Genomic DNA, 72089 nt, shown 5'->3' on the forward strand with positions numbered 1-72089 from the left:
CTGGAGCAAGGATAACTGTGGCCTGGTTATGCTGAGCTCCCCCTCCTCTTCTGTATTGTATTATGCAATTTCATGTAGGCTGGTTCAGATGAACACTGGCCGCTACACACCAAGAAGATGGGGCATGTGCACCCCACAATATCCACAAATCCTTTAATTACATGAAGGGGTGTTCATCCAAATCACCTTTTTATACATGCTGCATGTGGAGGGGCAATTTGGATTATCATCTCTCTCATGGGATTAACAGAGGCCCCAACAGCACATCAGGACTCCTCTGGGAGCAGCCCTAGCCCTGCTCACACACTAGGGCTTGGGTTCAGCTGTCCTAGCCCAAAATCTCTTGATAACATTATGTGTTCCTGACCCCTCAGCTATGGCTAACAGGGGCAAGAAAATGCATAGCGTAATAATCCCAGGACTCAGGATAAATTGCGTGCCATGCTATAGTGAAGTGAGGCAAGGGAACACATTGACACAGGCTTGCCATTTGCTCTGGCAGCAGTTCTTTAACTTTCATAGCATCTTTGGTTTGCCATGCTTGCCCTGAAAGAAATATTGTCCTGGGACTGATTTTGTGACAAGTAAAACCTGACAGGATAGAGATTAGATCAGAACAGATGCCTACAAGCCAGTAGCGCATGCGCAGAGGCCCTGCGTGATGCCAGGTGGAGCACCACTGCATGAGGCAGATTGCAGGTGCTGCCCTAACACTGGTAAGCACCTACTGGTTTATTATTCAAGGTGCCTCTTGCCGCCGCCCACCCCCCATGCTACTACTGCTACAAGCCCATCTCAGATGATGAGAGCTGGTCTTGCGATAGCAAGAATGACTTGTCCCCTTAGCTGAGCAGGGTCCACCCTGGTTGCATATGAATGGGAGACTTGATGTGTGAGCACTGTAAGATATTCCCCACAGGGGGTGGAGCTGCTCTGGGAAGAGCAGAAGGTTCCAAGTTCCCTCCCTGGCTTCAACAAGATAGGACTGAGAGAGATTCCTACCTGCAGCCTTGGAGAAGCCCCTGCCAGTCTGTGAAGACAATACTCAGCTAGATGGACCTATGGTCTGACTCAGTATATGGCAGCTTCCTATGTTCCTATGTTCCTTATCATCAAGTTCCTGCCAACCTACCTGTTGTCTTTTCAGTCCTGGGGGGAATATCCTAGCCCACAAGTTATCTGCCTGTATTCACTGAACATGGGGAGAATGAGAACACACTGATTAGCAGTGCATCCCACTTCAATGCTCTCCCCAACTATGCCTCAAGAACCCTCATGGTCTGTGCCTGTCTGCAGAAGCAAGCACTCAATGTGGGGAGAGTTCTTACCCCTGATCAGGAAGCCAGGCTTCTCAACAGTGAAGAGAAACGCTCCCTGTGATCAGCACTGGCCTCTGCAGACAAGCACCAAATGCAGGGATGTTCAGCAGTGTGGCCAGGGAGTGTGTCAGTGCAGGGGATGTGGCTTGGCATTCTCTAAGTCTCACTCTCCCTGCTGAATGCAGGGAGAGAACTTGTGAAGAAGGCTCCTGTACTGAGATGGTCCACTTTTCAGGGTCTGTGAATGACCCTTTGAGGATGCTCATATGACTGTGGAGTGTGCAGTCAGGGGGCAGGGAGGCAGAATTGGACCTACTTTCCCCTCATACAAGCAAGGAGCTGCTTTGAAGCATGACATTGTGCACCCACCCAATCTGCGCTGCTCCCAGCAGTGCAGATCTCTGGAGGCCAGGGAAATGAGCCCCAGCCTCCAGGAATCCCATAATGCACCATGCAATGAGCACAGTGCATTGGGGGATTCCCCCATGAGTCAGGTGCTCTAGGCACCAAACTCTGTGTTCACTCAGGCAGCAGCATGCAGCCTGAGCACACACACAGCCTTGGCCCTGGGGTTGAGGGTGCACTTGCTCCCTCTAACCCCCATTAAGGGCTGGGGTTAAAAGTCAGGCTAGCGGGGTTGTAAGCGGAGGTGTATAGTCGAGATCAGGAGTGATCTCGGCACTCCAACAAAGCAGCCCAATCCAGGCTGGGCTGCCCTAGCCAGGGTTGGGCGGCTCATATGAATAGCTGTTTCCCCCTCTAGTCTAGTCAAGCATGGCACTGCTGTTGAGCCTTCTCAGCCAGCCACAGATCAAATTGTAAGCTTTCGTCGATCCTTGAATCACATCACATGCTTTTGCTTCGATACATTTGTAAGAGATAAACAGCTGCAGAATCAGGTGGCCACTCAGCATCTGACTGCAACTAGTACCTGTTCTCTTTCCTAGGCACATTTCTGTTTCTATTTTCCTTCCCAAGGAGGCGGCACAATCCTTATATTTTCTCTGAAGGGAGAGAAAGGTAAATACTTACCTGATGAATTAGTGCTGTAATGCTTTTTGGGACATTAACGATACCACTGAGCGGAAATGAAACCAGTCATAAGAGAACAGATTGATTGCTATCATTAGCTGCAATTGCATCTTATGAGAGCAACATGAACAGTTTGGTGATAAGGAAAAAATTCAGTGTATATGGAGCAAAAGACTGCCTGGTATCTTGTGGAGGTGGAAAGAGAATTTTCAGCCTGTCCTCTCACGGAGAGCAAAAAGAAGAGCAACACACACACACACACACACACACAGCTATTTCATATACATAGTGATGCTGTGTGATCTCTTACATGTTGGTTTGGGAAGTGAGAACAATATATACCAGTGAGAATTTCTATGGTCGGATGTGCAGCACTGAGGTGGCAGATGAAGGAGAAGTTACAAATAGAAAGGAGAAGAATGGTCGACAGGAGGGTCATGCTCCAGAGTGAGAGTTCTTTCTACTATTTATTTATTCATTTTACTATTCATTTTAAATTAGGAGCAATTTGGTTTCTAGACTGGTTGTTCATTCATAGATCCTGCTTTAATTTTGCCTCATCTGGTTGCAAAGTACACTTCTAACCCAGGTGGTGCCTTATATGCAGCTTTTGTGGACTTTAGGGCAGCCTTTGATATGATTCCTAGGGAAAAACAATGGATTAGGCTTTCGAATTCAACAATTGACCGTCACCTGTTGTGGCTGATAATAAGTTTACATAATAATTCACAAATATTAGTTTGCTGCAGCACAATATATTTATTAATCCCTTAGTTATCCAAAATGAAACACCACCCCCCGAAACTAGCAGGTAAATGCCTTGCAGTTCTTCTGTATGCGGATGATGCAGTGATTATCTCGCAAACCCAGGTAGGCTTAAGACGAGCATTGTGCTCACTAGATGATTTCTGCAAATCAAACTCTCTTGAAATCAGTTGTGATAAGACCAAGCTCATGGTATTTGCGAAGCGCCTGAAAACCTGCAAGTGGTCATTAAATGGTTGTAGGTTGGAGCAGGCTAATCACTTTAAGTATCTGGAATTATTTTCCAGGCTTCAGGTGCCCATACAGCCCATAGAGATTATATTATACAGACTGCCAAAAAGAGCACCTTTTCGATACAATCCTATTATCTATCTAGAGGTGCCCAATTCATCTCGGCAGCTCTCAAATTGTTTGAAGCTAAGGTACGTTCACAGCTTCTATATGGTATTCAGCTGGGCATATATCCTTGCTTTAACAAATTGGAATCTGTTCAAATTTTCTAAAGCATATATTTCAGGTTCCTGGCTCTGTACCCAGAGCGGTTGAAGCTGGGATAGTTAAATTGGAGGCCAGGGCTTGGATTAGCATGGTTTACTACTGGCTAAAACTTATATTCTGCTCTAAGGATCTAGTAGCTTTAGTGCTAAAAGACGCATACCACTCTGGCTGGATTAAGAATGTGGAGGAAAGATTAGCTTGTTATGGTTTTCCCCCAGCTGCTATACTATCTCTAAAGTATGACATTGCAAGGACTAGGTAGCGAGAGAGAATTTTTGATATGGAACGCCAGATTGATTGAGGAGCCATTCCAGCTAATGTGTAATCTGGGTAGCCAGATTTCGAACTATTCACCTGCAGAACACCTATTTCATTTAACTGTCTCTAAATTTTGTAGGGCCCTGACTTTAGCTCGTTGCAATAGTTTGTGTACAGAGGTGCTAGAAGTTTTATGGTATCCCCTAGGAAAACCATGTGTGCCCTGTGGCTCAGGAGAGATTGAAAATACGGCCCATGTTATTTTACACTGCCAGTTTTACAATGATGTTAGATCTGAGCTTATCCACCCAGAACCTGTCTCATACCCATTCTCGGATGATAACTCGTATTTATCTTTTCTAACTGGACAGAATGAAGGCAGATTGTGGAAGGTTGCCAAATTTTGTTACATTGTTGGTAGGATTCAATTAGAGGATATGAATACTTCTTAGCTAGTTATTCCTGCATTCTACTAATGTTAATTGTATTTCATTCCCTTCAATTACTTGTCAATTGGATTTTATGTCTTATTGATATTTACTTATTTTATTTGCTTTCTTTTGGTCAATGACCATAATAAAATTGACTTGACTTGACTTTTTATTTTTATTTATTTATTTAGTATATTTATATATTGCCCCATACAAAAACATCCCTGGGTGGTTCACATTATTAAATATATTAAATATATTATATATTTTATTAAATATATTAAATTTACTACTACTACTACCACCACCACCACCACCTCCTCCTCCTCCTTTCCACAAAATGCCCAAAATGCTCTATAACTAAATGAGAACAACAATTCATCTATAATTAAAATACAAGAACGAAGTCACCCAGTAGCAGATTGACACAGGAGGATGAAGTAATAAAATCAGCAGCTAAAAAGTAACAACCATAAAACTTCAACCAGATATGTTTATTAAATGCTTCCTGTCTGAGTTGCTCTCTGGATTGTGGGGTTCTGAAATACCTGGTCTTGTTTGCAAAGAGTCACTGATGATTTAGCAATCTGCCATTCCACTTTAGTTTCTAGGCCAATCCATTGTGCATGTAGAGTTTGCCACAACTTCAGTTTATTTCCATTTGTTCTTGACTTTCCCTCCATCTACGCAGGAATTCCACAAGTGCTTGTGTTCATTAATAAAAGCAGTGCAAAAAGGATTTGTTCTGCACTCATGTGCTTGCCTGCTTGTGCACTCGTATTGTGATGTGTTTGGGTGTGCATAGGTGCTGTGTTTCCAGAATGATTGTTCATGTGCATTGGTGAAGTAGAGCATTGGGCAGGAAAACAAAGAAATAAAACTTTGAGGCAAACATCAACAGCCCAGATTCAAGACACATTTCTGAGATGCACCCTATATCATTATTATTATTATTATTATTATTATTATTATTATTACATTTATATCCCGCTCTTCCTCCAAGGAACCCAGAGCGGTGTACTACATACTTGAGTTTCTCTTTCACAACAACCCTGTGAAGTAGGTTTGGCTGAGAGAGAAGTGACTGGCCCAGAGTCACCCAGCTAGTTTCATGGCTGAATGGGGATTTGAACTCGGGTCTCCCCAGTCCTAGTCCAGCACTCTAACCACTACACCATGCTGGTTCAGGTTTCTTCACTGAATTTAAGTCTCCACCGCATTACCCTCCCATTTCCAAGAGACATCGCTTAGCCACAGAATAAATACTGCTGTGCTCTCTATTGTAAAATTAGCCATCTGGATTGAATGTCTGTGCTCTCCAATCCATAGGTGGGTGGGTAACAAACCCCTCAGTTAATAGAACATCTGAAAGACAGTGTGAAGAGGGTCAAACCCCCTCATCCCAATATCTCAGTCCAAAATGTTTTATTTTTTTAACCTGTCCCTTACTGGATCAGAAATCAGCTGCCACCCTCCTCAGATGTGGAGTACTCTCTCTGCATCACAGGATGAAAGGTCAGCTATGCCGTGAGGGGCTGGTAAAAACACTTACCCCCCTAGATGTGTATTGCAGTGGGGCCATCAGGATGTGAGGCAATCTACAGCTAGCCTCTGCATCCTGAGATCTCTTTGAACCAATAAAGTGTCAGTAAAATACTGTTCCCTATTTGTTGAAAGAGCTGTAGAAACTATTTTGGTTTCCACTATCCACTCCAATTTTTCAAAAGGGATGGGGCTGTAGCTCAGCGGAAGAACATTTGCTTGCATGCAGAAGGTCCCAGATTCAATCCCTAGCATCTCCAGATAGGGCTGAGAAAGACTGCTGCCTGAAACCTTGGAGAGATGCTGCCAGTTGTTGTGGACCATACTGATGGTCTGATTCAGTATAAGGCAGCTTTCTGTGTTTTCGTGAATACACCTTAGAGCAGAACCAAGCAGTTTCAACTATACCCAATTTACATAAATACTGAAGCTATTCAGACGAGCAGAAAATAGGGTTACATTCTGAAAGCAGATAGAACCCTATTTTTACCTCATAGCAAACAGACGGGTACATGCTGCAAACCCGGCAGGGAGTGTGAGCAACACACGATTAACATTTTAAGGTTCTCTCCAGCCATTGCTAGCATTGTTGGTCCTCCAGCCCCGTCCATGGCAACAGTAGTCCGTGAGTGGACAGAGCAAGCATGTGACCCAAGGAGACCACTCAGAGGGCTCCAAGCTGCAGTCCCTCTTTGCTGCTCCCTGATTGGTAGCCTCAGTTAACCCTTTCCTGGCAATTTCAGCACTGTCAAAGGAACTGAACTCTGTCCTGATGCCCAAAAGGAGAGAGAAGACTACAGCAGCTGCAGCTGCCAACCAGCCCCAAAGGAAGAGTCACACTCACCCCCAATGCACTCCTCAGATCCAGGAGGGACACAGCAGATGCACCCTGGAGCAATTGCCAGATGCCGATGAGAGCAATTGCAAGATGCCCCCATAAGAAGCCCAGGCACAAGGCACAATCCGTACACCGCACAGCAGCATGGTTTGGGAAGGCAGAAGGGGGAACCTTCCCCTCGCCCGCTCACCCTCCCCGCAGCTGTGGCTGTGGCCTCCGTGGCACCCCCCCCCCACTGTATAGTGTGTGTAGAAGGTAAAAGGGAGAACCCCAACCCGCCACTGCCGACGTAGCCAAGTGGTGACTCTGCCTCCACATCAATCCGCCACTGCCACCCCTTGCTAGCCTCTCTGGGCATGTGGGGGAGGGTGTCCCCATCACCCACCTGCCCTGATGCTGCCACTTTCCACTCTTGCAGTGCCGGCAAAGTGTCACCCACACCTGCACACCCTCATTGGCACTGCTACCCTCTGTATCTTGATGATGATGCAGAGGGTGGGCGGGTGGGTGCAGTGTCACACTGAGGCAAATTGGGCACCTGGACTGCCCCCCACCGTGAGGCCCTCCACCGCTGCTGTGAGCCCCCTGCTGCCATTGCGAGCCTCCCCCCACTGCCATTGCCACCATGAGGCCGAACCAGTGACCCTTGCACGGACAGTCATTCCAGCGGTCGCTCCCACTCCACCAGCAGATGGAAGGAGGAACCGGTGGAGCCCAGAGCGGTGTACTACATACTCAAGTTCCTCCTCACAACAACCCTGTGAAGTAGGCTAGGCTGCGAGAGAAGTGACTGGCCCAGAGTCACCCAGCAAGTCTCATGGCTGAATGGGGATTTGAACTCGGGTCTCCCCAGTCCTAGTCCAGCACTTTAACCACTACACCACACTGCAGGCAAGGGCAGCTGCAGGCAAGGGCAGGGACACTCCTGCTCTTGTCCAGTGACTTGCAGGGGACAGGAAGGAGCACAAAAATCCCCATTCAGCCATGAGACTTGCTGGGTGACTCTGGGCCAGTCACTTCACTCTCAGCCTAGCCTACTTCACAGGGTTGTTGTGAGGAGGAACTTGAGTACGTAGTACACTGCTCTGGGCTCCTTGGAGGAAGAGTGGGGTATTCTATATTATTAATTCTTCTAGATGGGCTGTGTGGCCTGCAGGGCAGCTAGAAAGCAGTTGGACAGTTGGATCAGGTGCGCTGTGAAGCAGCAGGGAGCTCGGATGATGGGGGCAGCTTCAGGAACTGGACAGTTGGCTCTGAGGGCTGCAGGAGGCAGACAGTTGGCTGAGCTGCACTGTGAAGTGGCAGCGAGCTCGGAGGCTGTCAGGCGAGCAGGCGACAGCCCCTGGAAGTGGCAGGGGGAAGCAAGGACTGAGAGACAGAGATAGAAAGATGGTGGACAGAGAGCACGAGCACAAGACTTTTGAGGGGGGAGACTTGCGGGGGCGAGCAGGGGTGGCGAGAGCGAGCGAGAGCATTGTGGGGGGTGGGATGCCACAGGCTCAGTGCAAGACCACACAGATGCTCTGTGCAGGGTCAGCTAGTAAAATGTAAAATTAATGAATAGTATGACATGAGTCTGTGCAACTATTCCCCTTAGGGGATAGGGCTGCTATAGGAAGAAGGATTTGAGCTCCCTGCCTGGCACCTCCAGGTCGGGCTGAGTGGGAATCCTGCCTGAGAGCCTCGGGAAGCCACTGCCAGTCTGTGTCGACAGTACTAAGACAGTACTAAGCTGGATGGACTAATGGTCTGACTCAGTGGATGGCAGCTTCCTATGTTCATATTTTCCCTTGGGCTCATTTGCAAGGTGCCTGCCACTTTAAGGAAGCTCAGTGCTGTTTGCTGGACAGGCTTTCCCCTGGGTGACCCTCTTTTGACAGAGCCCTGTTTGAGAGCTTGCTGAGGTTCCACACGTTAGTGCTATCCCCACCTTCATACCTCAAGCCCTGTTTTTGCTGTTCGTGAGAATAGCTTCACTGTCTCATGTGAATTCAGATAATTTTGACATTAACCAGTAATTCTTCAGGAGGCCAAGTAAGTATCAGAAAATGTGAATGTCTTCTAAAAAAAATTTATTCAGTTCTCACCAGAAAGTGATTATGTCACCTTTTGCGGGGGAGGGGGCTTACTCTGCTGCCCCTGCCAGCTTCTCATACAGACCTGAAACCAGGGCTTGAAATTCCTATTTGGAAATGCCCCTCCTCAAAACAAAACAATATAAAAACAAACCAACAAAACCAAAAACCAGCAGCCATGTTGGCTGTGCTATGACATTTACACCTGCTGCTTTTCTGTGAGGGCTGGTTGGTGAGCACAGAGAGTGAAGTTTCCTGTCATTAACCCCAAACAAGTATGGTTTTGAAAAATCCAGAAGGTACAATTGGAATTTAGTACCACTGTGCAAAAGTACAACAAAAAGTACACCAGAGAAAAATGGCTGCCTTTGGACATAATGCAGAACTGTTGGTCCGCTGGTTCTGCGGTTCCGCTCCCCGCTCTCCCGGCAAAATTCAGATGTTCAGGGGGACTCCCTTTCTCCAGTCTCCCTGACCACAGAGAGGAAGGGGAACTGGCTGCCTGGCCTTCCTTCCAGACTGAAGGCGTTAAAAGAAGCTGGAGCAAGGGAGGAACTTCCTGCCTCAACTCTGGTTGCAAAGCAACCAGGCTGCGATGACAGACGTAACGCTGGCACTGCAGAACCAGAAGTCCAGGCAGTGGACCTCACTACAAACTGAAGGTAGAAATCTCTGACCAGGGAGGTAAACTGTGGGTCTGTTTTATGGTGAAACTGCAGTTGCCCACATTCAGACATATAGTTTTTTAAACCGGAGGACCTCTGGTTTCATGTTATGTGAGAATGCAATCAATATTTGTGTGTCACCCTAAGGAAATGAAGTGACAGACAGCAGGGGCAGATGCTGTGAGGTTATTCAATGAGAAATTTGTGTTGTTTGTGTGTCAGGACCATGTCACTGTTAGTACAAATAATTTATAAATGCTCATTATCCACAATATTGTTATGTTATGCATATTTTTATTTGATCGTTTTATTTAATTTGCCTCAGAACTGCTAGGCTTCAGAACTTTTACCACCCTCCAACCTTCTATTTCATAAGAGGAGAAGCTGTTGAGTTCATTTTAAGGGCCAGAGGGCCCAGAACTTTTAACAGTTGTATAACAGGCAGACATTCAACAGGTGCAATTTTACCTAACAAATGAGGATGGAAGCAGCACCTGTTGATAGTCTGCCTGCAATTCATCTGCACAACAGCCAGAACTTCAACTGGTGAAGTTTCAATTTCCAAATGCTGGGGAAACCCCACCTACTGACTATTATTTATTTATGCCGTGTGTGTGTGTGTGTGTGTGTGCACGCACGCCACAATACAACATCATCCTAATTTTTTTTTTTAAGGTTTTGTAAATTGTGGACGATGCAAGTCATTTAATGGTACTAGAGAAAGACATGCTGTTCTGGTAGCTCCAGGTCTTAACACTCGCATCAATTTTGGAGGATGAATACAAGTGAAGGAAGCCTGGGCAGGTGCACGGCTGGGGGAGTCAGTCATGTGACTTGCCTCTGGGGGCCCCCCCAAGGCAGTGGGCCCCCAGACAACTGTCTCCCCTTGCCCTATTATAGTTATGCCCCTGATCCTAGTAAATTATGCAAGACAGGAGACTAGGCTGCAGATCCTTGTCTTCCTCAGTAGATGGGACAGCAGTGACTTGTCTGAGATAAGGTAAGAAACTTATCTGATCTGCCTAAGCCGAATCATGCCTTCTACCTGCCCCCCCCCCACATTGACCTGCATAATCTTGCCTAATTACTTGTCTAAACCTGCCTAAACGTGCCTTCTACCTGTCCTCATCCCAGTGACATAGCTAGTGCCAACGGGCTTGTGTTTGGCCTCCCCTGTGGTACATGGCCCTCCTCCCAGCAGTGGACAGCTGTGCAAGCATGCCCACCACTCCTGATCACCCTTGGGTGTGCTGCCAGCCTGCCTCCCATTGGTCCGCCTGCCTCCACACACTCGCCCGCCCACCGCACTGCTTGCCATCTAATGCCTCTCACTCGCACCGCCAGTCCCTCTCTTCCCCGTCCTCCCACCACTGCCACTGCTTGTCAACCCTTCCTCCTTCCATTTCTAACGCTGAAGCAGGAAGGGGGGGCAGGCAGCTGGGAGTGGACTGGCATCGCACACAAGCGCCAGGGAATGGGAAGTGACCGCACATCTATGGAGGCAGGCAGGAGACAGTTGGATGGGACGGAGGTGGGTGGGTAGTGCATGTGAGGTGGGCATGTGTCAATGGCAGCAACAGCATGGGAGGGGGCATGGGAGGGTGGCCCCCAGGGTCAGAGCTGGTCCATGCTCCAGGGATACCTTGGAACACTAGTAGCTTCATCCCTGCTGCTCCCCCCCTCAAAAAATCTGTGAGCCTCCAATGCTTACTGAGAAACCCCAAGGAACCCCAGGGTTCCCCAGAACACAGTTAGAAATTATATTGTCACAGATCATTCAACATCATCCTCAGTCCCCAGGATCCAGACTGATTGAACAGGCCCATTATTCACCCTGTCAGAGAGAACTAGCAGCAATAGCAGCATCGAGAGTAATTCGATGCCAGAAACTGTGAATAAAATTTTGGCTGTCTCGCCTGAACATATATCTGAAGTATGTATCTTCACTGCTCTGTAATGAAGCAGTACAGGGAAAATACACACACACACACACACACACACACACACACACACACACACACACTTACTTACTTCTTTTTAAAGCACACTTCATTACAATAGCAACTACATAATTAGAATCGGTATGCCATTCATCAGAATGGGCTTGTTTATTCTTCTAGCCAAGTTATTCATGCACATGGACAAAATGATGTTTGTTTTGAGCGATGAGCATGGAGCACTTAGATATGTAAATAGCATTTTTTTTCTCATTGTAATATATGAACATAGCAGTGATGCGTCTGCCAGGGACTCTTTGAAGGGCCGATCCTGTTGTGTTGAGCCAAGAAGCAACCTTGTGAGCTTCTGAACACACATTTCTCCCACTATAGGTGGAGGCAGATGGGATAGATGTTCTTTTGGTAGGGAGGATTGCCAGCTTTTATATAATCCACCCCTTTCCCCTTCCTCTCTAACTGTACATCTCCAATATTGGCTTGTGATGCTACAAAAATATGCTTTTTATATTTCCACCCATCTATGTTTATTTTCGGGGGGAAATACAGCTTTGAAAAACATGCATTTCATAAGAAAGGGTTGGTGTGTGAGATAATGGGAGTGGGTTGAAGGGGTGATACAGGAAACATTCATTCTATATTTGTTTTCAGGCCAATGCTTTTCTTTATTCTCTTAATAGCTTTGGAACATTTCGGTTGCTTATAGCTCTCTCAGCATTATGAAGCCTGCAGCACTTAGAGGTGGACAATTAGTGGACTCAGACTACACATCACATTTGGTTATATTCTGTGTCCTTGCTTCTGGAGTGAGCTGCATCTCCAGACTTGCTCACAAGATTTGTTGGGTCCATTTTATGTGGCTCTGGTAAGGGGGTAGGCCCACCACACCAAACATCTGCTCAAATCTTCACACACTTGTTACTAGAGAGCTTGGACACTATTGGTTTGGGTGGTGCATCCAGGGTGGCTTGGCACCATGGGAAGTGTAGTTCCTTAGGCCAGCAACCTGCTTGGCATGGAAGGAGCCTTTCTAAGCCACTTCAGTCACAAGTAACCGTGGTGCTAGACCTCAAGGTGGGTCAGGCATCCAAGGAATTACAAGATCCTAGTAAAGAATTTTAAATCGAAGCCAGAGGGTAATTTTGGGACTTGAAAATCCCTTCTGTAAACTCGGGGTGGTGACTTTGATAGGTATTGGTAACATTGCTGTGTCTGTTGTGAGGCAGTGGTGACTGGTGCAGATGCCACTGGGGGGCAGGCGGTGGGAAGCACCTTTAAGTGTAAATTAGTAGGTGCTTACCTCTTGTACTGCCCAGCACCCTCTGAAGTGGAGGATCGGCTCCGTCACTCAGCGTGTTCATGGAGGCCATTTGCTGGCCATGCAATGGCCTCCGCCAGCTGAGTAGAGGAGCTGATCCTCCACTTCAGTGGGTGCTGGTGTGCCGCTGCTGGGGGGGGGGAGCTTACAGGTGTGGTGATATGGGAGGTAAGCACCTACTAATTTACATTTAAAGGTGCCTCCCACCACCAGGGTTCCCTCTAACAGGGATTCCCGGATGTTGTTGACTACAGCTCCCATTATCCCCATGCAAAAGCCATTGCAGCTGGGGATTCTGGGAGTTGTAGTCAACAATATCTGGGAATCTCTGCTAGAGGGAATATTGCCAGCTGCCCACCCAGCAGCGCCCACACCAGGCATCACTGTTGTGAGGTATTTAAAAAAGCAATTACAACATAGGATTGCCCTGTTGAAGTGTAATTGTTGAAGTCTTGCTGAGAATCTTGGATCAGCCCAATACACTGAAATGTCTCTCCTTGCATCTTACCGCCTAAACTTGAAATTAACTTTTGGTATGCTGCATTGAATGAACTTTCAAAACAGTATAAAAAGTACAGGAAAAAATATCTCTAAATAGAAAACTGTTTTCAGGAAGAAGGTTTGGCTAGAATCCTTGTCCCTGTCATCTAATTTTCTGTAGATGGGATTTTTTTTAAATTTGGTAGCGCTTTGCCAAATTTGCATGAGCTCCTTACATGAGCTCCAGACTGTTTTAAGGGATGGCCAGGTCCAAACCCCAGATCTCTTGCTGCCTGAGACAAAACAGCAAAATAACATCCCCCCCTGCCCTGGACACCTGCCCAGCCACCACCAGGCCAGACACTGGCTCTATTTCTATTTAAATTACAGTAATATTTTTATTTATTTAACACATGTGTATACCACCCTCTACTGCAGTCTCTAGGCAGTTTACAGCAATAAAAACTAACCAAGAAATTTTATCAGTTAAAACATTTTAATAGATCAAATTAAAATACTCATAAAAACTAGCAGATAGCTAAAAAGCTTGGCTGAAGAGATGTGTCTTTAGTTGTTGCCTAAAAGGAGCAGCTCTAATCTCAGCAGGACATGAATTCCACAGCCCTGGGGCAACTACAGAGAAGGCTCTCCTTCGAGTCATCATCAGATGAGCTGGTGGCACCCTCAGACGAACCTCCCCTGAAGATATTAATAGGTGGCGGGGTTCATAATGAAGAAGGCATTCTCTTAAATGCCCTGGGCCTAAGCCATTAAGGGCTTTATAGGTAATAGCCATCACTTTGTATTTTGCCCAGAAACCTATTGGTAGCCAGTGTAGTTATTTTAAAACTGGAGTATTATGGTTTCTTTGGGACGTCCCGGAGACCAACCTGGCAGCAGCATTCTGCACCAATTGCAGTTCTGGACTATGTACAAAGGCAGCCTCACATAGAGTGCACTGCAGTAGTCAAGCCTGGCCTGGAGGTTACCATCATGTACACCAGTGTCTTAAGGTCACTCACTCCCAGGAAAGGGCGCAGCTGGTGAACCAGCCGAAGCTGACAGAAAGCATTCCTGGCCACTGCCTCTCCTTGAGTTATCAGAAATAGGGTTGGGTCCAGAAATACTCCCAAACTGCAAACCTGTTCCATCTGGGGGAGTGTAACCCCATCCAAAACAGTCAGATCCATCCCATTTCCCCAACTGCAGCTTCCAACAGTGAGCCCCTCTATCTTGTTTGGATTCAGTCTCAGTTTGTTATCATTCATCCATCCCATTACTGCCTCAAGACAGGCGTTTAGGGAAGTTATGCTATTGCCTGATGAAGCTGTCATGGAGAAATAGATTTGAGTGCCATCAGCATACTTGTAACGCCCTGCACCAAATCCCCTGATGATGCAAATATTCTGATGCCCAAATCCCCTGTATCACACAGTGCGGCACTGTGTTTCACTGTGTGAAACAGGATGCTGGACTAGATGGGCCTTGGGCTTGATGCAGCAGGGCTGTTCTTATGTTCTTATATCTCCCAGTTTTCATGTAGATGCTAAAAAGTCTTAGAGACAATATGGAGCCCTGAGGGACACCATAGAAAAGCCCCTGCTTTGTAGAGTAGCAGTTGAGGCTATGGCCAGGAACACATTCTACCAACTTTGGTTGATATGACAGCTGAATATGTTCCTTGAAGACCGTGCGCTCAGAACTGTGGTGCATTTTCTGGTGGTAACCTATAGGCTTGACTACTGCAATGGTTTCTATGTGGGGCTGCCTTTGTATGTAGTTCGGAAACTTCAGTTGGTTCAAAATGCAGTGGCTAGATTGGTCTCTGTGGTGTCTCGGTGAGACCATATAATTCCTTGTTTTAAAGCAATTCCATTGGCTACCAATAGGTTTCCGGGCAAAAGACAAAGTGCTGGTGATTACCTTTAAAACCCTAAACAGCTTAGGACTGGATTACCTGGGAGAGCGACTTCTTCTGCATGATCCCCACGGTACATTGAGATTATTGAGAAAGGTCCATCTGCACATACTGCTGGCTCGTCTGGTGGGAGAGGCCTTCTCTTTAGTCACTCCTAGGCTGTGGAATATACTCCCTATAGATATTTGTAGCTTTTTGCCAGCCTTCAAAAGAGCCCTTGGCACTTCCCCCGCCCCCAGCCAGGCTTTTAGTAATCTCTGAATGTTATGAATGTTTAAATTACTGTTTTTAACAGTTTGTTTTGTTTTTGTGTTTATTTTTGTGAACCACCTAGAGCCTTTGGGGTCAGGTGGCATACCAATCAATCAATACCACAACTTCTTGTGGTTTGTGGATTTTGACTTTTCTCAGCTATAGACTAACATGACTAGTTACCTCTTTCCTGAACAGTTTGAATAATGGAAAACCTGAGTAAAACTGTCAGATAACTCATGCAAGCAAGCCAAGCTGTGCACTGTAGAGGGAGGCAGAAACCTTCTAAATCAATTTATTTATATTTCATTTTTCCCCAAATCTGCATTGCAGATCACGCACTTATAAATCCTGTCTAAAGTCCTATCCCAGCAAAAAATCTTTACATGTTTATTAACAGTAAGCCGTAAATCATAGGTATCTCATTGCCATCTTGACAAACTCTCATTGCTGAAGGGTTTGGTGACAAAGTAGATTATAGCAGCTGCTAGACTGAGTGTTGTTGCTTTTTTTTCTCCCAGCCTTCGATGATTTATTTTTGAAGTTTTATTTCTGAAGGCTTCCAGTTAATTGCTGTGTGCTTTAATTGGACTCTGGTATGATGTTCTTTTGATCACAGTGCAAGCGTTGCTCAGATAAATCTTTAGGGTGTTTTCTATATAACTCAGTAGATTGCTTTGGGGCCCTCCTCTTGCTTCTGGACTGCATGGCTCAGAATCAGAGACAATAAGCACTTTATAAGATTCAGTAATGTCAGTCAGATCTCTTATTTCTTCTTTATAACATTTGATTGGTAGAATGCATGCCCTAATTATTTGAAATCTCAGAGCTTGTATAAATGCATGGCATTATTCAGGAACTTTGGGGATCATGCAGAGATTTCACTATGCCTTTCCCACATAAGTTGCAATCCTACAGAGTTAGGTGCATCAAAACCTAATGATCCCAACATGTTTAGGCATGCTTAACTCTGCATAGAATTGTGCTGTACTTGTTACCAACTTTAGACCTCAAAAATTCTGGTGCTTGTATATGACCAGGGGTGGAGCCATGTCAGGGGATGATCCCAATGGACTTCAATAGATCAGAGGGTGGAGCTGTCAACAGAATTCTGCTTGCTGGAAAACACTAAGAGATCCTTGACTTGATCCTAGATTTGATTCCCCTTAAATGGCTTGGGCCCTGGGTATTTAAGAGAATGTCTTCTTCGTTATTATAAATGTTTTATAATTTAAATTCTGTAATATTTTAACTTTTACTATATCATTTAATTTGTTTTGACTACTTTTTAAAGTGTTCTGTTGTCATTTGTTTTAACTAACGTTTTAACTTTTTGGTTTGTTTGTTTGGTTGGTTGGTTGCTTGTTGTAAACCGCCCAGAAACATGCCCAGAGATATGCGTTTTGGGTGGTATAAAATATGTTAAATACATAAATAACATAAATAAATATGGGGTGGAAAAAAATCACAAGGTAAGGATGTGAGAGCAATTACACTTCTGTCTCTGTCATGCTGCCACATTCTGCTTTTTCTTCTGTGTTTCAGCAAACATGACTCCCATAGCCTATGGGGGCTGAAGCCAAACATGTATGTGAAATAGTACAGTGACCTAGTTCCTTAGTCCAAGTGAGTGGACCAGCATCTGAACATGCACACAAAGTAAAAACATGGATTGTACAGAGAAGCCTCAATCCTGGACAAGCTGCCTTACTTACTGTTGGGCTCCGGTTATGGGCTGTGCCTGCAGCTGGACAAGTCCAACTGAGGCAACATGACATAGAGACTGACCCAGAGACCCTAAAGGAGCACAGGGAAGAGGAGGCAGTATCTGATACATCGGGGAGGCTGTTGGTTCAGGCAGGGACTGGATTTAGGGAGAAGAAAAAGATCGGAGCTCACGGGAGCTGAAGAGCAAACAAGAGGGGATCCTGTGCCCTCATGAGATCTGCCCAGGCTGACAGGGAACATTTAATACCTGATCCAATGATGATTTTGACATGGATGCTGCGACCAAGGTGGATGTCTGCTGAAACTTTGGGAGGAGAACAGAAAGAGGGCAGCTGGAATAACCCACAACTGGGACGATGGAGTTCAAGGTGACATAGCCGCTCCACTTCTGTAAAGTATTTGTTGGCTCTGAGGTACAGGAGAAATTGCTGCATGGGTCAGGATGCCCTGAGGGAGTGAGCAGAGTGCCACCCCCACAAGCGGACAGAGGAGGGAGCCCACACTTACGGACTTTTATTTGGTGGAGAGGAGCCAAGATGGTGAGGAGAGTGCTGTGGTAGATGTTAGCTCCTCCAATTCAGCTTCATTTTGCTTTGTTTTCTTCTTCTTCTTTGAACTGACCTGTAGATTTTATAAATATTTAGTAGTCTTAACAGTTTTTTGGAATTTTAAAGCTCTGTGCCATGGTGACTCATGAGTAGACCCCTGACCTGGAGGCTACTACAAGCCTCCTGGCCTCGGGGGTCTCCCCAGAATGCCCCGCATACTTACACAGGGTATCCTGGGACTTCCAGGGGCCAGGCAGCCCCCGATCCCCACCTCCTCTACTGGCTCCATGATGGAACCGGTAATCATGGGGGCAGCCCATCTGGCTGCCCAGGGTGGGCTCTGTGCTCATCTGCGGGGAGAGAAGCCTGCTCTCCCTGCAGAAGCCCTGCAGGCTCTCCACACTGTTCGTGTGGAGAGCCTCATTATGTGCTACATCTGTTAAGAAATCTTAGCCCAGTTCATATGGATCTAAAGACTGGTTTGATCTAGATTATTATAAAGTTAAGAAAACATTAATTAGAGCTTTTGTAGAATATATATATATATATATATATATATATATATATATATATATATATAAATCATTCATTCCATTCCATTCCATTCCATTCCATTCCATTCCATTTATATCCTGCTCTTCCTCCAAGGAGCCCAGAGCGGTGTACATGGTACCTACCCTGTGACCTACCTACCCTGTGGTACCTACCCTGTGAGGTAGGTTAGGATGATTGCTAATGTAGTTAGTTAAGGAGCAAATGTCTTAATTTTTTCTACTCTTTTTTGCTGGTTAGAGACCAAAATAAAGTTTGACATTTATTTGGGGGGGAAAGCTAGCGCTACTAAAAAATTATGTCAATCACTCAGAAAAAAGGAAATCCTTATACAGGGCGGGGGGACCTTTTGGGCTGAGTGTCTAATCCCATTTTGTTATAGAGGTTCCAGACTTAGAGAGGCTGGATTCAATTTGAAATAGGGTTAGGCTTTGGCATGGGGGCAGTTTGCAGTCTGAATTTCTCCTAGTTGAACTCTCACACAGTCCCTGCTTTCGGTGCACTTCTACATGCCTAATATGTGACACTAATCTCTGTCATGGCATTGCGAATGAGAGGCAACAACAAAACAGGATGAGCTTGCCAAGTGCTCAGCGCTGCTGTGCTGTTGGCACAAATTCCTCTGTTTGTCATTGCAGTGATACATACCTAAAGAACAGGGTGTTAGAACAAATTGAATGAACAACACCACAGTACAAAGGCCATTATACGAGACAAACATTATTCAGAATAATCGTGAAACATCAGCAAGACATGAAAAATTAAGCATCCAATATAACCTGCATGTTATTGCCTGATGAGAAGTGCAAGATTTCTTTTCTTTTCTCCCTCCTTAGCCTAAATTTGTGGCAGATTACTTGGCAGATCAGAAGAAATACTTCACCTGCTGTCTGCAATGTACATTTTTCACATGTAAGTATACACTAAGAAAGCACATTTGAGCACAGATTTGCTTGATGCTCATTATGGATGAGACAAGACAATATTTTTAGAGCAATGAGGTCAATAGCTGCATTAATACAAATGAACCTTTCATCTACTGTGGGGTAAGCTCTTAAAACAATTTATGGAAGTTCCAAATGTGTTCTGTTTGAATGGGAGAAAAGATGGCTATGAAGGGTGCTTGTTGGCTAGCACCCTTGCCGTCAAAAGAACACCTGCCCACTTTCGTGTTTTAATTTTTTAGAAGTCATTTATGGGGGTGTCGTTCTGGTAATGAAGGGTGGATGTAGAAAGTATAAAGATTCCTGTGCTGCTTAAAAGAAAACACAGACTGTCTGATGTACAAAAGAGAAAGAGAGGGGTGGGTGGGGGGCAAAGTTGATGACTGATCCAGCATTCAGCTTTCTGATGTGTACATCTGTAATGCAGATTGTGAAGCTGGTCTCATACTAGTACAGGCCTGCTCAACCTTGGCTCCTTAGCTGTTTTTGGACTACAGCTCCCATAATTCCTAGCTACAGTGGCCGATAGCCAGGTATTATGTGAACTGTAGCCAACATCTGCAGGAAGTTCAAAATTGAGCAGCTCTGGCTTAGATGCTAACTTTGGAGGCTCCAAAACTCTACTTCTACAAGGGCTAGAGCTTAGCTTTTTTTAAAAAAATGAAAGCTGGGGATCCATGTTAGGGTTAGGATATGGCAAGTTTGAAGCCGCATTCTTTACTATGGTTGAAGTGTTCAAAATAAGTAAAAACTTTAAAAAACCCATTAAAAATCAACCACTGCCTTGAAATTTGGCTGGTAGGTAGCACCCATGGGGAACTTTGGTGCCCCTAGGACTTTGTTAAGTGGTCCAAATCGGTCTGAATCTGAATCAAATCAAAGCAAATACAAATCGAATCTGGGGTGGTTTTGAGGGGGTAGATTTGGATACAAAACAAATCAGGGGTGATTTGTTTTGGGCACAAATTAAATCAAAGAAATCGATTTGTGCACACCCCTAATGCAAGCCTTGATCAGTAGATTAATCAACTAAAGCTTCAGATGATTAATTGATGGAAAATTTTAATTGGTGAGGTTGTGAGTTAAGGACCTCCTTGTTTATTTTTGTAGCTGTTTTTGTTTCAGAGCACAACTGTGATGGGGCATGGAAGAAATAATACAGATGGTAGATATGTGCACAAAACTGGTTTGCCTGGTTTGATTCTAATCTGAACCGGATTCGATTTGGACTGGGCATGTTCAGTTTTGGTCCCCTGAACAAAGGTCCAGCTCAGTTCAAATTTGAGTGGCCTCAGGGGGTGCTTCTGTGGCTGCAGTGGAGGGTGCTCTGGCAGCTGGCCCCCTCCCCACCAGCCTCCCCTGGCCTCCCATTTTCTGCCCATTTGGGGGCTGTTTCAGCCCATTTTCAGACCTTTTCAACCCTCTGTGTGCATGTGGTGGCAATTTTGGAGGCTGCTGCACGTGCGTTTGGGCCATTTGTGTGGACGGGTCATGATCTGACCACACAAATGGCCCGCGCACATGTGCGTGTTCACAATATGACAACTCATTAAATTAAAAAATGATAAAGAGAGGTCCATTTTTTCTCTCATACAGGTTGCAGAATAATTTCCTTGTACAAAAAAGCACAACACAACATTATTTCTGCTGGGAAAAGAGAACTCACAGAGGGCTGAAGGCCCCAAAATGGCCTGTAACAGCCCATGGGAGACTGGGGGGAACCTGGCAGGGGAAGGGGAGCTGTTGGAGATCCCCCCCCCGCCAGCCACAGCAGCACCTCCAAGCCTGCCAATGTCCTCAGTGGTGGTAAATGCGATATTAAAAAAATAACCATGTCTGGCATCCCTGAACTCAAGCTGAACTGGTCACGGTCTGGCTCAAAGTTGAGCCCTCGAACTGGGCTGGTTCGAAAGCAAAGCAGTTCAGCCTTGCTGGTTCGCACATCTCTAACAAGTGGCCTTTCCTTATATAAATGAGTGGACATAGTATACATGTTCTATACCCCTCTGATATATAGCTCTCCCCTCCCCCTTCTGACTTCCATTTACAACAGAATTATTAATGTGAAAACTACTGTTATTTCTCTTTCAGAGATCTTACATCAGGGATAAAGCTCGCCCTTGCCCCAGAAATGAACATTGCCCTTTCTGTGCCCCTCAGTATTTTTTGCTGATGCCTGAGTGATAATCTTTGTCCATAAAATTTTAAAGAATCCTACTCTTTTTTTTTCACAATCTCAAAAAATAGCTACATTGAGGTTTGGGTAATATGCAGATGTATTTAAATTTAATAAACTGATTAATTACTCACTGGCATTTTATCAATTACATGTTTTAATTGAAAGGCCTTTGTTCCCTTTTGGTGTCACAAATGACTGCATTCTATATGCTTTGTTCATTACCATAATGGTTTATAATCTGGGAAATGTTTATACTTAAGTGAGTAAGTATTTCAATAAGAATGCTCTTTATATGCTGCTTCAATGACTTGAATCCTGCACTTTGCTTTCATAAGGAAGGGAAGGCAGAAACTGTGGGAAAGTGCTACCCTGAAATGCAAGCAGAGCAGACATGACATGAGAAATAGACCTCCCTAGAAAGAGCTCTATTGATTTTATAGCAATTGTTCTGCAAGGGTTTTATCCAGCTCTGGCAGCCACTCAAAATCTACATTTAAACAGAATTTTTTAGAGCAATGATACTGATCCTTTTTCCTCATGTCAGGAAATAAGAGTGTATTCTTAATGAAAAAGGCACTCTAAGTATAAAATATTTAGAGATTACATGCTGGAATACTTACTGTTTTTCCAACAGGGGGACTCTCATGTTTGTTTCTCCCCCTGCCGCCCCCACCTCCATATAACACCAATGAGGAGATCGACCAGCCCAAGTTGGGGTGGGGGAATTGGCATGGCTCCTCCATCCATCAGGCACACATCTTTTATTGAGAAGGATGTTTGAAAAGTATTGATGAGTCAAGGTGGAGAAGCTGTTAGAAGTTTCTAGATTCCAGCTCATATGAAGAGTGTGTCAACATGATGTTGCCTTCCCAATGCTTATTTTTCATTTTTCTTGGAATGATTCAGGGTAGAGAGAAACGTCGTGGTGTTGCATCCTTTCTCTGGTGGGAAATGCTCCCTTGAAGCCTCTATTCCCCAATGGGAAAGTACGCTCTGGCAGGCACTCAGAGCACACACCCCCAAATGACATCTCCCCCTGCAAAAAGAGTAAGGCTTCGGCTTCGGCTTCTGCGGAGTGGGGAGGCACTGGTGGGCAGATTCAGGGTGAGCACAAGCCTGTTCACTCACCTGCTTGAAATAGATTTGTGAGGAGCCCCATGCCCAGTTTGAATCTCCTTGCAGTTCGATATTTCAAGTGCTCCATTTGAATGTTTGCAGTGGCACTAATCTAAGCCACTTTAATCTGACTTCTTAGGGAAGTGAAGACAAGTTGGGCACTGTTGCCATTTGCTATCAGCCTGGGGGTTTAAATGCTTACTCAAGATGCCATCCCACAGTCTCACACTCACATGGAAGGGGACGGTACAGACGAACTGTGCCTCACGTGGAATTTCAGATACTGCATTGCAACTGAAATGAAAATAGATTTAATATTTTAAATACATTAAAATAGCATTCACATCATCTGTGATGGACACTTTGGATTAGTACTCCCTCCACAAGATTATGAGACTGCATGATGGTGGACCAAGAATTGGAGGGATATACACACTCACATCCCTTATCACATGTGAGTGGGCTGGTTCAGATATATCGTCTGAACCAACCCAATATATTGGAGCAGTTTAATTTTTGTTTTATCCAGCAAAGGCAATGCTTAAGGTCAGTAATCTCTCCCTACCCAGCCTACACACATACCATTTCTATTCTTCTAAAAATACAGGAAACCACTGTCCTAAATAATTTTGTCGCATGCTTAACCAATCAATGGAGCTTATATACCATTGCAACGAGGACACCCACAGGTGTGCCACTGTAGGGAACCATCAGCAATCCTGCTTATTGGAAAAACATAATACAATGTGATTTCCAGCCAACTAATCTTTGAAATGGTTTAGAGTCTCAGTTTAGGTATTCCCGATTAGTCCAAAGGTTAATTCTTGACTCCTTGTTCTATAACCTAATCCTGTCCACATCACTACAGCAATTCAACACAAATCTCTAGCTATAAAAGAACAAATACCAGAAAATGTTATTCATTTTTTTAAAAAAATATATATTAAGTGCTCCCTGAGATAGTGCCTGAAGAAATGAATCTTTATGCTTTTTAATCTTTTGGTCTTAAAGAAGCATAATTGAAATCCTCCGTCTGGAATACAAACAGGGTATGTTTTACCTCACTAAGCAGACATGATTACTGTTGCTCTGCTGAAATTCAGTTGCTTAAACTATCTTGGGCTTTCAAATCACATTATATATCCTTTCTCTCTCCACTGCACAGAGTGTGCATGTGTGTTTGGGAGCAAGATACAATATAACAAACAAGGCAATAGGAAGGAAGTATTTTCCCCCCTATTGGTCAAGCAGAATGAGAGGATGAGGTTGACACCTTGAATAAATCCCCTCTAGTCCCTATCCTATTAGATAAAGCAGCCTAACAGAGAGAAGTGATAACTAGAATGAACTTCTCACAGGATATGTGATAAATTGACATCATTCCAGGCAATTTGAGGTAATACAATCTCGATGTCTGAAGTGTAATTACTAGATATGTTGCCAGCCCTTCTAAAACACTCCATATCAATCACCAGGAACCATTTCAAAAGATCAAACATTGGCTTGCTTTTTAAAGGGTGCATTGGAGAGGAGCAAGCATTGGGGTCATCCCTGTCTTAAATAATTGGGACAATTACATATTCTATCTATCTATCTATCTATCTATCTATCTATTTATTTATTTATTTAGTGTGTGTGTGTGTGTGTGTGTGTATACACACACACATCTACACACTATCTTTCATTATAAAAAATTCAGAAGCAGCACCAGCAACCCCCTCACCACAAAAGAAAAGAAAAGAAAAGAAAAGAAAGAAAGAAAGAAAGAAAGAAAGAAAGAAAGAAAGAAAGAAAGAAAGAAAGAAAGAAAGAAAAGGGGGGGAAGGGGGAAACAGCACTCCTTAAAATATAAATGCCTGAGTAAGTCAGGTCTTTATCTGATTCTTAAAGGCAGTGAGAGAGACTTCTTGTTTGATGAAGACACATCATGAGTATTAGAAAAGACTGGTTTTCAATTTGGCATACATTTTTGTAGTTCTTGCCAAGATACTCATTCCACCATCTTCTGCCTCTTCTTCCTCCTCAGAATTTGTAAGGCACTTTACAGTGTGCAGAAAACATAATCTATTTTATCCCAAAAATCCTTTCCAGTAATCGTTAAAATTTTAAAATTTGTTGAAAATTCTGACATTTCCTTATAAATTTCCTTATAAATGTCCTTATAAATTTCTGACATTTCAATATAAATTTCAAGGCCAGCTGTATTCCTTCAATAAATTGCCAAGATTTTATCCTAATTTCCCTTACTTACCAGAAAAAGATCACAATTCCCATGGACCAGTTATAAATTTCCAAAACTAGAGTCTCAAGATATAAACAGTATAATATATTCATAACATGTTGATCCAATATCACTGAAATTAATAAATGCTATGGCAAGACTTGCCATAGAAACTGAAATTCAAACTGCAAGTCCCTTTCAGCTATAGCTGAGATTCAGGAAACCAGGAAGATTAGCGTGAATTTCTAGAAGAAAATTTATTTCATTTATTTGATTTATATACTGCCCTTCCAAAATGGCTCAGGGCAGTTTAAAATGACCTTTAAACAGTGGTACATATGCTGGTAACCTCCAGACTTGACTGCTGTAATGCACTCTACATGGGGCTGCATTTGTACATAGTCTGGAAACTACAACTGGTACAGAATGTGGCAGCCAGATTAGTCTCTGGGACAACACAAAGGGACAATATAACACCATTTTTTGAAAGAACTGCACTGGCTGCCAATATGTTTCCAGGTGGAATATGAAGTGCTTGCAGGAGAGAGGAGAGACAACATCTGCTCCTAGGTAGCCCCCAGGGTGAGAGACTGGGTGGCTGCCTGCTTGCTTCTCCTGCTGCCCCCCTGTTTGTTATCTGCCCCCCAGGACTGGTTGCTGTGCTGAGGTGAGGCCTTGCAGGACTGGGGCCCGGGGAGGAGGGTGACTTGGCAGTTTCCGGGTTTCAATCAGCCTAGAGCTGCCTGCTCAAGGCTATATAGGGTGTTGCCAGTGGCAGCGGGCCCACCACTGGCAGGGTCGCCCCTTTGGGGGAGCCACTTCAGGGGACAGTGAGAGCGAGGGCCAGGTTTCCTGGCCCAGGTATTTGTATGGGGGGGGATTAAATAGTGGGGCTTCTGTTTTAATTAGTCCTGGGTCACATAGTTTTAGAATGTGTCTGGGATTACTTGGAGATGGGGAGATAGGGGGCGTGTCCACTGTCTGTGGGGCAGCTATTCCGGTGGTGGTGGGGAACAGAAGTAATGTTGGCAGATCAGCAGGCCATTATAGGGGAAGGGGTCTTGGAAATCTAATTGCTGTTTCCCCTTCCAGCTGTCCTGCCAGCTCTTTGACCTTGGGAAGCAGTGACGACCACCCTTGGAACCTAACCTTGCTCATCTGTAATGCCAGGTCGGTCCAGAACAAATCAGAAACCATCCATGATTCGATTCTGGATGAAGGTGCAGACCTGGTATGTATTACAGAGACCTGGCTGGGTGAGTCTGGGGCCCCATCATGGTCCCAGCTTCTTCCTCCAGGGTACTCTATTGAAGATTGGGTGTGGGACCGTGGGTGGGGAGGTGGAGTGGCTGTGATCTATAAGAATAACCTTTCCCTTACCAGGATCCCTGTTAGAGTGTCAGACCATATTGAATGTATTTACTTAAGTCGGAGGACCAGGGATAGACTGGGTCTTCTGTTGATGTACTAAGCACCCCACTGCTCAACAGAGTCCCTAATGGAGTTGATGGACTTGCTCTCAGACTTGGTGTTGGAGTCCCCCTGGCTTGTGGTGCTGGGAGTCTTCAATGAAGACCAATTTGTCTGGAGCGGCTCAGGAGTTCATAGCGGCCATGACAACTATGGGGCTATCTCAAGTGGTCTCGGGGCTGACACACATTGCTGGTCACATAATTTGGTCTTGATTTGGTCTTTTACTCTGATCAGGGTGGTGGTCCATGGGTGGGGGGGTCCTGTGATTTCCCCATTGTCATGGACGGACCACCATCTGGTTAAGGTTGGACTCACAATCACTTCCCACCTTCGCAGGGGCAAGGGACCTATTAGGATGGTCCACCTGAGAAGGTTATTGGATCCAATAGGATTTCAAGATGCCTCGGAGGGATTTAGTGTTGGCTCTGCTGGTGATCCTGTTGATGCCCTGGCGGAGAATTGGAACAGCAAACTCACTGGGGCAGTAGACATTATTGCTCCTAAGTGTCCTCTCCAACCCACTTCAAAACTGGCCCCTTGGTATACGGAAGAACTACGGGGGCTGAAGTGGTGAGGTAGATGACTGGAGTGCAAGTGGAGAAAGACTCGACCTGAATCCGACAGATTGCAACATAGAGCTCATGCTCAGATCCGACAGATTGCAACATAGACCTATGCTCAGGCGACACGTGTGGCAAAGAAGTGATTCTTTTCTGCCCGTATTGCATCCGCAAGTTCACATCCGGCGGAGTTGTTCAGGGTTGTGAGAGGGCTAGTATGTGCCCCTCCCCCCTTGAATCAGAATCTGGAACCATCGATTACCTGCTGTGATGTGTTTAATGAATTCTTTGTGGGGGAAATCTCTCATATTCGAGCCGACTTAGACTCCATCTCCACAATTACTTCAGTGTCTGATGTGGAGGTGTCCAGCAACTCCTCGTTTGTGACTCCTGGGGATGTAGACAAGCTGATTAGAATGGTGTGGCCTACCACCTATTCTCTTGACCCTTGCCAAACATGGCTTATATTATCTGGCAGGGGGGTTGTTGTAGAAAGCCTGGTAGAGATTACAAATGAGTCTCTGAGGGAAGGTAGGATGCCTCCTTGTCTTAAGGAAGCAATTATTAGACCGCTTCTGAAGAAGCCTATATTGGATCTCTCATAGTTGAGCAACTACAGGCCTGTCTCCAACCTTCCGTGGCTGGGCAAGGTAATTGAGAGGGTTATAGCCTCCCAGCTCCAGACAGTCTTGATTATCTTGACCGATTATCTTGACCCATTATCTTGATTATCTTGACTGATTATCTTGACCCATTTCAAACTGGCTTTCGGGCTGGCTATGGGGTGGAGACTGCCTTGGTCTGCCTGATGGATGATCTCCAATTGGGAATGGACAGAGGAAGTGTGACTCTGTTGGTCCTTTTGGACCTCTCGGCAGCTTTCGATACTATCGACCATAGTATCCTTCTGGAGCATCTGAGGGGGTTGGGAGTTGGAGGCACTGCTTTGTGGTGGTTCCGCTCCTACCTCTCAGGCAGGTTCCAGTTGGTGCCCCTTGGAGACTGCTGTTCTTCAAAATCTGAACTCTTGTATGGTGTGCCTCAGGGCTCCATATTGTCTCCGATGTTTAGCATCTACATGAAACCACTGGGAGAGATCATCAGGAGATTTGGTGCAGGGTGCTATCAGTATGCTGATGACACCCAAATCTATTTCTAAATGTCAGCATCATCGGTAGAGGGCATAACCTCCCTAAATGCCTGCCTGGAGTCGGTGATGGGCTGGATGAGAGATAACAAACTGAGACTGAATCCAGGTAAGACGGTGGTACTCATTGTGCGGGGTTGAAACTCGAGAGACGATTTTGATCTGCCTGTTCTGGATAGGGTCACACTTCCCCAGAAGGAACACGTACGCAGTCTAGGGGTGCTTCTGGAGCTGAGCCTCTCCCTGTTCTCCCAGGTTGAGGTGGTGGTCAGAAGTGCCTTCTATAAGCTTCAGCCAATACACCAGCTGTGTCCATTTCTTGAAGTGAACGACCTCAAAACAGTGGTACATCTGCTGGTAATCTCCAGACTGGATTACTGCAATGTGCTCTATGTTGGGCTGCCCTTGTATGTAGTCCGGAAACTGCAGTTGGTCTAGAATGCGGCAGCCAGGTTGGTCTCTGGGTCATCTCGGAGAGACCATATAACTCCTGTATTGAAGGAGCTACACTGGCAGCCGATATGTTTCTGGGCAAAATACAAGGTGCTGGTTATAACCTATAAAGCCCTAAACAGCTTGGGCCCTGGGTATTTAAGAGAATGCCTTCTTTGTCATGAACCCCACTGCCCACTGAGATCTGCAGGAGAGGTCCGTATGCAGTTGCTACCAGTACATCTGGTGGCCACTCAGGGGTGGGCCTTCTCCGCTGCTGCCCCAAGGCTTTGGAATGCGCTCCCTGGTGAAATAAGAGGCTCCGCATCTCTGACAGCTTTTAAAAAGTCTTTAAAGATGCATCTGTTCACCCAGGCTTTTAATTAATATTGTTTTAATGGTTTTAATGCTGTTTTAAAATATTCTTTTAAAAATTTTAAATTGTTGTAATGTTTTAAACTTTTCATTTTTGTTTTAACTAATGTTTTACTTTGTTTTTATTTTGTTGTAAACCGCCCAGAGACGTAAGTTTTGGGAGGTATAAAAATATGTTAATAAATAAATAAATAAATAAATAAGGATACATTGTCACACCCATACAACAATATAGCAACAATATAGTTTCACGAATATGCACTATACAATGACATAGTAAATTATTCCACTACATTAGTCATTAGGTGTTGTCGTATATTTATTCCTATTAAACAGAACTTAGCCATGCTATAAGTAACATTGCTTTGATGGTCTGACAAGTGGAATGAGATATATACTTCATCTTCTCTGCCTAGCATGCCTTTAATCAGAGGTAAAATTAATGAATCATGCAAGTCCCTATAAAAATGGCAATATAATAAAACATGACCCACACCCTCTCTGGCCTGTGCATCACATGGGGCAGTAGCATTCAGAATAAGGAACCTTCCATATCTGCCATATAAAACTGCTGAAGGCAACATATCAAAGAGGGCCAGTGCAAATTCTCAGTGGTTCTTTGAGATAATTAGAGGTTGGCAATAATCAGCTGGCTTAGTACTAAAGGCAAATCTCCGTATTTTGAGTCATCTTGGTGGCCCTACTCGTCTCCTGTTGACATTCCATATCTAATATTCTTTGCTTTACAGCCTTTTTTGCTTGTTCATAGCCCTTAGATCGCACTTCAGGAGAAAAGCCATAAAGAGCAAAGCTTTTCTTTAACAGCTGACTTCCACCATGATTGGCTACCACACCAGGGTGAAAGGCCCAAACAGGCTGAAGAATGGCTGAACGGGCCAGTTTTGAACAGAAGGGAGGCCAGCAGGGGGAGGGGGAACCTCCATGGACCCCCCCACCTCGGACAACACCCCCCAAGGGGGGAGAGATTTTTTAAAATTAAAAAATCCACCCGGGGGGGTGTTCGAGGGGGTGCCGTACCGAACTGGCCCAGTCCAGTTCAGGTCAGGTTTGGACTCAAACTGAACTGCACCAGCCGGTTCCATGCACATCCCTATTGGGGTCTTGCATACTTAAAAACTTAGATCATACCATCTCTACCAGGGCAAGGATAGAGTAAAGACCAAACCATGCACCATATTGTAACTGTGCTACCACTTTTGCCTCTTTCAGGCAGAACTTTCAGTTTGTTACTTCTGAGGATGTGGACAAACTGCTTCAGACTGTACACCATACCACCTGCTCTCTTGACCCTTGCCCAACTTGGCTTATTTCATCTAGCAGTCACATTATTAGAGGTGGTCTGGTAAATATCATAAATGCTTCTCTGAGGGAGGGCAGGATGCCTCCTTGTTTTAAGGAGGCCATTATTAGACCTTATTTGAAGAAACCTGCACTGGAACCTTCAGAGTTAGCTAATCACAGACCAGTCTCTAATTTTCCTTGGTTGGGCAAGGTAATTGAGCAAGTGGTTGCTCCTCAGCTCCAGGCAGTTTGGGATGACACAGATCATCCAGACCCATTCCATACTGGCTTTCAAGTAGGCTATGGGTTTAAGACTGCCTTGGTTGGCCTGATGGATAATCTCCAATTGGTGATCAACAAAGGGAGTGTGACTCTGCTGATCCTTTTGGTTCTCTCGGTGGCTTTCGATACCATTGATCATGGTATCCTGCTGGGTCACTTGAAGGAAGTGGAATTTGGTGGCACTATTCTACAGTGGTTCTGAATAGAGTGGTTCTGAAAAGAGTGGCTCTCTGGCAGATTCCAGATGGTGTTGCTTGAACACTGTTATTCTTCAAAGCGAGAGCAGAAGTGTTGAGTTCCACAAGGCTCCATACTGTCTCCAATGCTTTTTAACATCTACATGAAACCACTGGGAGAGATCATAACGAGTTTTGGTCTGGAATGCTATCAATATGCTGATAACACCCAGATCTATTTCTCCATACCAACTGCATCAGGAAATGGCTTAACCCCCTGCCTTGGGGTGATATTGATAGTGCCTGACTCGAGGTGATATTGGGCTGGATGAGGGATAACAAGGCTGAAGTTGAATCCAAAGAAGACAGAAGTACTGTCTATAGGGGGTCAGGATCTGAGAGATGGTTGAGATCTGCCTGTTCTGGATGTCAACAGGTAGAACGCCTCCAGTTCTACACACAACAGTCGACATGACAGTTGAAGTTCCAGGGATTCCTTTGGTGAATTACATTAACGTGATAAAGGACTCTCTCTAGTGTTTTTGTTCCTGGTAGAGTTTTCCATGGTCAGATAGATAGATAGATAGATAGATAGATAGATAGATAGATAGATAGATAGACTTACATTCCCCCTAAAATATCAGGTCTGTAGTCTGGGATTGCTCCTGGATCTCAAACTCAGGTTTCTCATGTTGAGGCAGTGGCCAGGTGTGCTTTTTATCAGCTTTTGCCTATACACCAGATACGTCCATTTCCTCCACCTTTGGCAGAAATGAAGACATTCTAAACCTTTCCTCACACTACTTTCAGCACTGCCCTTGGAAAAACTATCAAACGTCACAGCGGCACACAAGCACAATACTTGACAAAGGCCAATGAGCCCTTTTTTATTACCTCTGGGATCCTGGGGGAGGGACACCCCATGGGACCCACTAAGTTGGGGTGAAGGGGGTGATTGCTCGTTGGCTTGCTGGGTGCAAGAAAGAACAGTGTCCCTTGATAATTTATGCCATGGTGTTTCTGCGCAGCTGCTCAACAAGCCTGGGGCAGGTCTGATGCAAATTTGTGGGTGCTGGTGCATCTGGGAACTACTTTCTGCTGCCATTGAGAACCACAATCTCAACTTTGGATGTACCAACAGGGCACCCACCCCAGGAAGGAAGTGGGCCATTCACTTGCCTTGTTTTTTGCCTTTGGGTGGGGAACGGAGCTTGGGAAAGCATTCCAAAAGGATGAGCTAATGGATAAGCAGTCCTGGTGTGTTGGAGGGAATGCTTGGAACCCTCTAGCAGTAGAGCCATACAACAAGCTTCCAAAGATTTTGGCTGTGTGAGACTCCCCCCCCCCCCCGAACACACACACACACACACTGGATGCCAAGGCAGCAAGCAGTTCCTTGTAACACGGGGCAAGCATTTCAAATCCATGTGGGGTGAGAAAGCAGCACCTACACAGCCGGGCCAGGGAGGGCAGTCTCAGAGACCAGCCACTTGAACCCCCATGTGAGGCAATGTCCCCCCACCCAACAGTGGTGAATAGCCCAGCTGGGGCACTTTGGCAGTGCCCACCTCAGGCCAACTGTTTACAAATAATGGGATGCAACAGAAAAATAAAGCAATGCCCTGGGAATGGAATTGTGATTGAGCTTGGCTTGGACAAGGGGCACCACTGCTTCTGGATTGGCAGCAATCTAGAAACATCACCATCTACCACTCCCTTCAATCGTCACTCAAGGTGGAGGAAGACTCAGGAGGATGCTTGCCACCACCACTGCTATGATGCTTGCCACCACCAACTCTTCCCTTTCCCCATACCGCAACCCAGGCAGGAGTGCCGGTGTTCACCCTTGCCTTTCTGCAGAGTGTGTTCCTCCACATGCGTGCCCTTTTTGCTACAGTGCTCTGGGTTTGGGGTGGTGTGTGCTGGAATACGTCCAGAGTTTTTTGGGGGCCTGCTATGCTTGCTCATGGTGACTGGTGCAGAGGGCCCTTCTCCCACTGTGGACACATGAAGGGTGCCTGTGTGGGGGTGCTGGGCTGATGTTCTGACTGTGGGTCCATGCAAACTGGATGGATAGCTGCAGAGACCAGGGTGGCTTGGGATGGCCCTGGCTGGGGACCCATGAAGGATGCCCTCAGGTGTGTTGTGGGCGTAGAGGGTCCATGTCTGCCTTGTGGACCCTTGAAGGGTGCCTGAGGAGGTGTAGAGGCCAGGGTGGCTTGGGATGGCCCCTGATGTGCAGGCAGGTAGGGTGCTTCCACCAGCAACTGTGGCTGGTACAGTTGATGCTGTGGAGGAGGAGAAGCTGCTGCCTGGTTTGCCATTCTCTGCCAGGTAGGCCGTGTAGCACTCAAATCTCTTCTCGGTCACAGCATCTGAGCACTTCATTGCCCCAACCACTCCCTGCACCGTGTGCTCTGAGACAGCTTGAAAGACCCTCCTGCTCCTCATTGTGGTCCAGTTCTCGGAAGGGGATACAGGTGGCCTCTCAGCTCTCTGCATCCTGGTTGCTTGCAAGCTGCAAGTGATCCGTCCTCCGCCTGTTTCTCAGCTGTGCCACATGCTCTGTTTCAGAGAGTGGCCTTCTGGGTGCAGGTTCTTCTTCTGGTGGTACAGGACGAATGCTGCTCACATCCTCCAGTGGCATTAGCTCCTCTGGTTGGTCATGAGCTGGGAAGCCTGCAGGGGGAATAGCAAGAAATGAGTAGAAATTTGTTGTCAGCCATCCCCGCCATCATTGCTGTTGAAGTGGTTTGCTAGCAGAACACCATGCATGTGTGGAGCGATCCTGCTGTGTGGCATATGGTTTTCAAAAACTAGTGCCAGTGGATCCAAAGCGGGGGCTGTAGTTGCTCCAAGCTGCCCCCTCTGTTTGCCCAATGGTGCAAAGGTGTGATATTCTGTGGTGGCAAGTGTTATTCTGGTGGCAGGTGGATTTTTTTTAATGAGAATTGTCCCTTTGAGAGTCAAACCCCCAGTGTACAGGCTGTTCCCTGTATTGAAAGGAGAGGGAAAGCAGGGCGGGGGACCTACACACAAAGTTTCTCCAAATACAGATCCTGGTCAGGTGAGGTTCAGAAAAACCTTCAGCAAAGGCTGAAGTGATGTGAATTTGACCAGATTGTTGTGTGTCCTGTGTTTTCTCCAGGGGGCTGCTTGTGCTGAGTGTGGCATTCTGCACACACTCTCACTCTAGCAAGGAAACCTGGCTCTCTTCATCGAAGTAGTGGGAGGGCATAAGGTGCTGCAGGGACTCAATTTGCGTCTCGTCATCTTCCTACCCAGAGTCCATGGAGCAAAACCCAGACTGGAGGAGCTGTCCCATGGCATCCACAAACCACACGAGTACAGATGTGCCGCACTCTCTGCTTTCCCAGGAAGCTTCATCGGCAGTAGTGCCACCCACGTGCTGCACAGTGGGCTGAGGCACATGTGATGGGCCTGACACCACAGAGCAGCTGGGAACTTCTGTGGCCCAAGCCAGGAATGTGGGCATGGCTGTATGCAGTGCCATGGCCATGCCTGCCATTGAAACACCTGTGTGGGCAGAGGAGGCAGTGGTTGCTGAGGTGGTGGCCAGGATAACTTCCTGTGCAAAGGGCCTGCTGCTCCCTTGAATGCTTTTCATTGTTGCCATCTGGCTTTCCCTTTGCTTCTTCTCTGGGGTGGGCTGCCCACTCCCAGCAGTGTTTCTGGGCAGCATGTCCCTCCTATCCACGAAGACCAGTGCCAACTGATTGTAGTGTGACATGGTCCTTGGCTGCACTCCCGGAATCTTGTTGTGGGCAGCCACCTCCTTGAACTTCCTTTTCATGTGTTGGAGTCTCTCCTTGCACTGTGCCCCATTGCTTTGCTACCCCCTCTGTGCCATCCGCTGGGATATTCCATTGAACATGGACTCATTCCTGAACTGATTCTGCAGTTGTGACTGGACACTTTTTGGAGTTGCAGAGGCCCATGGATACCCCAGTTTCTGCCTCCATCCACAACTTGGTGCAGACCTCCTTGCCGCCATCCTGGCTGCTCTTGGGGGTGCTGGTGGCAGTACCAGTAGTGGATGGTGGTGCAGTAGTCAGACACTGGGACTGCAAGGCTGGTGCCAACTTCCAAAGTAGAAGGGGTTTGCAGAGCAGGGTGTCGCTAGCCTGTGCTCTTCCTGAGAGTGAGAAGGGGGAGGGATGGGGGTGTCTCACCTGTGTGGAAGGCCAACTTTGCTCAGGAGGGGTGTGGTCATCAACCTCGTGCACGCACAGCGAGTGTACTGCAGAGACCAGCCCTCAAGACCATTTTAAAAGCTACAAATTTGCTTTGTCTCTGGAAGACTGAACACAGAAATGGTTTGCATAAGCAGCTGCTATGCAGGAGATTGTACCAAGGACACTCAATACAGACAGTGCTGAAAGATTCCTGGATGGGCTTGTGGGGGACAAGTCTGGCCTTGCAAACTGTGCTCAAAAGTCAATGAGCCACTGACTGGTGGGCCATATCTGCCCCCGCCCTTTTTAGACTAATACCTGGTTCTGGGCTTGCCCCTTCACCCTCATCCCTGACACATTTCTCAGCTGCTCTGAGCTGGCCTCTCAATGGTAGTGGGAGGAGCAAGCACACAAAACTCAAGTTACAGCGGCAACAGAAATGACCCAATGCTAACTTCAAACCTGAAGTTTCAGCAACAGAACTCGCCACAAACTGAAGGCTCAAATTTCAGTGTTGGTGACAAAATGGTGGTTTCATGTATTCGGATGACCACAATTTCATGTATTCGGATACATGAGCCACTGGATTTTGCTGCACAGTGGTTGTCATGCTGCTGACAGTATCATTTCTTTATTTCTGTAATACTCACAATAGCATTTGAAGTGTGCAGAGTCCTTGGAATTGCTAAAGTTATATAGCATTATAACTTCTGGGTCGTCTAAGGTAGGTGGGATTGGGTTTACAGTGGTTCCATTCCTACCTCTCTGGCAGATTCCCGATGGTGTCACTTGGAGACTGGGGCTCTGCAAACTGAGAACTAAATGATGGAGTCCCATAAGGCTCTATACTGTCTCCAATGCTCTTTAACATCTACATGAAATCACTGGAAGAAAGCATCAGGAGGTATTATGCAGGGTGTTATCAATATGTTGATATTTCTAACCTCTGGCACATTGGCTTCCAGTTTGGCATTACATCTGAAGGCAGTCTTAGTGTCATGCTATCAATGGCTCCAGCAGAAATTAGTGAGTTGTTTCCTTGCCCTTTGTGCTAATATTTATGTTGAATGTCTGAAGGTTAAGGGAACAGGTGTCAGTATGAATGCTGCAAATTTAAAAACTACCTATATACAATTCAGGAGTCATACACTGAAAAGACGGGAGAGGGGAGAGGAATAAAAAGTAAGCCATCATTGCCAGCAGGTGTCTTTCAGAGGAATGTTGTTGGTGCTTGTAAAGGCACAATGCCCAAAGCTTCAGCTTTTTTATTTATGGAAAGGCCATTGTTTCTTTTGATGCCAATCCATCAGGGGAGATCTTTGCAGAAAAGCTCAGATGGATTAAATGGAACAAAAGGCTTAAGAAACACGGCTGTGCAAAAGGATTGGTGAACATTATAGGTCAATTGTGACACCTAAATATAGATGTTGAACAGTGTTTGGTAATTGCCTGGTCCTAGTGGCTGACATACTGTGCAAGGGTACGTCGGCCCAGTAACACTACATGCATTAAAGTTGTGCAAAATGCACACACCAAAAAATTGCACACATGATTACACAAGAGTGAGCCACTATTTCCAATGGGCTTACTTTTGAGCAATGTTTATGTAAATTTTGCTTTTGCGTAACTTGCGAAACTTTACTGGGCTGATGTACTCTTGCGCTTAGTGTGTGCTTAATTTTAGTACATATTTCTGCATTCGTTGATGTAGCCAGTCATTCAATAAAGAACTGAGCAATAATATTTGGTTCATAATTAAATCCACGACTATGACAATACTATATACAGCTTTTCAACAAAAGTTCTCAAAGCAATCCACATAAAAAAGCATTCCACACACACACACACACACACACACACACACACAAAACCATCTACAGTGGTCCCTCGACTTACGTAGTTAATCCGTTCCGAATGGACGTTCGTAAGTCGAAATTTTCGTAGGTTGAAAAGCGCACCCACGGAGGTCTGGAAACATTCGTAAGTCGAGGAAACCGCATTTAAAAATTCGTAAGTCGAGGAAGCCAAATCTAAACCGCCAACTACTTCCGGTCTTTTTTGTCGTTCGTAAGTCGAAAACGTTGGTTGTCGAGTAGTTCGTAGGTCGAGGGACTACTGTAATCTAAATTAGATGGTTCCTGCCACCAAAGGGCCCACAACTGAAAAAGAAGCAACAACCAGTGGAGGAATGCTCTACTGGGACTGGATAGGAATTGTTACTCTCCCCCTGCTAAACAGAAGAGAATCACCACTTTAAATAGTGCCACTGCTCAGTTAGCTAAAAGTCTGATTTTTACAAAAACAAATATAATGGGGGTAGGTGGAGGCTTGGCAGAATCCAACAGCCTATGTTCTGTGAGATACATTTAAATCAAGCAAAGTAAATATACTGCAGCAGCAGCAGTAATTATGTTTAATAATGTTTTAAGTGCTGAAATGCAATGAAGTTCCCTACAGTACTGTCTCCAGAAAGTAGAGTTTTATAGGTAAACAAGAATGGACCCAAAACAGAATGTTGCATTATGTTACCTCAGCCTGCGACTAAATGTGATGAAAAAGCAACAAAGACAGAGTACCTGCTCTAACTTGGGTCTGATGTCATATGCAACTCCCCCCCCCCCATTTCCTGGGTCTTTTTTTGTTGCGGGGCGGGGGGCTGATGCTCTGTCCCTGCTCCTTTTCAGAGCCACCCCCACCAAAAAAACCACTAAACTTTGAAATGGCTGGTGAGAAAACAAGAGCATTGAAAACCTCTCCCCCCTCCCCTATTTTCCTCGTGTTTTTGTGGAGAGGGGCGCTGGTGCTCAGTCACAACCCCCCCCACCCCTTCCCCATAATAAATGCAAAGTTGTGAAATGGCTGGTGAAAAAACATGGAAACATTACACACCTTTCCCCCTGAGAAGCAGAAGGGCTCGTGATTGTCTTGATGGGTTGGTCTTTAAACTGATACATTTCCCAGTCTCTTTCATTAAGCCTTCCACCTGCTCCGCACCACAATGTTCCATTGCCTTCAGCCACCTGCTTTTGTGTTAACTGTTTTATTTATTTGTTTATTTATTTATTTATTATCCCACTCTTCCTCCAAGGAGCCCAGAGCGGTGTACTGCATACTTGAGTTTCTCTTTCACAACAACCTTGTGAAGTAGGTTAGGCTGAGAGAGATGTGACTGGCCCAGAGTCAGCCAGCTAGTTTCATGGATGAATGGGGATTTGAACTCAGGTCTCCCCAGTCCTAGTCCAGCACTCTAACCACTACACCATGCTGGCTCTCTTTTTCTCTCTGTTAACTATCTGAACTCACAAACATTCTGTCCCATTGACAAACATGTTGGACAATTTGGTTTTTTTGGGTGCCCCCTTAGTGAACACCCACAGATAATGTTGGGTGTTTACATCAGGGTAATCTGTCAGTCACCCTGAGTCTACTGGTACTTTCTCCTTGCCCACAGGCACTCCGGTTCTCTGTCCATAAGAATCTGACATTTCAGCACTTTCAGGAATAGGCTGCCTTCACACATAATGGGAAACTGTGGGTCCAATAGGCACACAGTTTGTCCCCATCCCCCCCCCCCCCGCTGTACTTCAGACGATCTGATCTGGAGTCTGGGAGACTGAGAGGGGGGAACTAGCCCCTGTGCTAGCTGGCCAGATTCAGGTGCAAAACATATTGCCCAGATTTCGAATCTGTAAAACTTGTAGATTCAGACCTCCATTTTGTGACTCTCCACTGGTTCCAGATTGGCTCGTTTCCATTCAAATCTTGTGTTGCACAAGACTGACCCCCTCATTGGCTAGGGGAAGGGTCAAAGAAGGGACAAGAAGAGGTGGGGGGAGTTTGAAGAAGGGATTTCCAAATGTAATTAAGGAGGCAGGCAACCACCATTCTGCCTTTCTGCCCTGTGGGAGAAGCAAGAGAGAGAGAGAGCCAGAGGAGCTTTGCTTCGCCTTGCCTGCCGGCTGCTTGGAGTGGATTCTCTGCTTTTTGTTCCCTCTTTCCTGACTTAGGAAAAGAGAAGAGAATTTTTTTCACCCCCTTCCTGCTGCTGAGAGAATCACTGCCTGCACCTGTTGTCTGTGCGAATCGATTTGGTTACAAAATGATTTGTACCCGAATCTACCTGTTTCGGGAGATTTGTGGACACAACAAATCACCCATGAGCTAGCTGGCACAAAATCAATGGGGGTGTGTGATTCAATTTGGGTACAAATTGAATCAAAAAAATCAATTTGTGCACCTCCCTAATGTAGAGGGGTGATTCAGATGAATGCCCCCCTCATGCAATTAAAGGACCCCCTGAGCACACATTGAGATGTCTGCCGGTGATGACAGGTTGCACTCTCAGGGCGGGTGTGCTCCCAGGGCATCCTCAATATTATTGCATGTGTCAAAGGATTCTCACCCGAATTGGTCCAAACAGGGCCTGTAGTATAGCATATGCAAAAGTTTATATTAGGGATGTGGACAAATGAATTTTTTGATTCGATTTGTGCCTAAAACAAATCACCCCTAATTTTTTAAATCCAAATCTACCCCTCCAAATCACCCCAGATTCAATTTGTATTTGCTCTGATTTGATTCTGACTGATTCTGACCACTTAACAAGGTCCTAGGGGCACCAAATTGGGGTGCTGGGTAGGTCCACAAGGGTTCCACCTACCACCCAAATTTCAAGGCAGTGGGACACTTGGTTGATTTTCAATGATTTCTACTTTTTTAAAAACTGATTTTGAACATTTACGTCATAGGAAACAATGTGGATTTGAAGTTGTCATATTGTAACCCTAAAATGGATCCCCAGCTTTCATTAAAAACAACAACACCCTAAGCACTAGCCCTTGTAGAAGTGGAGTAATGGAGTAAATTGTGCAGTCATTATTTTTCAAGTGTTTGGATTCTTTGGTGTATAATAACCTTTCCTCATAATGAATCCCTATGAGGATTCATTGCACACCTTCATTTCTTCTGTTCATTTTGACTGTCACTGGACAATGCCAACTGTCAAATGCCATTTGTCAACTACACACACACACACACACACACACACACACACACACACACACACTGGGGTACTCAGTTTATTTTTAAGGTATTTTTGAAGTTTTTAGATTATTTGGTGTCTTCATTACACACCTTCATTTCTTCTGTTCATTTTGACCCCAATGCTTTGCAGGTGGGGGTGGGGAATTAGTGGCATCCTATGTGCCAACTACCCCCCAACCCCCAAGCCACTGGGTACTCAGTTTATATTTTAGGAATTTTTGAGGTGTTTAGACTCTTTGGTGTGTAATGAATCCTCATAGTGATTCATTATGAGAAAAGGTTATTAAACACCAAAGAGCCTAAACATTTGGGCGGGTGGGGGGATCCTAGAACATAAACTGAGTAGTACCCACTGCCTTGCAGGTGGCAGTGGGGTGTAGTTGGCACATGGCAGTTGACAGTTGGCACTGTCAAAAAGACAGTCAAAATGAGTAGAAGAAATGAAGGTGTGTAATGAATCCTCATAGGGATTCATTGAGGGAAAGTTATTGTACACCTAAGAATCCAAACACTTGAAAAATAGTGACCACACATTTTGCTGCCTAACTCCATTTCTACAAGGGCTAGAGCTTAGCTTTAAAAAAAAAAATGAAAGCTCGGCATCTGGGGGAATTAATAGGCAGGATCTGAATCTCGAATAAATTTGAATCGAATCAGGCGTGATTCGCTTTTTACCCGAATCTAGCCAGTGGACCACAGGGGTGATTTGTTTTGTCTCCAAATCACCCAAATCAGTTAGATTCGGGTACAAATTGATTTGTACCTGAATCAGTATCCTAGAACATTTATCCCTATATAGTCAGAGGTTAGAGTGTCAGACTGGAGGGCTGGGAACACCCGAATTCATATCTCCACTTATCCATGAAGCTCACTGAGTGACCCTAGCTCAGTCACTGAGGTCATTCACACAAGCAAAAACTGTGTTCTACATGGGTTTGGGAACTGTGTGTGCTCCCAATTTTCAGTTGTGGAAGCAAGGTAGGAAGAAAACCTGGGTAGCTTTTCCTCCTACCTTTCTTCCATACAATCACTTCTACTCAGGTTTCCCTCTTACCTTGTTTCACACAACCAAAACCTGGGAGCACACACTGCTCCCAAACCCGGGTAGAACACAGTTTTTGATTGTGTAAATGACCTCACTATCTCTCAGCCTAACCCACCTCACAGGGTGGTTGTACACATAAAATTTAGCAGTGGGAATGACAAGTGTCATCTCCCTTGGAGGAAGGGTGGGAATTAAAAAATAATCAATATAATAGCTTGCTTGCTTATCTATCTGTCTGTCTGTCTGTCTGTCTATCTATCTAATTTGTACACCACCCCAAACATTCATCTCTGGGTGGTTAACAATAACATAAAACAAGCTAAAACATCCACAAAGATCTTTTAAAAATTTAAGCAATTTAAAGATCAAAAACAGATTAAAACTTAAAATTTTAAAAATGGTTTTCAAGTGCTTTTTAAAAATTGCCAGAGGTGGGGAGGATCGTATCTCAGTAGGGAGCGCATTCCACAGTCTTGGGGCAGTAACTGAGAAGGTCCGCCCCTGTGTGGCCACCAACTGAGCTGGCGGCAACTGGAGACGGACATATGAATATGAACTTTCCATTGCACTGTCATTGTTAATAGATATTGATAAGCCCATTGTATATGAATTTGGTCTCATTCTTTGTTAATTCATTCTCTTGTTTAATAAGTTATTGAAGTTAGTCAGCAATGTCACACAACATTTTGTGACAGGAAATTTCCACACGTAAGCAAGAGCCTGAAACAAGCTGTCAAGCAGTATGAGGAAATAGCAGAGGATGAATGGACAAATGCCAGCTCTGTTTAAAAAAAATAAAAATACGCCCCACCTCAAATCGAATATGAGATTGAATAATAGCAAACACAAAGAAACCACATAGGAGGAGAAAGTCTTTAATGAATCACTCTTTCAGAAGCGCTTCCGTCAGTGAGAAGCTGGTATCAAAACAGACACGCACAAAATCATGACTGTAGGAAGCGAAAAATCACCCCCCCCCCCTCCTACAATCTCTCACCATCATTTCCAGTGTTCGATACTGCTTCCGGACTGCTTTTAAGTTGTCAGCAGATGTTAAGAAGAGAAGTGCAGCAGCCCCCAGCTTATTGTAGCTGACTTCAGAGGTGATGTTTGTAGTTACTGTGGAATAACAGAACACGGGCAAACTGACAAGAGGTGGCATGCTGTGAGTCCATATGGCACTGTGTTCTGAATTGTTTTCAGATCTGATGTTGTTCTGTTTGCCTACTCTTGAATGTGTTTCTGCAAATGAGAAGCCCTAGGTACTGGATAGATTGTGAAGGCAAAGGTTCACACCACTCTCTCAATCTGGCAGCACACCCTGACTTCCAATCAGGTGCTACAGGATGAGCTGGTAATTGGCAGGCCGACACTATGGGCTGAACTCAACATACAGCCATTAACCTCTAATAGTTCCCAGCAGTTTCAGTGGAACTTCCAGGTAAGTTTGCTTAGCATCACAGCTTAACAGTCACATCTTATGCATATTTACTCAGAATATATTGAATCCAATGAGCAAATGATTGCACCCTTGCTACTTGGTCCTATGCAAAGTTTCAGTGGAGTTAGTAAAAAGTGTGCCATCAAGTCGATATTGACTCCTGGTGCCCACAGAGCCCTGCGATTTTCTTTTGGTAGACTACAGAGGGGTTTACCATTGCCTCCTCCCACACAGTATGAGATGATGCCTTTCAGCATCTTCCTATATCGCTGCTGCCCGATATAGGCGTTTCCCATAGTCTGGGAAACATACCAGTGGGGATTCGAACTGGCAACCTTCTGCTTGTTAGTCAAGCATTTCCCCACTGCAGGTTAGGGTGCCTAATTCTGCATAGATCAGACTGTTAGTCAATCTACATATATGAAGATTTCTGCCTCCTTTCCCAATAGAGTGATGTGCACTTCTAGTCTGAAATGGAGATGTATGCTTGGCAGAAACAACATCAGGTTTCTTCTTCCCCTGAGAGTAATGCATCAGAAGAAAAAGATTGTTACTGGTGGTAGTTGGTGATGTTCTGACTTATTCCTCAGGATCTCTCAAGGTCATTTAAAGGGGAAGATCGTTACCTACAAAAATATACATTTTGCTTTTGCTTTTGCTTTGCATGACATTACACATTGAAATCTGATGCAAATAAGTCCCAGTATTTCTGAAATGGAAGAGCGTCAGTGTGTCTGAACTACACCCCACAGTCTGGCAGTCGTGTATGAAATTATTTACATGCTGATTGAATTAATTTGTCCTAGCCACATCAAATCAAATATTTTGTCTTAACTGAGTTTTTATTTATGATTCCATTGATCACAGTCCAGGTCTATAGAGCCACTTCACTTGCTGGGCTCAGACAGGGATTTGTTCCTCTGCAGCAAAAGCTCCATCCTTTGCTAAGTAAGGGAAGAGAATGAATGGCGAGCTCTGGCTCATATCCAAATGAAAAAGCCAAATATGTCCCTTTCAATGGGAAATCCTGGATGCAGCATTGGCAGATGGGTGCCACAATGCCATATCTCCCTTCTCATCTTCAAGCTGTGTCAGTGGAGTGCAGCACATCTCTGCCACTTTACCTGGAGGGCAATAGATCCTTGCCCACTGAGGCCTTCACAAAGGGACTTGTGGGGGCCTCACCTCTCTTTTGCTCATGTCCTGCTCAATTGCATCTCTATCTCAAAAAGAAGTTGCCATATTGTGCAAAGTAAAAAGAAGGTTATGTTTGGGCTTTGCCTATAGCTAATCTCTGGAGAGGTAACTTTCATGGACACTGGGTTGTATTCAAATAAAAGTAGTCCAACTGAAATGAATGGGACTTAAATTAGTCATGACCAATTTGTCTTATAGATTTCAATGGTGCTTCATCATGACAAACTTCCTTTGGATACAATTCATTGATATCACTAGGAAATGCAGGCCTAGATGAGCATTTAATGCCTTTTGATGGCTGGCAGCTAGTGGGCATGACCCGCCTGGTTAGGCAGTGACTGATAGTTTGGCAATTTGAATGTAGCCAGCAAAGGAGATAGAAATCTTGCATTTTGCAGCTGGCTGTTGCAGCCTTTGTGCCTGTTGTATGTGTGGGCTACTAACATATGCTGCTTCTTTTAGGTGATAACTAATGTGGCTTTAAAGAGTAGCACTTTTATGCTGGGGTTCTTGCCTACTTTTCCATACTTAGTATTTGTAAACAAAGATATATTATGGAAGCACCATAATAACCCAATATTCTCTTGTTTCAAAGAAGAAAAATGCTTGTAAATGGCTGGCCCTGTAAAACATGCAAAAGAGTAAGGCCAAAGAAATAGGTTGGAAGGGTGAGCTCATAGTGCAAAATGACTTGCCCACTTCCACCAGCACTTGGACCCTTGTCTCAGCAGAACACAGCACAGGATGGGACCATATCAGTGTTCTGTGATTCCTTAGAGCATGCGTTCATCGCACAGAGTAACTACTTAGATCATCTGCTAACTAGGGTTGTGCATTTTGTTTTGTTTTTTCTGTTTTGTTTTTGGACCGAATCCGAAACACCCCCATTTTGTTCTTTGTTCGAAATCAGCCAATCCGAAACACCCTAATTTTCTTCTTTGTTCAAAATGGCAAAATCCGAATCTGAAACATTTTGGATTTTAACAAATGGCCCTGGGGGGAAACTAGTGGGTGGCGGTGGTAGTGCCCAGTGGGTGGAAACTACCACTCACATTTCAGAGGAATTGGGCAAAGGGCTGATTTTTGGTGAATTTTTGAAGTATAGGGTTTTTCCCATAGGGAAGAATGGAGGTTTCAGCAAAAGTATATCTTCATGTTGGGGGGAAAGAGGTGGCCCAGAGCAGGGTAGGGTGGGTGGTAGTGCCCAGTGGGGGCAAGGAAGCTGCCAGAATTATTTCAAAGGAATTGGGCAGAGGGCTGATTTTTAAAGATGTAATGGAGTTTGCACATCTGTAAAGTTCTTCCCCATAGGGAATGATGGACCTCCATAATTCCTGCCCCATAACTGAACTTGGGGGGCACCAGAGTGCCCCAGAGCGAGTGGTGGTGTATAGCACATAGGGTGCCAACCACCCCCATTGGTTGCTAACACATGGAGTACTGGGTTCTGTTTTGCGATTGCAAAATGGAGTTCCAAAGCAGCCGAAACAACAAAACATTTTGTATCTGAAACAGGGACGTTTTGTTTTGGCTACAAAATGTTCTGTTTTGATCATTGGGTGTTTTATTTTGGAGCCCCTGGTGGCGCAGTGGTAAAACTGCCGCCCTGTAACCAGAAGGTTACAAGTTCGATCCTGACCAGGGGCTCAAGGTTGACTCAGCCTTCCATCCTTCCGAGGTCGGTAAAATGAGTACCCAGAATGTTGGGGGCAATATGCTAAATCATTATAAACCGCTTAGAGAGCTCTGGCTATAGAGCAGTATATAAATGTAAGTGCTATTGCTATTGCTATTGCTATTGCTACAAAACAGCCGAAATGGCCTGTTTTGTGCACAAAACGTTTTGTATCCGAAATGAAACGCACATCCCTACTGCTAACTATGAAGGGTTGGGATTTGCAATCCACCAAAATGCCATTCCAAACCCAGAGGATGTAAACAACTATAGGCCCCTGTGGCCAATATTCCCTTCGTTGGCAACGTGCTTGAGTGTGTAGTGGCTGACCAGCTCCAGACACTCTTGGAGAAAATGGACTATCTAGATCCATTTCAATCAGGCTTCAGACCCAGCTTTGGAACAGAAACTTCTTTGGTCACCCTGTGGGATGACCTGTGGGGGTGGGGAGTGCAACCCTGTTAATTCTCTTGGATCTCTCAACCCTGTTAATTCTCTCAGCGGCTTTTGATACCATTGACCATGATGTCCTTCTGGATGAGTTGGCCAAGTTGGGTGTGCTTGGAGGTGGTTCCACTCCTACCTTGAGGCCTGTTCCCAAAAGGTGGTGCTGGGGGATTGCCGCTCAACTCCTTGGCAGTTATGCTTTGTGGTTCCACAGGGTTCCATTCTTTCCCCTATGCTGTTTAACATCTACATGAAACTGCTTGGAGAGGCCATCCAGAGATTTGGCCTGAGGTGTCATCAGTTTGCAGATGACACTCAGCTGTATCTCTCTTTTTCATCAGACACAGATGAGACGGTGACTGTCTTGAATTGATGCTTGGATGCAGTAATGGATTGGATAAGGGTGAACATGTTGAAACTCAATCCAGGCAAGAAATAAATACTGCTGATTGGTGGTTCCACTGCCCGAGTGAATGATGTTCAGCCTGTTCTAGATGGGATTGCACTCCCCCTGATGGACCAGGTTTGGGGGTGTTCATTGATCCAGTACTGTTACTAAAGGCTCAAGTGGCTTCTGTGGCTCAGAGCGCCATTTATCAGCTTTAGCTGATATGCCAACTGTGAGCTTACCTGGAGAGAGATAGCTTGGCCACAGTTACTCATGCTCTGGTAACCTCTCGCGTAAATTATTGCAATGCATTTTAGATGGGGTTCTCCTTGAAAATGGTCCAGAAACTGCAGCTGATACAAAATAAGGCTGCAAGTTTATAACCGGGACTGGACATTTAAGCATATTACGCCAGTGCTTCATCAGCTGCACTGGCTCCCAGTCTGTTTCTGGGCCCAATTCAAAGTGCTGGTTTTAACCTTTAAAGCTCTAAATGCCTTGGGACTGAGTTACCTGAGAGAACACCTTGCCCCATATGTACCAACCCAGACCTTAAGATCTTCAGAGGCCCTCCTCTGATTGCCCCTGCCAAATGAGGTAGTGGGTGGCTACTAGGAAGAGTGCTTCTTCGGTGGTTACACCTCACTTATGGAATAGTCTTCCTAGTGAGGTTCACCTGACTTCATCATGTTGTTATTTTAGATGCCAGTTAAAGACCTTTTTGTTCACTCAGGCCTTTTAAATTTTGATTTTCAAATTTGATTAACTGATTGTAATTGTAAAAGAATTTTTAAATTTCTTTGTATTGCATTTTATATTTTCTCTCCCCGCCCCCCCCCCCCCGCCACTTTTCTATTGTTATGATTTAATGGGGCAAGCCATGTGATTGTTCTGGGCGAGCTGGGATGGCACACGGGGAAGGCTGCACTTAACTTACTCTCCCCACAGATGACCAAACTTCCTTTCATCAGCGCACCTCCTGCATGCCTACACGGACAGCCCTGCTCCATGCAGCACAGAGCAGGGCGGAAGGATCCAGGGCCGGAACTTGTTGTTCCAGACTCCAGGCATCCCTCAATGCAATGCACAGCACATGCGTTGCATTGGGGTGTGTTGCATTGGAGGTGCGTTCAGCCCGAGTAATCACACGATACCCAGTAGCCAGAGTAAGAGTGCGAGAGCACCCTTAACCTCAGCTAAAATCTGGGTTTGTTAAGGGGGTTAGGTGGGCAGGGAGTGGAGGGATCCACAAGGATCCTGCCACCTCTCACAACCAGCCTAACCCTCCTTGGGGCAGCCCAGGCAGGGTTAGGCTGTTTGTGAGAATAGCCTCAATGTATGTGTTTTAATGTCATGTTTTAATGATGTGTTATGAGCCGCCCAGAAAACACTTTGTTATGGGGCGGCTAACAAATAAAGTTTATAACAAAAAAGTGTATTAATAATAATAATAATAGTTGTTAATTATTATTGTTATTATTATTGTTTGGATTGAATCTAGTTTGTCTGTCATAGATTTGAGGGAAGCTTCACAGAATCCTGGGAAATCTAGTTTAGTCAAAGTGCTAAGGATGGTTGCTTTAGGAGTGGTCGAATAATAGCTTCCTCCAGTGGAGGTGGGATTGAGGAGTTTAGAACCTGCTGGACCCAACCAAAAATTCCCACCCTACTAGATTTAATAAGCCATGCAGGGCAAGGGTCAAGCATGCATGTGATTGGCTGAATTTGACTCAACACCCTGTCCACATCCTTGGGCACCAATAATTGAAACTCCTCCAGCAAAACTAGACCAGGTTTTACTCTGGGCACCTCTCCCAACAATCCTGCATCAACTGTAGAATCCAACTCATGGCAAATGTGAGTGACTTTACCCTCAAAGTGCTGTGTAAAATGCATCAGAGTGCTGTTGAAGGTTCTTCTAATACATCATGCCTAGGGCCAGATTTCAAAAGGCCCTGCACCTCCTGGAAGAGCCCCACTGGACAACACTGAGAGGATGCAGTGGTGGATGGAAAAAAAACAACAACCCACATTTCTTCTGTTTCATCACTGCCATAGAATAGGCTCGATAATTCGCTCTAGCTTGTGTTCAATCAGCCTCTCCCTGAGTTTTCCTCCACTTATTTTCCAGCCATCTCCCAGCTTGCTTCATTGTCCTCAGCTCAAGTGTATACCCAGACACTACATGGGCTCTGCTTTGCAGGAAAGGGCACTTGGGAGCATTTGTGTCAACCGCCCCAGCCATCTCTCAATTCCAGAAAGCAACTAGAGCCCTGACAGGATCACCTGCCATACCACCTGGAAGATCCCCCAGAGCCCTCAGAAATCCATTGGAGTTCATCAGTCTCTGGGGGTGGACCAGAGAGGTGTAGCCGCTTAGACTCTAAACCTCAGAATGACGTGATGTGACCATGACAAAGGCATGGATGACATATTCTTCACTTTCAAATCACCATCCTCCTGTCCAGTCAAAAAACCCAGATCCAGTGTGTGCCCGGGTTCATGTGTTGGGCCACCAACATGTTGGGACAGCCCGATGGTTGTCCTGCTGCCCCAGACAAGGCAGCCTCAGCATGGATGTTGAAATCATCTAGAGCAATCATTCTGGGAGTCCTCAACACCAAATCCGAGACCACCTCTGTGAGCTCAGGCAGAGACCTGCACAGTGGGCTGGTTGGTACACCAACAGAATCCCCACCCTGTCCCAAGAACCCAACACCAGGTACAAACACTCCAAACCAGCACTCACTTTGGGCCTAGAGAGGAAAATAGAGCTTTTATCAATTACAGTGACCCCACTCCCTGGTCCGGTCCTCAAGCCTATGCTTATGCTGCACTAAATATTCAGGTGAACACAGCTTGAAAATACTAATCTAATCTCCCCCAGCTCCCCCACCCAGGTCTCCATAATACAAACCAGGTCAGCCCCTTCCTCCACAATTAAATCATGGGTTATAGAGATCTTACTCTGGACTGACCTGCCATTAAACAGCAGCACCAGCAGGCCAAAGGATAAGCTGGTAAAGCAGTCAGGAACCCTCTCGTTTTGGGAACAGTGAGAAGAAGAGATAGGAATAAGATGTTGAACCACTCATCCCCTCTTCTGATGTAAATGTGGCCCCACGCCATACCTTGCCCTACCTGTAACCATTCTAATTGAAACACCCCCAGCCTACGCCAGTTTCACATCCTCACTCTGGCACATAATCAAAAGAACTAAAATTGCTCCCAGCAAGCAGAGTAGAGCTCTTGCCCTTGTGGTTCCTGAAGGGGCTCCCAAAGGGGCAACCCCCTTAGGTGTCACCCCACTGGTGGCGACCCCGCTGGCAGTGAGCTTGCCACCCAGGGCAATGTGCTCTTTTATGCTGCCAGCCCAGGAAATGATGAGTCAACTCAGCAGAAACTGCTGAGTCAACACTCTGGGCCTTCCTGGGAGCCACAGCTTTGTCACCAACAGAGGCCTGCAGCTACGTTGCTCCCAAAGAGAGAAAGCCTCAGGAATACAGGGGATCAGCTGCCAGTACTTACCACAAGCTCTACTCACCACCTTCCAGGGCAAGATGACACTGGGCAGATGGAACACTCCCTTCATCTCTCTTCCTCCCTCTGCTGAAGCTGGTGTCACAGAGCCCAGGGCAGTGTGCGCTTTCATACTGCCAGCCCTTTCTTCCATCATAGAACTCCGGGTGACACACAAGGGGTTCCCAGATGGTTTCCCATCCAAGCACTGACACAGGGGCATTGCCATAATTGAGCATGTTGGGCCCCAAATGGCCACCTTTGCTGCCTCCCCCACGGAGGGGAAGAAGTGTGGAACAAAGGGATGGCAGAAGGGAAGCATCCAGCAAAGTGGCAATGGGTGTGTGTGTGAACCATGGAGCAAATTGGCAGCAGGATGGAAGAAATGTGGAGCAAAGAGGTGGTGGGGGAAGTGAAGCAGCAAAGAGAGAAAAGGCAGGGGGTGCTCCAGATTTTGCACACACAGGCCTCCATCAGCCTGGCTACGCCACTGCACTGATAAACCCAGACCTTCTTAACTTCAGCAAAGTAGCTGCATCATGTGCCCTCAGACCATGGCCCAGGAACTAAATTTTGTAGGTAGGTGCACACAAAATTATTGTTTTGTCTTTGAAACTGCCAAACAAGTTACTTGATTAGAATTGTCTTGACTTCTATCTGCATCCCTTTTAACACAGCAAGGTTTGGAATACTAGAAAACATGTCCCTTTCTGTTTGTGGAGAATTAAGTAAGGATTGTAAAACAAATTGGTATAATTAGGCTGTCACAAACTAAAATGCAATGGAGGACAAATCCAGGTATTGGGTGAAGATCTGAGAACCATGCATGACCTGTCTACAGTCTGTTTTAAACCTGGAGGGCAGTTCCCTATCCCATGACATTACTTTAATCACTAGTTAAAGTAATGTCATAGGTGACATTTGTTCTCATGGTAACTGATGGCAAACTGTATCTTGGAATGGATCCTTCACAGGAATTAGATGCTAGCATTTTCAGTGTGCTAAGCAACTTTGTCCAGCCTAACCTGCAGCTTTCCATTTGCATGAAGGTTTTCACACCCCAACTTATCTCTGTCTCACTCATCATTGCACAACAGCTTGTGAGGTGGTTGATAATGGTGATGATGATGGATCCAGACAAACATAGGCAGATGGGCTAAAGCTTGCTGTTGTAGCCTAAAGAAAGTGGTGCAGTCACAGTGGCATATGCTACTAGAACCATTTTAATGACAGTCTTGTGAAACAGAACTAGGTTTCTCATATTGCTGACTGGAATTTCATTTGATTGCAAGAACCTTCTGTCCTTGTGCAAGTAATAGCCATCTAACATCCAGATCCTAAGTCCACTGACTTGTGACTTTAAAGAAAACCCCATTGAAAGTTGAATGGGAAAAACAACTCCTCCTTTTACAGCATTTCCAGAAGTAATCACAGTAGTAGCAGTCCTAGGAGTCATCAAAGAAATAGGGTGATCCAGCAATTGGTGAAATGGAAATAATGTCATTGTCATAATCAGATTATTATCTTCTGAGAGCAAACTTTGCCACTTTCCAATGTCCTTGCTGTGCCAGTGGACCAGATACGTTTGGCTACTCTAAGGAACTCATGGAATTGATTGAATTTCAGAATTCTCTGGGCGTTATTCTTCACAGATATTCTGTTGATGGCTTTGTTCATCTGTAATCAACAGATTGGCTAACTCCATAACAATATTTCCCAAGAGTCACCATCCACCACTTCACTGCTACAGGCCTTCTTTTCTAACTTCTTTTCTATCTACCAGCCCACCCCACTCTTTTGGGGCAGATCCACTTTCTGCCCCCAATCTGCCCCAAAGACACCAAAACTTCAAAAATTCCCAAAAAATCAGCCCTCTGCCCAATACCCCTGAAATTGGGGTGGTAGCCTCCACCCAATAGGAACTACCACCCCACCCCACTCTTTTGGGGAAGATCCACTTTCTGTCCCCAAACTGCCCCAAAGACACTAAAACTTCAAAAATTCCCCCAAAATCAGCCCTTTGCCCAATCCCCCTGAAATTGGGGTGGTAGCCTCCACCCATTAGGCACTACCACCACCCCACTCTTTTTGCCCAATTCTCATGCTATGCCCCCGAACTGCCCCAAAGTCACTAAAACTTCAAAAAAATTCCCAAAAAATCGGCCATGAGCGGAATCACCCGAATTTTTCAGCCTCGAAATTCGGGTGATTCGGCGCAGCCCCAAAAAATATCGGCGGGCATCAGGGGTGATTCGGTTCAGCCCCGAATCACCCAAAAATGCTCATTTTGGGCACAGATCGATCTGTGCCCGAAATTTTTTGCACATCCCTACATTTTAACTGTCTTTCTGAAATACTAGAATATATTCCAAGAAGTCACACAGTTTACTCTGCATATCCTTTTATTATTTTCAGAGTATCTGGGAAAAGTCAAATTTTCCATTTATTTTTAAAACTTATGTAATAGTGATGTTACAATGCATAGTAAAGAATTAGACAGGCACTTCTGTTTCGTTTTCCAGGTACACCTCCACATAGTATTTGGGTATTTCATGAGCCCCAGCACACTGAAATTTGTAGTTTTCCAGCATTTTTTGGTCTGGCTACGGCCACTTCTAAATAGTTTTTGAAAGATTAAAAGATTAATGAGCTTGACTTGTATTTTTGAGCTGATATTATGGTAAAGTTTTCTGAAAGATGGGTGTCAGATGTTTGGACAGGCGTTGCAATTTCAGTGCTTGCCCTAGGCGCTTTCCCTAGATACGCCTCTGGTTTCAGAGCTCAGCTCTGTGCAAATTCATATGCCCGTTGATTAGGCTTAGGCACTTGATTAGATTTCAGTCTGAAAATTGTTCTTGATCTGATTAATAATTTTTATGCCACTATGAGATTATGCAGGCTGAGCACTGTGATATATGCATATAAAAACAAATGAAAGCCCTTTGAACAGGAAGCATGTCTTCTGTGAAGATTATATATTAGATGGAGCTGGTGAATTTGCACACATTATTTTAAAATCACATTTTATTCTAGTTGCACAACCTTATCCTTTTTTGTTGTTGGGTCTGAAGGCTTGGAAGTAGGCTTAAACTGGGGGGAAAACTGCTTAGTCACATTGAAACCACTTGAATGAACATCCTGTTTCTAAATGTTTACATAGATTTAAGTCCCACTGAATTCAGTAGGACTGATTTTCAAGTAACTGTTTAAGTGCATAAACCCCACTGGCTTTCAGATAATTCAGGAGGTTTACATTTCCCTGGATTTTATCCATTATGGGTGTAAAAGTGAAAAGAAAGATAGTACAGAGAGTTTCCTTTCTTCTGCTCCATGCCATTAGTGACTACTGGTGAAAGTCAAAGAAACTTACTACATGATGCTCTCACTTAATATGGTGAATTTTGCTTCATATTAGAGCCAGGGCTGGAAAGCCCACCACCACAGAGATGCTGTTTTTAGGGGCATCTTTGAACTGAGAATAACAGGGAGATCAGCTCTGAGTATCACAAGGAGATTTGAGAATTTTACTACCCACATGCTCTTTGCTTTCTGAAACATTAGCAGATACTGTACTGCTCAAATATTTTTAGGCTTTTCTCTGCAAAAATGGAAGAGACACTCTATTTATCTTAAATGAAAGCTCAGATTGTTCTATTTACTGTTGATAGCAGTATCCAGCATGCCATCAAGACAGGAAAGCTTTCTAAACCATATATACTATATTCACTCTTCATTATTTTAGCAGCAATATCCTTTTTTCAAAGTTAATGTACAGAATCAGTTTAAGCCAGTGTGACCAAAACCCCCATTGTGAGCTTCCCAGAAGCATTTGGCCAGCCACTGTGGCTACTGTCCTAGCCACTGTACTCTATAAGATGCTGGGCTAGATAAGTCTTTCGTCTGAGCCAGCCAGGCCCTTCTTATGATTTCACCATTGCCTAAACCAGTTTGGTTGTTTCTCTCTTTCAGAAAATCATGCATAATGCTGTTGGTTTCAAGAGCTCCTTAACTGGGAAGAACTATACAATGGAGTGGTATGAACTCTTCCAACTAGGAAACTGCACATTTCCACATCTCCAGCCTAATATGCCTGAACCTTTCTGGTGCAACCTAGGGGCTGCCTGTTGTTATGAAGGAATAGATGATGCCCACTGGAAAGAGAATGGGATCTTGGTCCTGTTGTCCACAATCTCAGGTAAAAATCCAAACTTTTATACTATGATCATGAGCATTGTTTATGCAGTCTACATTCAGAAGTGTTTACTTCTCAGCATTATTGATCATTATGCTAAGCTTCTGTTCCTGTTCATTCAAATGAAGAGTTCAGGATGATCTTGGAACACTTCCTGGCTGATATCCAGGGTAGTGAAGCAGCTTGTAAAGCTGCACAAAGTTATGGTGTTTCACTAAGTGGCGCAACCAGGAATGTTTTCTTTTTTCTGGACGTATACAAAATTGCGTGGTGTGTTGCATAGCCGGTTGTCAACATCTCCTGCTAGCTCAAGGACTAGTCTGGAACACACATTCCCTTTTTTGTGCTAAGTACTAGTGCTAGCACAACCCCATCACACTAATGCATGTCCAGAGCTCTCTTGGATGTATTTGCATGTACTGTTTCAAGCAACAGTAGATTCCTCGAAAATGTTGCTCTCCCAATTAAGTGAGGAGTAAACTGCTGCTGTTCTCCACTGTTTTATCCCCAGAGCAGCAGTGGCTGTCCCTTGCAATAAGGAAAGGAAGGTGAAAGTGTCTGGGAGGGCTGAACTAGCTACACTCTACTCTTGTGTTGTCTTTCAAGCATCTCATGGGGAACAGAAGTAAGCTAATTTTATATACATGATGACTTTTGCTCATCAGCTGTGACTCCTGTGTTGGCAAGCCCTCCCGCCCTTAAAGGAAGACCCCCCCCCACCCGGACCCGGACCGGCCAAGTCCGAACCGGTCTGGAAGTTCGGAGGCCTTTAGAATGGCCTCCAGACCAGTTCAGACACACCCCTAGTTTGGAGGTTAGTGCTAAATATACTAGTCTGATTCAAACATCGTAGCAACCTATGGTTAGAGGCAATGAGGAAATGGAATAGAGGAAGGAAACCTGTAGCATGTTTTGAACCGCTAAATGTTAGTTTGGAGTACTGTTTTATTGAGGCAAGGCGGATGTAATTTTAACCATGGATAGCACTAAAAAGGGAAGGAAGAGTGTGAGTGTGAGTAGGAGAGATGAAAGGGAAGGGTTATGTAAAGCTGGGCATTCCTATTATCTTAGCTATGGCTAAAGTGAGTGTGATTTAATGCAGAATTGCAAATGGGCAGTGTGTAATTTTAGAAGATTGTAAAAATAGTTATTTAATTATTTTAAAAAGTCTAAAGTCCCTTAGACTTTTAAGATCTTTACTGACTATTATGAAGAAACGTTATGGTTCTTGTAAGAGATCCAAGAGCCACACATGGTTTTCTGCACATGCAAGGGTTGCCTCCAGAGTCAGGAAATATTCTAGAATGGCATTCTATTAGGCACTACTGGATTCTGCAACCAACCAATCGGAAAGTCTTTCATGCATGTGTCTTGCTAAATCCTGGCCATGGTCAAAATCTATTCTGTTTTTCACTATGTATTGTAGAGATCACCAGTTGTTCAAGGGCCACACTAGCAGCTCCCAATTCCTACTCACTGCTTGCCTCCTAGTAGAAATGGTCTCAGGTAGCATCTCAGTTCCAGACAGTCCTGGATGAATTTGATTACTTAGATCCTTTCCAGTCTGTCTTCTGATCTGGACACACAATGGAAACTCCCTTGGTCGCCCTGGTGGATGATCTACAATGCAAGATAAACAGAGGGAGTGTGACTCTATTGATTCTCCTGGATCTCTCAGCAGCTGTCGATACCATTGACCATGGTTGGGAGCACGGTTATATGGTGGCTCTGCTCCTACCTGGAGGGTTGTATTCAAAAGTGGTGCTGGGAAATGCCTGTTCCACCCCTTGGCCTTTAGCATATGAGGTGCCACAGGGATATATTCTGTGGTGTTTCCCTATCCCTATGATGTTTAACATCTACAGAATCCTGGGAGAGGTCATCTGTGGGTGTGGGCTGAAGTGCCATCAATACACTGATGACACCCAGCTCTACCTATCTTTTAAATCAGCAGACACCAGGGAGGCAGTGGATGCTCTGAACCAGGGCTTGAAGGCTATTCCGCTCTGGATGGGGGCAAACAAGCTGAAACTTAATTCAGGTAAGACGGAAGTGCTCTGGGTTTGTAAAACTGAGCATCCGAGTAGTGAAGTAAATCTGGTATTGGATGGGGTAACACTTCCTCTGAAAGACAAAGTCCTCAGTTTGGGGGTGTTTCTGGACCCAACGAAACTGGTACGCCAGCTGCAACCCTACTTGGAGAAGTTGGACCTGACCTCAGTCACTCATGCTTTAGTAACGTCCAGATTGCGCTCCATGTGGGGCTGCCATTGAAGACAGTTCAGAAGCTTCAGCTGGTCCAGAATGCTGCTGTGGCTGCTGTAAAATTATGTAAACTCAGTGGAGTGTTGTGGTTGCTGCCTGTGCTCTCGCTCAGTGGGAGACAGGTGGGCTACTGCTGCCTCAATACGTTTTGAAGGCATTATTGTGATGTAGTAATATCTTTGGGTTTGAGTCAGTCCAGGATCAAACCCTTGCTCAGCTGTGAATTCAGTGCCCTCAGTGCCCTCTCAGTGCCCCCAGTCCGGCCCTGATGGCACGAACTTCTCCTCCCCCTCCAAATATTCAAATCTCTAGCTTATGTGTTTGGGGTTTGTGTTTTTCAGTAAGCAATCAATACCTTTGGCAAATCCATGAAGCTTGGTCAAGCAGTAGAAATTAATCCAAGTGTTTTTACAGAACAGTTCACAAGCTGTGATAGGATATCACAAGCTGCTTCAGCTGATTCCTTGCTGCTATCCACCTTAAAAGCTTCCCCGTTCAACTCCCTGGGTGCTGGGCTACCACGCAATGCATCGAGTGTTCTGGCCCCCTGAGAGGCTGGAGCTCTTGCTCCACCTTCATAAATAAGTGTGCACATCAACAAAACCTCAATATAAACATCTTTGAGATATTTATGGAAGTGTGAGAATAAGATTAGCTTTTGCTCAAAGTTAGAAGGAAAGAACATCTTGAACATTTCTTTTCATTCTTTATTACAACCCATCAGAACCAAACATTCTTTCCAAAATAAACATGTCCTTAATGCATAGACCAAATTACTAATCTAAAGTAAAGATAAAGTGTGCCGTCAAGTCGGTGTCAACTCCTGGCGACAGTTGCTATTTGCAACTAGAAAAGGGCATCTGTTGCTTAAGAGCAGTCAGGCAGTATTTTGAACTCTAGTGTCACATTGTAGCCATCTGTACATTCTCATCCTCACTCCTATCCCAACACTCCCAATGCAGACACTAACTACACAAACGAGCGTAGCCAGAGAGGGGGTGAACACAGGCCACCTAGGAGTTAGGGAGATAATGAAGAAGATAAGGAGGTGGAGGTGGGAGGCCCTCAGGAGCGTGAGGGTATGGGTTCTTTGAACCCACCCACTCAATTATAGCTACACCCCTGCACACAAATGCATCTTTCTGAAGGTGTCTAGATCTTTTAAGATGCCCTGTTGGGTCTCCTCAAGGAATCTTCTCATTCAGAAGGAATGCAGTAGAGCAAGAAAAACAGTATTTCAACAGAACACATTCCCAAGCAGGAAAGCACTACTATTTGAGAACAAAAAGAAACAATAACACAATCCTGTAACCTACCACTTTTGTCAGTTTAATTGACAAAACATGAACAGGTGTTAAATCTTGTTAATAATTAACAGACTGCAATTATTTTGAAAGCAAATTTGTCATGAGATTCTGGCAGTGTGAAATGTACAAAAAGTTGGTCATGAACTAATTGTTCCCAGAACATATTAACTCTTGTCTGGGAATATGATATATTATTCCATTCACACACCTGACAAACTCTTATTTATCTTGAGCTATTCTCTCTCAAGTTTTGAAGATTTTTAGTCCTATCTTCTTGCCATGGTTGGGGAGAGAAAGGAAAACTATCTAACATTAATATTTCATGTTTTTCTACAAAGACATCTGCATTAGTGCTTTCCCAAAGGTTTAGAGATGGCACTATTCCTGCAATATCCCTAGTACTGTTAGGATTGCTCTTCTATGGTATCACATCCAATATAGTCACTCTGAAAGATTCAGCACTAAAGCAGTCCAAGAAGTCAGTTGAGTAGAGCAATTATGGTTCTGGATTCAGAGAATCCAAAAATTATTCTGAAGAGGAAGAACTTGCTTCACATCTTTATCAAAACTTAATTCCCTCCACCCTGCCCCTTTATTCACTGCAGTGGAATATGGTCAAGCCATTCCTAGCTTGAAAAGCAGACACTGAATAGGGATGTGCACTGAACCAGCTGGCCTGGTTCGGTTCAAGTCCAGACCGGACTCAAACCCGACCATACCATTTCAGTCCAGCACCCCGCTGAAACCCCCCTTGTTCGGTTGGGGGGGGGCGTTGTGAATGTGATATTGTCTTTAAAAAATATTTTTTACCTTTACTCCCCTCTGGGGAATTTCTGAAAGCGGGAGGGGGGAGTCTGTGGAGGTCCCCCCCCCTGCCGGCCTTCAACATGCCCCCCTCTGGCTGGTTCAGCCGGCTTTTCACCTGTCAGGCGCTATTCGGACGGTTTTCGGCCTTCTCCTGGTGTCGCAGCTGCCATTTTGGAGGCCGCGTGCCTGTGCACTGAGCCTCTGTGTGTCCCGGGCCACACATGCCCTTGTGACATTGCCCTTGACAGTTGGGTCACAGAGACAAGCCAGGACATACTCCTCCCGGTCACCCAACTCATTGACCAGTCTGTTGAAAACCCCAGTCCTCAACCTTCCAGCCAGAGCACACCCTCTGGCATGGCCAGCAAGGTCTGGAGTTCACCCATCAGCTTCTCCAGGAGAAGAGCCGGGGACAGGGTCTGACTCAGAAGAGTGCTGTTGCCACACAAGCTCTTCATGGCAAACAGGAAGGGCTCGAGTGCCAACACCATCTCGGACATGAACTTCCATTTCACATTGGATAGGTCACACACGCCCAAGGACCCGTTCCTTGCCAGGTTATCGAGGGCTGCCTCCTCCTGCAGCAGGCACTGGAACAAGAGGAAGGTGCAGTTCCACTGGGTATCCACATCTGTGGGCATGGGATGTTTTGGAAGCCCATGGATGCGCTGTCACTTGCAGAGCAGGAGGCGCCTGGACTTCTCACTCTGGTGGAAATGGGCTGCAATCTTTTGGGACTTCTCCATAAGTGCAGCCATGGGGGCAGCAACAGCACCTACCAGGGGGAGGCCCTGTCCCCTGGATGCCTTCACCTGGGTGCCCCTGAAAGCCAGGAGGAGTGTTTGTGCCATGCAGTGGAAGTTCACACACTCCAACACCGACTCTACTGCTGCCATTACATTGGAGCCATTGTCTGTCACAATGAAGCCCCTTCTGAGGTGTGGGAACCTGATTATCCACTCCTCAATTTGGTGGCCGAGTACAGCTGCCACACCCACCTTGTTGTGCTTGATATCCAAGTTCTCCATGTGCAAGACAGCCCACCTGTGCAGAAATGTGGTGTGGGATACACTGGAGCCAGAGGCAGCACTGTAGGTCCCCCCTCCCTCCGGAACCCACCAGTGAGCAGTCAGGGCCAGGAAAGCAGCATTCATTCCACTCACACTGTTCCACAGATCAGTGGTGAAATGTACTCTGGTGCCAGCCGGTGCTGCATGCAGCATGGCTGACACGAGCTCCCTGCATCTCGTGTACAGGGAGGGGGGGGACCATGTTCTGGCTGAATGTTGTCCTTGAGGGGATGGTGTAGTTGTGTGCTAGCGCCTGGAGTAACCAGTGAAAGTCGGCATTCTCAACCAGCTGAAATGGTTCGTCATCAGTCACCATGATATCCCCTATGAGGAGGATAAGGAGACATGGGTCCACGTGATAGAGGCGCTTCTTGCCTGATGACTGCATCCACCACTTGGCTGGCAGCGTGCCCTGCTTTATGGAAGCCTTTGCACAGCCCGTGTCAGTGCTAGTCACAGGCACACTAGGTGCACTAGTGCTGCCAGTGGAGTCAAGGAGATCCGGGTGACACCGTCACATGTGTCGCCACACGGAGGTCATCCCCAGATGCTTCGCATCCTTGCCCTGACTGACCTGTGCCCTGCAGTGGACACAGCAAACAGTGGTTGGGGCATCTTGAGGGATCTCAAAATGCCTCCAAACATCATTGCTCTGGGTGGCCTCTGACGTCCTGGGTGCTGTCTTGGGCCTTTTGGTGACAGTGGACCTGGAGTGTGCACTGGTCACCCACCACCATCACCCACTCCCCTTCCACTCTTCATGGATGATCCCTGGCTTGGCAGCAGCAGGCTCCTCCATATAGGAGAACCTTGGTACCACTGCTTCACCTCGGCCAAAGAATTCACTGATGGGGATCTGCGGGACGCCATAGGAAAATAGGAATCTGTCATATACTGAGTCAGACCATTAGTCTATCTAGCTTATTATTGTCTGCACAGACTGGCAGCAGCTTCTCCAAAGTTGCAGGCAGGAATCTCTCTCAGCCCTGTCTTGGAGATGTCAGGGAGGAAACTTGAAAGCTTCTGCTTTTCCTAGAGCAGCTCCATCCTCTGAAGCGAATATCTTACAGAGCTGCTCATACTTGTAGTCTGCCTTCCATATGCAACCAGGGAAGACCATGCTTAGGTAAGGGGACAAGTCAAGCTTGCTACCACAAGACCAGCTCTCCTAGGCAAGCACACAGACCTCAGGGTAGTCCTGGGACTTAGGCTGTCCCAGGGGAAAGGGTCATGCCTGCGTATTCACTTTCCCCCACCCTGGCATCTCACACCCTGGCATCTCACAACCTCATTTGGGGACCCCCTCTCACCTCTGCCTGTCACACTGCTGGGAGCTTTGCTTGCCACAAGGTGCTCAGATATTCCCAAAGACCCCAGGGGCCTTTTTTTAAAAATGTAAAAATGTTTTTTAAAAAATGAGGTTTAAAAAACAAACAAAAACAAAACCCTATTTGGGATGAGGGGAAACCCTATTTAAAACAAACCTACCCACCTACTCCACGCAAAGTGGTAGGGCAAAGCGGCCCAAAGGCAAAGCTAGGCGGCAGACGCTGCAAGGAATAGGCTAAAAGGCAAGACCAGGTGGCAGGGCCAGGTGGCAGGGCACCAGAGGCTGCAGGGCAAGCCGTCAGAGGCTGCAAGGCAAAGACTAAAAGGAATATTATTATTATTATTATTATTATTATTATTATTATTATTATTACATTTCTATCCTGCTCTTCCTCCAAGGAGCCCAGAGCGGTGTACTACATACTTGAGTTTCTCTTTCACAACAACCCCATGAAGTTGGTTGGGCTGAGAGAGAAGTGACTGGCCCAGAGTCACCCAGCTAGTTTCATGGCTGAATGGGGATTTGAACTCGGGTCTCCCTGGTCCTGGTCCAGCACTCTAACCACTACACCACGGTAGGCCAGCGGCAAGGCAAAGCGGCATAGGCCTAGGTGGCCAGATTTGGCTTTTAAAAAGCCAAATTCTGGCATGGCCCATTTCACTCACGAGTATACCCCTTAGGTTCTGGCAACCCTGGAACAGGCTAGCGGCGTAGGCAAAGCCGGCGTAGGCTAGCGGCGTAGGCAAAGCCGGCGTAGGCTAGCGGCGTAGGCAAAGCCGGCGTAGGCTAGCGGCGTAGGCAAAGCCGGCGTAGGCTAGCGGCGTAGGCAAAGCCGGCGTAGGCTAGCGGCGTAGGCAAAGCCGGCGTAGGCTAGCGGCGTAGGCAAAGCCGGCGTAGGCTAGCGGCGTAGGCAAAGCCGGCGTAGGCAAAGCCGGCGTAGGCAAAGCCGGCGTAGGCTAGCGGCGTAGGCAAAGCCGGCGTAGGCAAAGCCGGCGTAGGCAAAGCCGGCGTAGGCAAAGCCGGCGTAGGCAAAGCCGGCGTAGGCAAAGCCGGCGTAGGCAAAGCCGGCGTAGGCTAGCGGCAAGGCAAAGCCGGCGTAGGCTAGCGGCAAGGCAAAGCCGGCGTAGGCTAGCGGCAAGGCAAAGCCGGCGTAGGCTAGCGGCAAGGCAAAGCCGGCGTAGGCTAGCGGCAAGGCAAAGCCGGCGTAGGCTAGCGGCAAGGCAAAGCCGGCGTAGGCTAGCGGCAAGGCAAAGCCGGCGTAGGCTAGCGGCAAGGCAAAGCCGGCGTAGGCTAGCGGCAAGGCAAAGCCGGCGTAGGCTAGCGGCAAGGCAAAGCCGGCGTAGGCTAGCGGCAAGGCAAAGCGGCGTAGGCTAGCGGCAAGGCAAAGCGGCGTAGGCTAGCGGCAAGGCAAAGCGGCGTAGGCTAAAACTCTGTTGCCAGAAACTAAGGGGTATACTCCTGGGTCAAATGGGTTGGAACCTAAAGTTTGGCTTAGAATGAGCCTAACCTGCCAACCCTGGAAATCAGCATAGGCTAAAAGGCAGAGGCTGCAAGGCAGGGCACAGCAAGGCGTCAGAGGCTGCATGGCACGGCAACGCGGCGTGGCGAGGCGAGGCGAGGCATCAGAGGCAGCGAGGCGAGGCGGCGAGGAGAGGCGGCGAGGCGAGGCGTCAGAGGCGGCGAGGCGTCAGAGGCGTCAGAGGCGGCGAGGCGAGGCGTCAGAGGCGGCGAGGCGTCAGAGGCGTCAGAGGCGGCGAGGCGAGGCATCAGAGGCGTCAGAGGCGGTGAGGCGAGGCGGCGAGGCGAGGCGTCAGAGGCGGCGAGGCGAAGTGAGGCGTCAGAGGCGGCGAGGCGAAGTGAGGCGTCAGAGGCGGCGAGGCGAAGTGAGGCGGCGCGTCAGAGGCGGCGAGGCAAGGCCAGGCGTCAGAAGCGTCAGAGGCGGCGAGGCGAGGCCAGGCGTCAGAGGCGGCGAGGCAAGGCCAGGCGTCAGAGGCGGCGAGGCCAGGCAAGGCCAGGCGTCAGAGGCTGCGAGGCCAGGCAAGGCCAGGCGTCAGAGGCTGCGAGGCCAGGCAAGGCCAGGCGTCAGAGGCTGCGAGGCCAGGCAAGGCCAGGCGTCAGAGGCTGCGAGGCCAGGCAAGGCCAGGCGTCAGAGGCTGCGAGGCCAGGCAAGGCCAGGCGTCAGAGGCTGCGAGGCCAGGCAAGGCCAGGCGTCAGAGGCTGCAAGGCAAAGACTAAAAGGAGTATTATTATTATTATTATTAATATCCCCCTCTTCCTCCAAGGAGCCCAGAGCGGTGTACATACTTGAGTTTCTCTTTCACAACAACCCTGTGAGGTTGGTTGGGCTGAGAGAGAAGTGACTGGCCCAGAGTCACCCAGCTAGTTTCATGGCTGAATGGGGATTTGAACTCGGGTCTCCCTGGTCCTAGTCCAGCACTCTAACCACTACACCACGGTAGGCTAGCGGCAAGGCAAAGCGGCATAGGCCTAGGTGGCCAGATTTGGCTTTTAAAAAGCCAAATTCTAGCATGGCCCATTTCACTCACGTGTATACCCCTTAGGTTCTGGCAACCCTGGAATAGGCTAGCGGCAAGACAAAGCGGCACAGGCAAAGCCGGCGCAGGCAAAGCCGGCGCAGGCTAGCGGCGTAGGCAAAAGCGGCGTAGGCAAAGCCGGTGTACGCAAAGCGGCGTAGGCAAAAACTCTGTTGCCAGAAACTAAGGGGTATACTCCTGAGCCAAACGGGTTGGAACCTAAAGTTTGGCTTAGAATGAGCCTAACCTGCCAACCCTGGAAATCAGCATAGGCTAAAAGGCAGAGGCTGCAAGGCAGGGCACGGCAAGGCGTCAGAGGCTGCAAGGCAGGACACGGCAAGGCGTCAGAGGCTGCAAGGCACGGCATGGCACAGCAAGGTGACGTGGCGTCAGAGGCGGCAAGGCCAGGCCAGGCCAGGCCAGGCGTCAGAGGCGGCAAGGCAAGGCCAGGCCAGGCCAGGCCAGGCGTCAGAGGCGGCAAGGCCAGGCCAGGCCAGGCCAGGCCAGGCCAGGCCAGGCCAGGCCAGGCGTCAGAGGCGGCAAGGCCAGGCCAGGCCAGGCCAGGCCAGGCCAGGCCAGGCCAGGCGTCAGAGGCGGCAAGGCCAGGCCAGGCCAGGCCAGGCCAGGCGTCAGAGGCGGCAAGGCCAGGCCAGGCGTCAGAGGCGGCAAGGCCAGGCCAGGCGTCAGAGGCGGCAAGGCCAGGCCAGGCGTCAGAGGCGGCAAGGCCAGGCCAGGCGTCAGAGGCGGCAAGGCCAGGCCAGGCGTCAGAGGCGGCAAGGCCAGGCCAGGCGTCAGAGGCGGCAAGGCCAGGCCAGGCGTCAGAGGCGGCAAGGCCAGGCCAGGCGTCAGAGGCGGCAAGGCCAGGCCAGGCGTCAGAGGCGGCAAGGCCAGGCCAGGCAAGGCAAGGTGTCAGGGACTGCAGGGCAAGGACAGGACAGGCGTCAGGGGCTGCAGGGCTAGATAGGACATGGGACCTCCGCCAGTCCTGAATAGTGAGTTCCTGGGTCTGTCACAAGCTCATGTGCAGTGTGGGCCCCAGTAGTTAGGCTGCATCCGGGTATCTCAGATAAATGTGACTGGAATTGGGAGGTCCCGGGTCCAGTATATGAAATCATTCTCCCTTCTCCTCACAATGAAAGTCGTTTTGTAGTGGGAGAAGCAGATGAGCCAAATGGCATTTGGATGGGGGTTGGGAGCCTGTGGAAAACTTGGCCCAGAGCACCACCCCCACTAACCTGTACACATGCCATCAGAGAAAATCAGTGGGTAAATATTGGAGAGAGAATTTGTTGGATTGGAATGGCAATCTTCACTGGTAGAGGGGGTGAGACCTCTTTCGCTAACTCTTCTGCCTGTGTTAGACAGATTGGGGGAAGGGGCAGCCAGCACTGGAGGATGAGCCTGGGGAATCATACAACCTCCCTGCAATGGCCTCCAAGGCTTGCCTATGAGTATGAGATGAGCCTTGCCCATCCAACCCAATGGATTTTTAACTGGTCTGCCCCTATCAAGGGATTACAAAAATTGGAAGCAGAGCTTGCCCAATTGGAGGAAATAGGGCAAGGCCTCCAAAAGGTGATCATAGAATTTAATGAACTAGAACATACCTATGAGGTTACCCTAAAAGCCGCCAAGGCATGTACAGTGACTGATTTCCTTAGTTTTATTTACAATATCAAGAAAAACAATCATTACTATGTGTTAGGCCTGAGTATTGCCTGTCTTAGTTTATTGTTTTTAATAGTAGGTCTATGTTGCATGTGCAGGAGAAGGAGGAAGGCCACAGCGGTCCTAGTTATGCCACCCGACCTTCCTCCTCCTTCCCCACCCTCAAATCCAGTCCACTCAAGGTATGCATATCCAAATTTGCCTAGGGCAAAATATGAATACGAGAGGGGGAATATGTTGGGGACCCCAACATTCAACCCAGAGCTACCATCCCAGAACTATATGGATTCAGGCCTGTGTCTAGTTTCATTTTATTAAGACAGGAATTAATGCCTGGACTCAGGGTGAATTGACACCCAGATCTGCTTGGGTAATGCTTGGTAAATGATTTGTAAAGGCAGGAGTAATCTAGCATTGTTTATCAGTGTTTGTGGAACGCACAAGAGACACAATGGATCAGGCTTAATTACCAGTCTCACACTGCTGAAATTAGCCTGCTATCCAGTAATCCCCTTACCTCACTGACAGGATGCTTCTGCCTTAGTCAAATGTGTTGATTAACTCGCCTCACACATGTACCCCTTTTGAAGTTACTTTAAATATTCTTTTGTTATAATTAATTTAATTGCTGTCTCACACAAATAGAACTAATTCTTTCACTGACTTTTAACACCTTTTGGGACCAGGCTAGCAAATCTGGGACAAGAGAAGGGGCCCATTTGCAATTCAGAGATGCAGATTTGCTTTGGGCAATGTCCCCTCCTCAAGATAGCAGCTAACAGAAGATGAGATTAAGATCTCTCTGGACTGGCTGAATAATTAAAAGACATTATCCAGAAGGTAACAGCATTGTCACCCTTTTGGGGACCCAGGAAAAGATGAGGAGATTTGAATAGACTCTATGAGAGATCAAAGGAAAATACAACTATAAAGAACAGGCTTACTGGACAGAGAACTAACAATCTTGTGCCTACAAGCAAGATCTGCTCACAAGCAATCCCAGAGTTTACTGCTAAGCTGTGGGGCAACAAGCAGTAACTCTGTCCATGGACAGGAGCTGTCTGTGACTTCCACTGTGCAGTGAGAAGTCTAGACTCCCCCAGCCATGGGACCTTCACTCTCTGCCTCGCTCTGAGCAAACTGTCTGCTTGACCACCAGAAGCCAGACCACCGCTCCCAGGTTGCTGTTCCTAGCTAAAGGGCCAATGCTAGCTGGTGGGCTCCGCTTTTAGCTTCCATATTCACTCATATAAAGAGCCCCTGGTGGCGCAGTGGTAAAACTGCCGCCCTGTAACCAGAAGGTTACAAGTTCGATCCTGACCAGGGGCTCAAGGTTGACTCAGCCTTCCATCCTTCCGAGGTCGGTAAAATGAGTACCCAGAATGTTGGGGGCAATATGCTACATCATTGTAAACCGCTTAGAGAGCTCTGGCTATAGAGCGGTATATAAATGTAAGTGCTATTGCTATTGCTATATAGACCGAACAACAAATATGCCCAATGGCTGGGGACAGGCAATTGTTCTCCCAATTCACAAAAAAGGCCCGTCTGATGACCCATTGAATTATAGACCCATAAGTCTATTAAACATAATTGGTAAGCTATACGCTAAACATCTAAACTCCAAATTGTTGGACTGGATGGAGAAAGAAAACATTCTAGAACAAGGACAAGCGGGGTTCAGAAGAGGTAGATCTGTGATGGATCACTGTTTGGTCCTCCAGAGTTTAATAGAGAAATACGTTGAGGGCAGAAAGGCGCTGTTATATGTCGCCTTTATATACTTTAAGAGTGCCTTTGATTCAATATCCAGGGATGCTCTGTGGGAGAAATTTGCAAACTCTTCTATTGACAAGAGATTGCTATCTCTAATATATAAATTCTACGAGAACACGAGTCTGCGAGTAAAATGCGACCACAATGGCCAATTATCCAGAGAGATCCCTGTAGAAAGGGGGGTCCGGCAGGGATGCATACTAGCCTCAGCTCTTTTCAATTTCAATGTAAATGGTCTAATCACCCGTCTACGGCAAGTTGAAACTCACGCGCCAAAGATCGGGGACAGGTGTTTACCTATCCTGATGTATGCAGATGACACAGCCTTATTGTCACAGACCAGAGTTGGTCTAATAAGAGCGTTAGAATGCTTGAGTCTGTTCTGCAATGAGGAATTTTTGGAAATCAACTACATCAAAACTAAAATTGTGAGATTTGCAAAGAAGCAATGGGTTTTTAGATGGTCCATAGGTGGTGCCAGAGTAGAGCAGGTGAAGTCTTACAGATACCTGGGGGTGGTGTTTCAGTTTAATTAACCTCTATGCACACCAGTACCGCTAAATTGAATGCCACTCGATCTTCCATGGCAATCAGGAAATTTTTCTGGGCACAAGGTGGTGGCTATATTCCGGCAGCTAATAAAACCTTTCAGGCTAAAGTGACACCTCAGCTGCTATATGGGATTCAGGTTAGACCGCCAAAAGACTTACAAGCTTTAGAAAAAATACAGTCGGGCTTTCTGAGATCACTATTGGGGGTACCAAAATGCGTCCTGAACTCCTTAATATGGCTGGAGACCGGGCTATGGAAATTGGAGACCAGGGCCTGGCTGCTCATTATCCTGTATTAGATTAAGACTTATCTTTACCCGGCAGGACTTATACCTCATCTCCTTGCCGCTACCCCACAATCCCGTTGGTGTATGACGGTTGAGGAAAGACTCCGAAAGATGGGCTTCTGCCCAGCACAATTGTTAGAACAGGGTGAGTCAACGGCAAGATCCCTAGTTAAACAAAGGCTTAGGGACATAAATTTCCAGGAGGAAAGGGCCTCTGTAAATAGGCCGCTACAATTCCTAAGCACCAAGAAAGACTGGGTCACAGCCTCTTATTTCTATACAATCTATTCACCAAAGCTGCGCTGGGCGTTTACAAGAGCTCGCTTGAATGCTTTACCCTCAGCAATGCTAGTAGGGAAATTTGAGAGAAAACCCTATGAGGAGAGACTATGCCTTTGCAGAGCTGCTCCCGAAACATTGACGCATTCACTGTTACATTGTCCACTTTATACTGATGAAAGAGATTTATTTTTATCTCAGTATCTGAAAGATCTCCAAAGCCACTCAGTGGAGACAATTCTTATATGCTTATTAGAAGACAGGGACCCAACAATATCCCTGGCCGTTGCTAAATTTTGTTATAGATTGACCAAACCAAGAGAAGCTAGAGCACAGCAATCGGTTACTGTCAAAGATTCCTGATTTTATATATTTGATGACATTTTAGACTTTGTTTCTGTTTTTGTTTTCTCTCTTTACTGTGTATATTCTGGTGTTTGATATAAGATGGTAAATAAACAATAACAATAACAGAAGATGAGATTAAGATCTCTCTGGACTGGCTGAATAATTAAAAGATCCAGAAGGTAACAGCATTGTCACCCTTTTGGGGACCCAGGAAAAGATGAGGAGATTTGAATAGACTCTATGAGAGATCAAAGGAAAATACAACTATAAAGAACAGGCTTACTGGACAGAGAACTAACAATCTTGTGCCTACAAGCAAGATCTGCTCACAAGCAATCCCAGAGTTTACTGCTAAGCCGTGGGGCAACAAGCAGGAACTCTGTCCATGGACAGGAGCTGTCTGTGACTTCCACTGTGCAGTGAGAAGTCTAGACTCCCCCAGCCATGGGACCTTCACTCTCTGCCTCACTCTGAGCAAACTGTCTGCTTGACCACCAGAAGCCAGACCACCGCCCCCAGGTTGCTGTTCCCAGCTAAAGCCTCGCTCCTTCAGCTGAAAGATCCACCGTTCTCAAGCCTCTGATCCTGGTAATATGCTGCCTCTACAAGCCTTGGATCCCTTCATCCTTTCCCCTTCTTCTCCTTTCCCCTCGTCCCTCTATTAATTCCTATACTCCCCAAACCATGCCAGCCCTCAGCCTTCCTTACCTATCCCCCCCCCCCTTTTCCATCTATATCTGAATTGTATTAGGCTCTAGGAAGATTTAATACACACACATAAGTCAGTTAGGAACACTGGGTGAATATTGGTGCTGGCTAGGGTTGAAATACTGTTAGTAATACTGATAGAATGTTCTGCTTTCAGATCAGTTAGACTGATGTTGTTATTCTTTTATACTCAATAAAGCCCATTGAATCATTTAGGATTGGTTTGATCTCCTTTCTTCCTTGCACCCAGATCCTACATGGTCACTATAATAAAGAACTTGGTCACTTGGTGACACTATGAGACAGGCCTAATTTTGTATGCTGGCTAATGAGCATATTTAGTATATAAATCAGGCCTGGACGACAACAGCCAGGTGGCAGGGGCTGCAGGGCATGTCAAGGCGGCAGGGGCTGCGGGGCAAGGCAAGGCGGCATAGGCTAAAACTCTGTTGCCAGAAACTAAGGGGTATACTTGTGGGTCAAATGGGCCACAACCTAAAGTTTGGCTAACAAGGAGCCTAACCTGCCAACCCCAGAAAGCGGCATAGGCTGCAAGGCAAGGCCCAGGCTAAAAGGCTGAGCGGTCCAGGCAGCCCAGGCTCAAAGGCTCAAAGGCTCTGCGACACAGGCTCAAAGGCTTGGCGCTGTTGGAAATTATCTGTGGTGAGAGAATCCCTTTCTCATTATAGCAGAGTGCACAGAGGCACAACACAGCTGATTTAGTTAGGCATGCGTGTATGCTGAGTGTAAAGCAACTTGGAGCCAATTCATAGTTTCAAATCAAAAGGCATTTATTAAGGAACTCCATTCTAGATAGGAAAGTGAGGAGTTAGGATCTCTAATCTATCTATCTAGCTGGATGCAGATGGATTCTGCATCTTCTCTGCACACATGGTGCAGGGAGAGGAGCTTGCCAGGTTGCAAGATAGAAGGGCGGGTAGGGAAGAGAGAGAGGAAGGAAGTTAATCCCTAAGAGTACCAATCTACATTTCAAAGGGGTAGTGTCAGAGCAGTAGAAAAGGGGTGACCAATGTCTTCACCCTCTAGCCCTCTGACTGACTAGTCTGTCCTCCACTGTCTGGGACAAGAGACAGCGCAAAGTCCTTTAACTTGCGACAGGCGCCACAGGCTCAAAGTCTCAAAGGCTAACCCTTTGAGCCTTTGAGCCTGTGGTGCCGAGCCTTTGAGCCTGTGGCGCTGAGCCTTTGAGCCTGTGGCGCCTGACGGAAGTTAAAGGAATTTGTGCTGTCTCTTGTCTCACACAGTGGAGGACAGACTAGTCAGTCAAAGGGCTAGAGGGTCAAGACATTGGTCACCCCTTCTCCACTGCTCTGACACTATCCCTTTGAATATGTAGATTGGTAGTCTTAGGGATTAACTTCCTTCCTCTCTCTCTTCCCTACCTGCCCTTCTACCTTGCAACATGGCAAGCTCCTCTCCCTGCACCATGTGTGCAGAGAAGATGCAGAATCCATCTGCATCCAGCTAGATAGATAGATTAGAGATCCTAACTCCTCACTTTCCTATCTAGAATGGAGTTCCTTAATAAATGCCTTTTGATTTGAAACTATGAATTGGCTCCAAGTTACTTTACACTCAGCATATACGCATGCCTAACTAAATCAGCTGTGTTGTGCCTCTGTGCACTCTGCTACAATGAGAAAGGGATTCTCTCACCACAGAGAATTTCCTACAGGTTATGGGAGCCCAGTATTTTGAGCTGCGTGTACTGCAACTAGAGAGTTAGGTTTGTTCCAGGAGATCCAGTGAGATCTAGCATGGACACTTTGAATTGCTAACCTGCAGCAACTGCCTTTTGGAGCCAGTGAGGATGGCTACTTACCTAGAGGGAAAACTCAGGCTGACTATTCTGAATGCAGACAATTATTTGGAATGGAAAACCAGATTGAGGCCTGCACTGAAAGCAGAAGGACTCCAAAAAGTTACTGGGGAGGACTTCCCCGCAGATGGAACCACAGCTGCTGAGAAGACTGCCAAAGAAAAATGGCTACTCAAGGGTTCTAAAGCTGGAGCTTTGATCTCAGCTTCTGTGAGTAAAAATTATCTTTACACGATATGTGATCTTGGAACCTCAAGGGAAATGCTAAGCAAGCTAGATTCCTTGCATATGAAGAAGGGGTGGGCATACACCTTTAACTTGAGAAAGAAAATGCAGGATCTCCAGTATAAAGATGGGGACTGTTTTGCTACATTTGGGGGATTTCTGGAAGATTTCTTTTTTTAATTTAAAGTGGCAGGGGAGGAATTTACAGAGAGTCAGAAGCTGGAAGCTCTGTTCCTAAGCATGCCCCCCAGCTATAGCAATATAATCAGCCAATTGGAAACCCACACCAATCTAAGCTTTGAGAAAGCAGTGGAAATGTTATCTTCTGAAGCAAACAGAAGAAAAGTTTTGAATTCTCGCTATGAAAGTGAATTGGCAAGTAAATTTGCTCTTAAGGCAACAATTGATCATTCCAGAGGAAACCCAAGGTGGGGAGGGAATGCTGCAAAAGGAAATCGCATGCCCCCCCCACATTTACATACAAAGAGGTCTGGCTTCGTTGCCAAGGAAACTCAGTCCAGAGAGAGAGGTCATATGACCACCAGCAGGGAGACTGCTCCTGAAATGAGGCCAACTGGGACTAATGCCTTTAGATGTTTTCTGTGTAACCAGTTTGGCCACAAGGCGGTGAACTGTCCCAAGAATCAGACAATCAGGATTGATTTTACTGAGAGAAATTTGATTGATTTTAAGCATACAGAAAGATATTCAAACAAGAGTTTTAATGGTTGCCTGATGCAAAGCAATGAAAAGTTCATTTTTGATACTGGTTCTTCAGTCCATATTTCAAATAATTTAGGTGTCTATACTGAACTGTTTGATATTCCTGAAGAGACTGTTTATTTGGGCAATAATACTACAATTAAAGCCAAGAAGAAAGGCGGAGGAATTTTGTATTGCATATTGCTGGATGGATCTGTTAAACCATTTTTTATTAAGATGTTTTGTATATCCCTGACTTCTCAAGCTCCTTGATTTCAATATCCAAGCTAGAGAAACAAGGCTGTGAACCGTATATTTAAAATGGACAGTGTGTTGTTACCCAGAATGGAGAAGTTTGCCTTGTAGGCTCTAAATGCAAAGGCCTATACAGTGTGCAATCTGTATCAAAGACAGACAGAGAAAGACCAGCCCGGTCTAAACCTGAGGCATACCAGCCTAATGAAGTGAACCTTGCTAAGTCATGCCTGCATGAAAACTGCTTGCAACTGTGGCATAGGCGCCTAGGACACAGGAGCTATGAGTCAATCCAGAACATGAAGAAAAAGGGATTAGCTAATGGCATTGATTTTGTACCATGTAACATTGTAACTAACTGTGTTTGTTGTCTTGAGTCCAAAGCAGTTAACATGCCATTTCCTATGCAGAGTGAAAGGAAGACCGGAAGACCCCTAGAGCAGATCCACAGCAATATATCTGGACCACTACCAGCAACCATAGGTAATCAAAAATATTTTCTAACAATCACAGATTATTTCTAACGATACATGTGTGTATTTCTACTAAAGGAGAAATCACAGATGCTAGAGAAACTACAGGACTATGTAGCGATGGAAAGCAACAAATTTGG

General features: G+C 46.1%; 1 protein-coding gene and 1 long non-coding RNA gene across 2 annotated transcripts; both read left to right on the forward strand.

The window, feature by feature from the left end:
* Nucleotides 1-8563: 8563 nt before the first annotated feature.
* Nucleotides 8564-21389, forward strand: LOC128325050 (uncharacterized). Its single transcript, XR_008307241.1, has 4 exons — nt 8564-8717; nt 16892-17442; nt 19011-19086; nt 21210-21389. It is a non-coding gene; the product is annotated as an uncharacterized LOC128325050 (long non-coding RNA).
* Nucleotides 21390-24231: 2842 nt separating this feature from the next.
* On the forward strand, nt 24232-54102 carry LOC128325049 (ceroid-lipofuscinosis neuronal protein 5-like). The gene is made up of 4 exons (XM_053250419.1): nt 24232-24273; nt 25727-25865; nt 53302-53527; nt 54036-54102. The coding sequence occupies exons 1-4, from the start codon at nt 24266-24268 to the stop codon at nt 54074-54076; spliced, it is 414 nt and encodes a 137-aa protein (XP_053106394.1). The 5' UTR covers nt 24232-24265; the 3' UTR covers nt 54077-54102.
* The last annotated feature ends 17987 nt before the right edge of the window (nt 54103-72089 follow it).

The sequence above is a fragment of the Hemicordylus capensis genome, chromosome 4, assembly GCF_027244095.1.
Source record: "Hemicordylus capensis ecotype Gifberg chromosome 4, rHemCap1.1.pri, whole genome shotgun sequence".
NCBI lineage: Eukaryota > Metazoa > Chordata > Lepidosauria > Squamata > Cordylidae > Hemicordylus > Hemicordylus capensis.

Coding starts and splice junctions, on each gene's coding strand:
- LOC128325049 (XM_053250419.1), top strand. Junction 25,866..53,301: donor TGGATGAAGGTGCAGACCTG/GTATGTATTACA, acceptor TCTCTCTTTCAG/AAAATCATGCATAATGCTGT. Junction 53,528..54,035: donor CCTGTTGTCCACAATCTCAG/GTAAAAATCCAA, acceptor TTTTATCCCCAG/AGCAGCAGTGGCTGTCCCTT.